The 72,089-nt window shown below is 39.8% G+C and overlaps 1 protein-coding gene across 1 annotated transcript; it reads right to left on the reverse strand.

Annotated features, from left to right (window-relative positions):
- Positions 1–11,610: 11,610 nt before the first annotated feature.
- On the reverse strand, positions 11,611–53,687 carry insyn1 (inhibitory synaptic factor 1). The gene is made up of 4 exons (XM_062419984.1): positions 53,601–53,687; positions 12,210–12,433; positions 11,899–12,128; positions 11,611–11,850 (listed from the first exon to the last, which is right to left on the reverse strand). Exons 1-4 carry the CDS (start codon positions 53,670–53,672, stop codon positions 11,612–11,614), a joined length of 765 nt encoding a protein of 254 aa, XP_062275968.1. The 5' UTR covers positions 53,673–53,687; the 3' UTR covers position 11,611.
- Between the last annotated feature and the right edge of the window lie 18,402 nt (positions 53,688–72,089).

Below are 72,089 nucleotides of genomic sequence, written 5' to 3' on the forward strand. Positions count from 1 at the left end.
TCTAGGCCCGTGATGCACTGAGGACACAATTAAAAGAGATCATTGATTGACCACTTGGTCATGGCCAGGATGCCATAACTAAAACTGTGGTCCAATTGCTTTTTATCCAAGCAACATTGCAGGTGTTTTGCTGCCTTAAAATCAGTTTTTATTGAATAGCAGTGACATTTGTTTGTGATGTAACTTTTCACTCCACCAACTTTACTATATTCCATAGTATCTCCCACTTAATAACTCTGTTAGAGGCATATTGCAGTATGTTATTGTATGTCTAGTAATTATATCCATTCAGAAGATAAATAATAGTCAAATCCCGAATCACAGTAAGTTTTTTGAGAGTAAATAATTGCAGATTTAATTACCATTAATTACAACAATGACCTTTTTTTTTTTTAGCTTTCCTGTTGGTTTAAATACAAGACCAAATATGTTGCAAATTAGTATCTCTGCTTTGTGGAGAATGCACACTTTCTTCACATGTCCAGTTGGTTCTCAGGAACCAAGACTGGTCCAAGGATTTTAGTCACACTGTTAAATATGTACTCAAGTCTAATTTACTAAGGCAGTGTCACGCTTTAATGCCACAAGTGTTGGGTCTGTATGTCAATATGCCTAATACCTGAGTGGATGCAAATGGATCCAAGCTTAATCTGTGTGAGTTGTGGTCACGTGTTATGACATACTGCAAGAGAAAATATTTAAGGTAAACAGTAGCTCATGTAAAAAGAGTATTCCATTAACTGACGATTACCGTAAAAAATTGTACTTTTCTCATTGGTGCATGGTGCATCTTATACACCGGTGTGTCCTATACAACAGTAAAATAAAGAGAGAGGTTGGATCTGGATATGATTATAGGCATGTAAAAGGCTGTCCACACTAAGAATGATAACTATAACAATAACTATGACTTTAAACATAATGATGTGAGCGTCCACACTTATGAACTATAATGTCCTATAAACAGCGGTGTCAAGCACGGGCTGCATGCTCCAGCTGTGTCGGCAGCTAATGAAAATAGATAGGCTATTGATGACCCGTTACTGCTGTATGTTGGATGGTAGGGCTGGGCAATATGGACAAAATCAAGTATCACAATATTTTTGACCAAATACCCCAATATCGATATCGCAACGATAATGTAGAGATGACTCTTGATGCTTTCACAAAATATTTACACGATGAAATGTTTGATAAATAATCATCGGTAATGTGGATATAATGACAAAGTGGGTAAAAGGCAAATACTACAACAGCTAGAACAATCTTGTAAGTTAAGAAAATGACACATTTTTACATTAATGCAACATTTAAAAGCAGGAAAAGACAACACTGATGACATAGCACGATATTACGATATCCTGAATCTAAGACGATATCTGGTCTCATATCACAATATCGATATAATATCGGTATATTGCCCAGCCCTATTGGACGGAAAAAGAAAAAACAAAACCAGGCGGGTTCACTGGCGGGTGCTGATTCAGTGTGTTGATCAGAAATATTTCAGACACTATTTGCTGTGATGTTTCAGTATTTACAGACCAAACTGACCCGACTGACAGCGGCAGATGTTGAAGCCTATGCGCCAAAGCGCACAGACGTTAAGCTTTTATTGCGCTGTGGCAGCGACACGAGTACGTATGAGTACAGATCTGAAGCGTAAAAGATTTACTAGCTTTGTTGTTTTTCCACTGGATGGAACTGAGGATGATGCTTTGTTTGACTCTGGGACTGACACAGAATCTGACACCAGTGCGCTTGGTGAGACTTACCGCTGAGCGCAATATTTGCACACAGCGACAGCTCTGATGAGTTTTTGGGACTCGAGTAAGCACACAGGTACACACTGTATCAAATATGTAAACTTACCATGTACTTTTTAAAGGCTTAACTGAAACTCATAGCCTAATCCGAATCCAGTTAATATACCGGTCCAGTTCAGTTAAGCGAATCATTACCGGACCATTAACCATGAACCCGACACACTGTTTCAGGTGTAATATGTGTGTTTTGATTGTGTTTCTAATAAAAGTAAATTGAAAAGTTTTTGGAATATAAACATATGTGTTTATAAATGAATAGCTACTGGTACATTCAAATAAACCAGCCTTTAATAAAACAGCGTTTTTCCCGCATGACTCCCCCCAAAATAGACTGCGACTTATACACTGGTGTGTCTTATACACCAGGAGACACGAGATATTAGATTAGTTAGAACATTTTTATCCTCTGTTCATCTATTGATCTACTGTTGGTGCAGAGGGTGAGAAAAGCATATAAGCAAATTATTTTTGACTACTATGACTTTACATTTAATTATCGCTGCTCTTTTACACTGTAGCTGCTTGTTAATTCATAGTGCATCATACTGGTAGTGCTGGTGTTCTCTATTAGGGTCTGTTCGGGTTAACTGCATTTTGGATCAGGTGTAATTATTCTTGGGTCTGTTCAAATTGGGCTGACTGACCAGGTCCATGTTGGTCCACTTTTTTTTTTTTTTAAATTAATTATTGCCCAGGTTTGAGTAGGTGTTCCATAGGTCTGTTTTTGATCGGATCACACCATGCAAGCAATTATAAAAAAAGCAATGACACTCAAAATATTAAAAATATTTTTTACAGTCCTGTGAAGGGAAGATCCTGCACATTGCTTTTGCTAAGAAATACATTTTATTGATTATACTAAAGTTTCGTCGAGTATTTTAAACAATAAGTACAACTATAATTCTGGTCAGCACATTCTGCGAACATATGTATAGGACAATTATTCGCCTGTGCGACTGTCTCTCAGTAACTGACAGTGACGTGTATAATTTGTCTCATTGTACTCAACACGATAGAAAAAGAAAAGAAATGCAGGAGCAAGTGAGACACTGCAACACATACTTATATCTATTTACAAGATTTAGAAATTGTATATCTAATGAATGAAAATATCATCCTCACAACTTTCCCAAGTCATTCAAAGTTGTGTAATTGTATGAAATACTCGTATCTTGATTGCATTATAAACAGGTCTATTTGATCCCAACACTCTTTAGTGCATGGCCTGCCATGGAATCTCATGGTTCAATCCTTTGGGGAATAACATTTGCAAATTAAATGTCCAGTATACTTTTCTTTTTCTCATCAATGTTACCACCTCTTTCTGGCAGAATCACCTTTTCAATGCCCTGGAACCTGAAAGATGAGATGTAATGTTTGAAGTCACTGAAAAAGAGAGCAGTGCTCCAGATGCTCATGAGAATCTTTCACTTGAGCACCAATGATAGTTCCCAATGGGGGCAGAGAACTAGGGTTGGGCCGCCAACATCTGGGTCATCTCTGCACACCATTGTGCCAAAGGGCGGTCCAGTGCTATTAGGGTGACCGACAGCCTCTCTTTTCACCGTCTCCAGCACAGGGGGAATGACATGAAGGGGAAGGGTGTAAAGCAGCTCCCTTGGACATAAGTCAGGGAGAACCAGAGTGGGCAGTGGGCGTTGTTTTGACTGGAGAACAGGTCCACTTCCGCTGTCCTCAACTAGTTCCAAATGTACTGCACCACCTCAGGGTAGAACACGACTCGTCTGCCTGAGGACTGCCTTTGACATGAGTTTTTTCCGCGCCTGTTATATGGACCCGGAATGTGGAGGGCTTTCACAGACAAGAGGTGTCCTGAGGCCTACAACAATGGGTTCTCCACCAACCTCAACAGAACTGCGGATTGGACTCTGCCCTGCCTGTTGATGTAGTGTTAGAGAACCAAAACCATCGCCTGAAGTTTGATGAGGTTAATGTATCAGTTTTCCCCTAAAGGCCACACAATACATATGGCTCTCCCCAGGTAGGTGACCCACCACCCCATCAGGTATTCATCTGTGAACACTGATATCCAGGAGGTCACTTGACCCAGAGATGTCCCCGTTCACAGATACTGTTGGGACCCTGCTGATGCAGAGAGCCAGGGAAGGTCAGCAATGGTATCGATATAGACGATATAGACGATCAAAGCAGGGATCTATCTTGAGCTGCAGGTCACTCTCAGTGCAGCAGAGCAAAACGTCACACAGGTGAAAATAGTCCCACCTTTGCCATTGTGGTGGGAAATACTTCCTCAGCTCAGTAGGTCTTGAATGCAGCCACAGGCTTGCCCCCTACTCTAACCATCCCCTAATCAGGGTTAGATTATTCAAGACACCTTGTACTTCCTCTCTTGCTGCCATGTGCTCTGGACAGAGGTATATAGGCTGACATTTAACTGCCAGAAGTTGCAAAAGTTTTTGATGGCCAACTTTAGTTGTTATGTTTGGCTTCCCTGTGGGTGCCTCCTGCTCTTCCTACTCATAGACCCCTTTCCCCACTATGGTGGTAAGTGGAGCGTGGACAATCTTATTCTATTGTTTATGCAGGTGGCAAACTAACTCAGTGTTATAGGTTGCCTCCTGCTGCTGCTCTTTGCCTGCCCTGTTTAGTACAGCCTTAACTGTATGTGTGTTGTATTAATATTGTAATTTGAGAGGACCAACTGGTTTTATTTAGTTTAACCTTGTTTGCAGTTATGTCTCTTTGATTTAGTGGAGCTGTGGGCCAGTCTGCTGGGGGAGTTTAGTCACCTTGGGTGCGGTCCCTTCAATGTATGCTGTCTTTTAAGGCACTGGGATGCACACGTGTTTCACCTGTTTGCTTTGTGAGTGTGTTTAGGTTGCTGTGACTGCACTGGCGAGTACTTTTTAACTCAATATTGTGTCTTTTAATCATTTCAATGACTTTGAATAATTGATCAATAAAAAGCTTTATTTTGGAATCACGTCACAATCAGGTAAGATCAGTGAGCTTAATCCCCCGTCACTGAGGTGAGTAGCAAAATGCTGCCTTATATACTGTGTGAGACACATGGAATCGGTAGGTGCATCATGATTGACCAGCTACATACATGTAAATATTAGTGGGCGAGTGTGTGTGTTTGGAGGAGAGTATTACCAATAGAGTCCACTAGAAGGTGGAGCCTGAAGGAGATAGAAAATTAGTATGATCAATAAGTTGTGATACTGATTAAGAGCAGTCTGCACAAAGTGATACTTTGAACACACCTGCATTTGAGACATTTGGATGTGTGAATATCTCCTTGGAAAAAAGATTTTTGCACCCTGTGTGACTGTGACATAATTTACATATATTATGTTTTCTTCATTTCTAGTAATGTCAGGTTATGTAACTATCTTAACTGAATGCTCTGTAAACATTCAGCAACTTGAAGTAGAACATTTAGTTAAGTTGTCACAGCTCAGGACACATTGGGCATATTTCAGTTGTGTTTGTGACCTATTGAATGATCCTTTCTTCAATAAATGTTAAAAATGACTATGATTGCAATTGACATAATAGTTGTAAAACATTGCCAGTTATGACTGTAAATTACGACATACATAGACTAGATCAATGTCTGAGCTTATTCACTTATTTTTTAAATTTATTTTTTTGTCCTTTGTGCCTAATTATGGACTAAACTTAAGGGAAAGAACCATTTTCCTTAGAACAAGTTTTAATTAATTTGTGTTTATTCCTCCTGCTTCATTCAAGCACCTGACTTAATGAAATCCCGCGGCTATTAATCTTTTGACATACCTCTGAGCTACTTTGTCAGCAAGCCACCATGAGAGCACAAACTGAGCCTGACATTTGACTAATTGCAGCCATTTGAGAATGATCACTGCTATAATGTATTGGAAATGTACTGCAGCATAACACAACATTCAGGCACCCCTCTCCATCTGGTGACCCAATCAGTGCAGGGAGGAAGCTGTTGAACGACTAAAAACTCTACTAATTGGAGCAAGGTAAGAACAAAAGTATTTATTGCATTTCAAGCCTTTTTTATGTGGTCCAGTCTTCGCGAAGATCGCTAAAAACAAGAACCAATCCATGACGCGATCAATCCTCCAGTGCTGCAGGATAACTACACCCCAACTTACTCCTCTGTCTTCTATTTCATGGTGAAGCCTTAGAGGAATGGCTCTTACCTGTCCTTGGCACCTTGTGAATTGTTCTGTGTTTGATGAAGACCTCAGTCACAGCCTCCTGGGCTAGAATGGAGAGCTCATTACAGCAATAGAAGACAAGTGCATAGAAAATAATGAATAGAGAAGAATGTGCATGTGTGAGAAAGAGAGAGAGCGTATTGGTATTGGTATAGGCTGTGAAGAAAGTAGTAAATATGAGTGATGGGGAAAGACCCTTGTAAGGTGAAATAAGGGGCACTTGGGGACTTGCCTTGTACATTGCACCTGTCTTATCATCATTTAACTCTTATTTGTTGGTCTTACTAAACTGTCAGCAATTCCCTGCCTTCTTGGCCTTTACCTGTAAAATGCCATGGAAATGCTGTCAGACTGCCAAACCAACGCTGTCTGGAAAAGACTGCAGATGGCATTTCTTTGACTTCTGCAATGTATTGCTAGAATTTGATGTACATGCATAGAGCTGCATTTAGCTGCATTTATTTTCTACAGTATATTTTAAATACAGATTATTTTAGCAACAGTTTCCTGTAATTGACTCTTTCCTTTTTTCAACTCACGAGTAGTATTTTCCGACCATGCTATTCCCTGAAACCTTCATCCATTCCTGCAGTTTCTGTCAGTGATGTTTCCTGTAATTGTGTATATTTCTGGACCTATTCAATTGTGTGTTGATGTATTCCTCGCTCAGCTGAGCATGACAATACACACATCATTTGTGTGCAATTTAATGTGGTATGCAACAAGGTTACATTTCTATGGTAGATCAGTTTGAGGACTCCTAGCATTTCAGTTGCAGTTATTTCCCTCTCTGTCTCTTTTTCACTCTCTCTCAGAAATTGGTTTGGCCATGATTCCACCATCCTCTGCCACATTTTAAGTATATTCCAATTATTGGTCAGGTACAGATGAAAATGATCATTAATGATAACTCTATTTTAGCCAATTCTTCTTGAGTGCACTGCATCTTGAAATTATATGTTTCTTTCTTTATTTTTTTCTTTATATATCACAGTATCCGTCAATTGAGGTTCAATACATACATTAAAAATGATTTGGTAGCTTTATTTGATCAAGACATCATGGCCGCCTTCTCTTTGACCTATCATAGAATAGCTATCACCTATTACCTTTCTTTGTTTTGCTTGACACACTGTTCAATCACAATGCCATAGTGTATTTGAAAGTGACAGGGTTCTCATTAACTTTAATTACTGTGTGCCAAGTCATCTGAAGGCAGTGTTTTGTCCCAGGAACTGCCCAGCCCCCTACTTGCAGCCACAGGCCCTGTCCTTCATCACCTGTGAAGGTCTAATCTTATCTGTGGCTGTTGCATGCCTCTTCATTAATCACTCCCCAGGCCCAATCAAATGGTGACTGATGGTTGACGTGGCCTTGTCCGGCCATCCCTCAGGTGCTGGGAGCCGTTAACTGGTTGGCCGGGGCTAAATGCGGTATAGATCCTAGTAGCCGATTGTGACTGGTATCTGTGTGTGCATTAACACATGGTGTCCTCTACATGGGGTACAAGTTGTGCCATGTAACCCTGTGCCAACTATCCACTGCACCTGAAGTTCAACACATTGCTTCACTGCTGTTGGTCTTGTCTCATCAGGAGCAGTGAGCTCTTAGCTCACTGACTTCAATTTGCTTAAGTTCAAGCTGTGATTTATTTACCATAAAAGGCCTATGGTTACCTTTTTGCTGAAGGACACAAAACTTTCTCTTGTTTTGCCAAAACTTAGACAAATTATCATACCGCCAAGATTGGCAGTGATGGACTGCCAAACCTAGCAATGTTGTGAAATGGACAGTGAAGGGGGAGATTTCAGGTAGGAAAAGGAGGGGGGAAGATGGAATAGAAATAGTTTGTTCTAGTAACGGTAGGATATAAATGGCACAAAGATTAAACAAATCAACCGTAGGTAGCCATGGCCGTTAGCCAATCCATAGTAATCAGTGAGACTGCATTGAGCTCTCCGCTTCATGGACCCTTACCAATCAGCAGAGAAAACACAGATCTGTCATCTGTTTTCCCCTTCCCGTTCACTGATGGAGGCAAAGGGCAATGAGAGTGAAGTGTGATAATTATATATGAAGGGTGGCTAAGGAAGGGGCTGGGGTGTTGGTTTGTGTGTTTTAGTGTCATAAACACTTTTTAAATTGGTTTGGCTCTACTATTTGTGAGTCAGTCAACAGGGAGTGTCCTCATGGTGGTGATTATAGGATTGATCAGGGATGTGAACTAATACATGCCCACCACTGATGCCAAAACACAGATGACATGACTCACTTTGTAGCCTTCTAAAATAGGTTTTGTTAAATCTCACCTTATAGACACATTGGGCCAAATGACTTCCAGTAGAGTGCAGTGTCTATTTGTATTGGTCTCCATTAATTGCTGTGACAGTGAAATGCAAAATTAAACTTCACTCAATGTATAATTCAGAAAATATCACTTATCTCCTCCCACAATGTGCAGGCACAAGGACAATCAACAAACAGACAAAAGACACACATAAATGCACACATACACAAACACACAACATCTGTTTTGTATGCAGTGGCTTCACAAATTGATCTTCCACATGGTAGGCAGATGATCTGGCATCGGTGTGCTCAGGTTTTCATAACCTTTGGATGCCTCTCATCATTGTCCTACAGAGAACCGAGGACAGAGCTCTGCCCTATTAGAGATGAATAATGAGCCTGTTGGCAGAAGAGACGTTGCTAATGTTTTGTCCAAATATCTCAAATCTGTCCCCAATGATAATGTATTCTGCACCAGTGCCAAACAGCTCTATATTTGAAGAGGTGATTCATAGCAGATATGACTTATAAAATCTTTAGACTGGAAAAGGCGGGGGGTGGGGGAAATCCCTCTAACACTGTAATGTCTGGCGGGTGTATAGGCATCTCAATAAGGGCTTAGTTTGTTTTCCTGTAATTGATGCTTTGCCTGTGTGGCGGCATAGCTTTGTTTGTTTATGCTAATGGCTGTGATGACCTGTTGGTCCCCAATCTAGCAGGGAAATGGCAGCCAATGCTGTGGGGAGTGAGCCATTGATCTCACTTCAGTGAGTCTTTCTTCACAGGTACTTGGGATTAACTGAGCTAGAACAAGACGAAAGAAAATGTTTTGCAACCAGAAGAATATAAAATTTGCCAAATAACTTCTGGTATATGCATGTATAGAACACTATCTTCAGGCTAATTGATGCTTGTGTGGCTTCTGTCAAGCTGTATCGTGTAAAAGTGCTCACTCTGCGTCCCTTATATCAGGCTCCTGAGGCTTAGTGCTGCCTAAACAACACAGCTGTAACTCCCCTAAGCAGGGTTCTATGCAACAACTATTATAGAGGAACACACAAACAAAAACAAAGAAGTGGGCTGTTACGGATGTGCATCTCCAGAGCACCTAATAATCCACAGTCTTGCAGTGGCCAGTGGCGGAAGAATGGGCACATCAAAAACCTCTATAAATGAATATCATCAAAGCAGAGAATCATGGAAAAATAGAATACATGCTCTGTACATCTTCTTCAAGTACCCATACTGAGATGTGAAAATAACAAAACCAATGTGATTGTGTAATTATGTAAATAACTAAGCTTATTTTTTAGAACATTGTCTGCTATTATTGTTATTGCAAATAACAAATAAATCATGTACTGTTATGTGCATTGCAATGAGTGTAAAATAATCTAAAAACATTCCCATTAACTGATGTCAGCAAATGCGTTTAACTCTGTATAAGTGTACATTAGCAGGATATTTTCTTTAATACTTTGTTAGTTTATCATTATGGTTACCTATGCTGACAATGTTCCAAGCTTGTTGTCTTGATCAGGTCTATATGAATGAATTTATTAAGTCTAATATTTAAAAGATAATGAAAGAATTAAATTACTCACTTGTTTCACTAGAAGGACAAAATTAAAATATATATTTGTATATCATATATAGAATTAATTACAACAACAAAAAGCCTATGATATGCAAGTAAAACAAGATGGCTTGCTTGTATATATGCTCGCATATGTTTTACTGTGTATAAAGGTTATAATGTGTGTGCTTAACTACCTGCATCGCTGTGGACACTAATTCACAAAGCTCCCTTATAAAACGTAGAAGCATTAAATATATTTCTTGAGTAGGATATCTCAGAGTAGAGTATCCTTTTCTGTGTAAATAAGACGCTTCGAACATCTCTTCCTACTGCAGAAGGTTAAGTCCATGTTAGGTGATCAGAGGCACAAAGGTCGGCTTCACAGGAGTCGGCAAGGCTTTTCCTCTTTAAGACTACGACATTTTACTTTTTCTTTCAAGCTGGAAAACACAACATTTAGGAAAGTAAGGGTAAGGGGACCAGAGGAGCAGGCTCACAAAGCCATTCCCCAGGGTAGATTATTGCTCAGTAAAAAAAAAAATCGTTGAACAGGAACATTCTTTCTTTACGCCACCAGCTCTCACTCTTGGACACACATTTTTGAAATGTCAGTTCTTTAGGCCCACAGTTCTAATTTTTGCTCTGCTCAGTGTAAGTAAATAGATCTGACTGTGAGTTTTTGTTCACAGATCCCAGGAGATTGGCGTGCATGCTCAGCAGAGACCTCTCACTGCAACCTCCCTCTAACATATTGATCAGGAATGGCTATTAGCGTTAGCCCTGTGAATAAAATGCTGCTCTGCTGAGTCCAGTTCCCCACTGGGCAACTGAATGGTGAGACAAAACCCTTAGCACTTTTGTGGACTGCTATTTAGTTCACATCCTAAGCCTAATGATGTCACCGCCAGGCACAGAGGGAGAGCAAAATAGAAATGTCACATTTGTGTACCCCTACATTCTCAGATTACTTTATATATCTATTTTTGCTGCCTGCCTCTCTTACGCTTTAGCCTCCACAGCAGACCAAGAGGAGATCACATTGAGATGAGATTTATAAAATCAAGGGTAGGTAAATAGTGTTGTTTTCTGGCTCTTTGCTCAAAGTTGTTTTGTTGACATCAAAGAGAGAAAGAGGCTTGACATGTGCATCTAGATACATTTCCCAGCTGAAAGCAATAATCCCCTTGACATTTGAAATAACTGGAACATGAAAAAAGACAATGTTTATACAGATTCAGAGTACAGAATGTGCAGCGTTTTGTATCCACATTATAGGAACAAGCTTTTTTTTATCTTCCTTTTTTATGACTTATACTATTGTATGAGGGGGAGAAAGGACCTCCTCATACTCTTCATACTTCACTTCCAATTTTGAACACTTAAAATGTTCTAGTAAAAAGGATTGCTTTTGTAATCTCTGGTATTTTCTCAAATGATTACACATAGGGAATCCATTCAGTGTATATTTTAACATTAGAACAGGCACTAACCTTTTGGTCCACCAGTAACTCTCATGTTTCACTGACATACTAATCTGCTTTGCTTCATTTCATCGTGTTTTCCCTGAGCCTCGGAATGACTTTAGGTAGTCGAGTGATTTCCCATATATCATTTATTTATTTAGTAATTAATTTATTTGTGTATTAATCTATGAGCTATGTATTTAATATTAAATAATGCACAGTCCTTTTCATGAGATTTATGATAAACTTAGGGCTTTCTCAGTGGTCCTTTGTTTTCTGTTTGGTTGGAATATAGGGCAGTACAGTTTGGGTGCTCTTGTCAGAGACAGTTTGTGTGCTGCTATTTCGTAACAGTTTTTTGCGGCAGCCGGGGTTTAAGAGACCTTTCCTGGGTAGTGTGTGAGCTCCTGTCATCCCCTTCACTGGCGAGGAGACATAGGAAGGGTCCAGACAGTTATGGAGGAGAGAGTGCTCAGAGGAAGAACGTTTGGGGGTGACTGAGCTGGCCAGGAGACTAGGCTCACTATCGCTGTCTGGTGTAGCACAGCCACTCTTGTCATCCTGTAACTCCTCTTGCTCCTCCTCCTCCTCATCGTCGTCACAGCACAACGCGTGGTACAGAATTTTGTCACTGAAGCGGACCCTCTCTCTTGTGCCGGAGGTACGGGAAGTCTTGTGGCTGTGCGTGGAGCTGCTGGCCTCTTCGCTGGATGAATCTGGAGTAATAATGCGGGGCCCGTTTGGGATGGGCAGCCCGCCATTCATCTGGGAGTAGACAGAGGCAGTGGTGGGGGGCGGGGTGGGGGTCTGCGTCTGGGTGGGGATAGTCCCACGTCCCAGCTCTTGTTGTAGATCTCCTGGTTGCTCACCAGGTCTGCGAGCGGAGGCGCCAGCAGCCTCCAGGTAGCTGCAGAACTCCCAGCTATCGGAAAGCACATCGGCATTGAGGAAGTCCAGCCTGAAGGCTTCTCCCAAACCCCGCTCACTGCTGGACGTGCTGCTGGCTGTGGCCACCGTCCAGTCATCTTGCTCCAGGTCAAAGTCAAAGTCTGACGTTAATTTATCGATCTGACCCACCACCTGCAGAAAACAGAAATACAAGAGAACAAGAAGAAGAGCTGATGAGATTATGGAGCGCAACAAAGTTTCAGGGGGTTGTTATTTTCTTTTTAAGCACCAAATATAGTCATTTTAGAGTTGAGTGCAGGCAGTTTTTGGTCATCGTGGAAAGGCATTTTTATATTTATCTGGGTTTGACTCACACCAACATTTCCAAGCTGGTAAAAATAAAGCTATCAAGTCTCAAACCACCTGAAATTGTCCTTTTTCCAACTGGAGAACAAAGTATGTAGCATATGCACCTCTGGTGCGATTGTGACATGTCGATATCACAACCACGTCTTTACTTGATGAGCACAGGTCAGTAATTTTTATTCATATTAAAGTCGTGTCGCTAAATTAAAAAAATCATTTGAAAGCATGACACATTCAGAATACTAATACTAATAATATAATGATGATCCTAATTTTCACAGACATAGTATTGGAATAGATTCTTTGTAATGATAAAAGTTGACTGTGTGAAAGAAACTTCATAAAGTACTAATTGTGAATCCCACATTAATATAAATCTATGTGACAGCTTACCTAGTACTACATTACATGACATTTCCAGATGCTTTATATCCCAGTGATTTTGAAACCCCAGGCAGGATTAACAAAAGCTAAGGTTTATTCACAGCTGCTAATAGATCTGTGTTTGCCTTTACAGCTTGCCATTATGCTACTTCTCATCCATAAATCCTTAATTGTTTGCTCATGGTTTTAAAATAGTTTTTATTCCTACCAAGGCCTCCTGTGGACAGGTGTTGTAAATTAGCTTTATGCTACATCAAGACAAAATTAAATATCCCCTGGAATGAGGTTGTAGCATTGCAGACGTGTCAAGCTCATCAAAGACCATTTTCAGCTCTGAGGGAGAAAGCAAGAAAGAGGAACTGAAGAAGCCTCTTAGAGGTGATGAAACAATGTCAGCTGTACATCCTCAGTCGAGGGGATTTTCTTGATGCTGTCCTATGGCTGAATGAGATGAAGCTGCACAGACATACAGCTTTATGGTATAAATACTCAACCCAGTGCTTTTGATTTTTGTACACTGATGTTTATTTTAATTCCAGTGCTTTTGTAATGCCAGTGTCAAAGAACAAAAAAACCCTCAAATGCTGCATGGAAATGCATCATGTAAAAGCATTTCATTTACTGCTACCTCGAAATTAACCTCAATGCTTCTGTCATCAGCAGCCACATTGTTGAGTGTTTGATGAATACAAAGCACTTCAGCTGAAATCACCCTGGTTTGCTGACAACACCTAAAATCCAAGCCCCTCTATACTTGACATTTTAGCACCTTCAATCAGCATGTTCTGCTCTCAACAGCAATTGTAAAATGAAAACACTCAGCATTCATGTACTCTGTAAATGATACATTTCCCCAAACCATTCAGTAATTAAGTCCAGTGTTCTGAACTCCCAAAAAGTTTTTTAGAACATGTGCATATGGCTTTGATACATAATTGCAACTGAATAGCAGAGAAAGAATATTTTTTACCCTGAGATTTTGCAGAACACGACCCTTTTTTCTGTCTCTATAATTATTTGCAGTGTTTGCTTTCTGGCTCTTATGACTACAAATGAATATGGTTGTATCAACAACACAAAGCCGTATTCCTGCATGTAGAATAAAACACAAATCATAATTAAGTCTTTGACTGACTTTAAAATAAAAGTTATGAGTCTCAGACTAAATGTAATACTGATCACTAAAAGCTCAGGTGTTCCCTACCTCAAACATGGAAACTAACATCTATGAGCTTAATGATTTTGTGCAAATATTTCAAGATGGTGATTTGAATCTAACCCAAATTTGCTCACTAAATCCTTGGATCAAAAATTAAAATACAGACTTGTTTTACCAGCTACACATTAGAGTTAGAATAAACCTTTTAAAATAGAGTGGAGAGGATGACACTTCTGATCACTGCTACATTTAAATATCTCCTGAGGCCTTAAATTAGAACATATATGTTTGGTGCTGTTAGGTCAACCCACCTGCATTTGAATCTGGCTGTATACATCTTCATACATGGCACTGGCTCATCTGTCAGTGAGCTCCTTTGCAGATCTGCCAGTTGTGGCATTGTGCACCTCACGAGTACCTGGACTGTGGTGCTCTATTGGCAGGCTGCCCAGAGGGAATTGGGTTGTATGAATCAGTCTAATCCTTACTCAACCTGTTTGCTGTGTGATTTGCTGACTTTTTTTACTCACGGAGTTGTTAATGTAAAATGTTTCTCATGCCCAGAGGACGCTGAATAGCTTTGTTTACTTGATTACACAACGTGAACGAGGGACTTAATTTAATCAGTGTGTTAGAAAATTATCTGTCAAATGTATTTTACCAGCCTGCTATGACACCGATACAGATTATTGGTTGGTTAACAGTTATTGCAATGAGCAGCAGGTCATTTTAAATCAATCTCATTTACATTTGTATTTGAAGCTGTTTGAACACAAACATTATTCTGTGAAATGTTGAAAGAAAGGTGAAATTAATACCAAAAATAACATTTCTCGGTTGCCAAACATCACCTTTACCTCTGCAGTACATCACAACAGTGCTTATTTAAGGTAAGCTGTACCAGCCTGACCCCCGCCTGATGTATGTAGACTAATTTAGCTAGATAACTGTCTGAGCTCAAAGGGTCTGCTGAATCTTTCTAGGTCACAATGCAGGACACACACCATGCAGCAACAATGAACATTAGTGTCTGCTTTTTCTTCCAGTCAGAGAACCTGTGATGAAGGCGCTGTGGAGTGAATTGGAGCAGCAGATTGCTTGAGCATAAAGGATAAATGAACACATCAGGAACAAGTCATTAACAACGCGCACAATGGGTTTGAAATAGAAAACGCATTATGAAAATGTACATGAGTCAAAAGTAGAAAAATAATTATGAGACTTAACAATAAAACATTGCATGCAGAGGAACATCATCATATCTGTACATCACTGAGGGAGATACCAAATGTTTTTTTTAAGCATATCACACTGTGGGGCACACGATCATTAAAGAGTACCAAATTAAACAAATGTGTGAGTAAACACAATGAATCCAATGATTTTTCCCTATGCAATAACCCACTTATGCCAACACTCGATGCCACTGTGTACATACATGTAATCAGGCAGAATAAATGAGAACACCTGTGTGGGTGGACAGGCCGTTAATAAAAACAAATAAAACTACAATAAATATAATAACATAAATAAAATCACATTCACATGCATACATTGACTGTTCTCCTCACAGCTGATGTAATAACTCTAACAATGTCTGAAATATAGGCCTATTCATAATAGTCAATATAGCCAAGTAGGTTAGAGTTCTCATTTGTTTTGTATCCTTAAAATGTTAAATTCTGGATATGCAGCTTGAGGCTGTGATAAACTTCTGGAGTTCTGCTGTGTATCCCCCATGGACTTTATGGCACTATCACTCTACAAAGTTTATGATGCAGTCCTTGTGTATCCTTGTGACTGAAAAGACTCCATTTGCAACAGAGTTAAGCAATAATGTATAGTATAAAATTGGATATCAGTGCTGGGGATTTGAGTTTAACTTTTAGTCTATAATGTTTTATTATTTTCTTCACTGTAAGTGGTGTCTAGTGCTACAAAGGTACTAAGAACTCTGATGATGAATATGACAATATCTATGATTCTGTGTGTGAATGATCAAGACGAACACAAAAATTTGAGCAATAAGCATGCTAGAGTTGTTTCTTTTTCCCCAATTTTATTTTAAAATACGATCAGTCTATGCTCTAAAGAGGCAGGATTTCTCAGCCAACACTAAGCACATTTGATGTTGTTTATATGGTCCATAAAGAGAAATAAGTGGTATTGTATTTTTTTTCTTTTCGTTTTCATTGCACACTATCAGCCAGCAGCCATGAGTCAACTGTGGTCACAGCACCTGATCAACACAGAGTTCAGTCATTTCAGAGCTCTCAGAGGTGCTTTAAAAGAGAGGCTGCCTCGGCAACATCAGGCGAGGGTTTATTACTGTACCTCAACACCTGTCTGAGATGATTGGGCTGGGTAATTGAGGGTCAGACTGAAAGAGGGCACTTGGAGCCTTGTCTGTGACAGAAAGGTACAGTGATGGAAAAGACAGGCAAGGATAATCTAACATAGAGTGATGGTCAGTAATGTAAAAACTCTCCGAAGAGCCTCTCAGGCGGAGTGGTGATTTGGGAAATAGATTCAGTACTGTCCACTATCATTACAAGAGTCCTTCTCACTAATATTCAGCTCCACCTGGTATCATGATTTATTTATCCTGAGTGCGTACCTGTTTCTTTTTCCCCAGGTGAGTGCCTGTCCTCTGTTAATGCTAATTGAAAATGTACTGGAACATTAGTAGTGGAATAACTTATTCCACTACTAATGCTTAATGTGGGGAAAAAGAATTGCAGGCTGAGGTCAAAATTAGCAAATTTGGAAATGCGGGTGTAAAATTGCCTCTGATGAGGAGGATGACATGTACCACAAGATCTAATCACGCTGTTGATCTTCAAACAGATGTTTAACAGGAATAGCTTGTTTTGATGTGCAATGATGACATTCTGTATGTTATCTGTCTAGCTTACAGATTTGATTTGCATCCTTTGCAAATTATGTAAAAGAGCATCTTTAACATGTTCCTGATGATCCCTGCTGAAAGGGTATCGTATTTCCCAAGTGTAAGCTGTCTTTTATATTCTAGTATTCATGAGCAAATAAAAACAGCTCTACAATTTTGGCATCTGTGCCAATGCAGTTTGTACATATGTAAAAAATACATTAGGTGTGAGTTACCAAAATAAATGAGACATAACACCCTCACTGGGTTCATTTGAAATGCACACTGTATGAGTGAATTTTCTGTGGATCGCTTCATTACGCTGTGTTCAAGTGGCCTCTCTCCATCTGTTCCTGTGGCACCCGTTCTTCCAGGAGTCATTCTCAGAGTAGACAGAGAGAAGTTTGCAGTGCTTGTTAATTATGCAGCATCCAGCATCTAGCATGGGTTTGCTTTTTTCAAACGTGGTAAAACCTTAAATGTGTTCACTGGAGCCATTCAAACACAACACAAGTGTTATTTCTTTCTCAACATGTCACAATAGATTTCCAGCTTGCCCCAGTGCTGCATTTCCAGCACTGGAAGAAGTTTATGCCAGTTAGAAAGTCTCTGCAATTATAAAAATGGCCTTGCTTGCTTGCTTCAAATTAAACATTTTGCAGATATTGTTTTAATGTAGTTAGCTCCTGCAGTTTTACAGTGCCTTCTTTCTCTGTACCCCATCCTTATTTCCCCTCAATTTAATTCTCCTCAAGTTGTGAAGAGGGTAGCATCCAAGCCACTCACATTGTGGTTGTATGGTTTATCTTATCCCCCAGAAGCTAATTTATCATCCCCGACTTCCTCTGAAAGAACTTATTTACTGGATTCACTAGAAAAATTGTCCAGTAACTCCTAAATCTCTTCCAGACATCTTATTCACTTTTGGATGAAACAGCATTTTGGGGGCTTTTTGAACCTGTTGTTACATATTGCAGATTTGAATGTGAGCAACATATTGAGAATTGAATATCAGGCCAACACTGTTGGCTTGAAGGTTTGGGCCGCATAACATGAAAGTGGAGGTGGGTGCTCTCACTGATATGCACAAACCAATGCGCATGCCTGCTTGCAGGAGTATGCATGACGACTGAGATGGAAACAGAGTATTTAGCCATATTTTGGCAAGAATATTAGTGTTTGAAATGTACTGTGCACATGGATGGACAGCAGAGACATGGCTTATGCAGCGAGATTCAATTTTGATGCTGCTTTTCTGTCGTGATAACATGTCACTGGATTCCATTTTAGTACCAGCGAATCCAACCTGACCATATTCTGTTTGTCAAGAAGGACCAAACTGCAAATTACTTTCAGCCAACTTTCAAGCCTGTAGGAAGCAAGGGTTTCATACTACCCTGTAAAAATAAAGATAGATTTTGTGTATTACTTTAATATAGCTGCACATTTTTGTCAGCTCTTCAGCGCTTCAGAATCCCATTCGCCAAGCTGACACAAATTGTATGAACTTTATTAAATCCAAGGGAATGCACACCACACTTATTATACCTTCATTCTCCCCCTGAAGTGTGTGCCGTAAGGAGACAGGGCCACTTCACTGATGATTTGCAATGTGCAACTCAGATGACTGGGTAATACCTTTTCCTTACTGGTGTGCCTGTTGGACTGACAACATGCATATAGGCATGCAAAGCATCAGAGCTACAAACAGGAAACATCTGTTCTCTATAAATTGTACATATTTTATATATTTTTAGTACATATTTTCCATCTCTGGATTAATGCCCCGCTGATAATGCATTATCATTATCTTAGCTAGCTCTGGATGCCATGTTGCAGGGTTGAAACAACCCTACCAGAAAAGGGCACGTTTTTGTGTATGTGTGTGTGCTTTGCTGTCTTCCTTAGTGCTGCTAAGTGCACTGTGATATACTATGGGTCAAAGCTGTCAATATGTTTCTGCAGCAACATCAGTGAGACTTATTCCTCTCAGCTTATTGTACTTGTCAATTACATTGAGTGTGGTTTTGATACTAACGCAGTTGACTCTGCAGAGGTCTAGTGAGTCTGTGGGCGGGTGACATTACAAACAAGTCAGGGGGACCTGATTTAGGTCAGGCCATCTTGATTGGTGAGATGTGTTGCGTGGTGTTGGCACAGGAATGAAGTGTCCTTTGAAGTGTTCACTGGAAGCATTTGGTGTAATTATCCTGTCATGAGAGGGGCTATAAGCCTGAGACTTCATTAGGCACATGCCTCCTGCTTTTTCATCTTTTCTCAAAAAAACACTCATCGTTATGGAGGCCTTAAAGTGCTAAACAACGCTGTGATGAGCATAGGGCCAATACCTCCTGACAACTCACTAATCAAAAGCATCATTACAAACTTCACCGCATAATGGGCCTCATTTATCCCTTTGGGGCTTTAGAAGAGGTAGGCTTCTACAGTCCTTTGGGCCTGAGAAATCAACCACTTCCTTCGCCAAATTCAGGCCATTAGACCGGGTAGTCTCATCCACCTGCTGTAGCGCAAATTTGGAAGGTTCATAGTATTATCCTGGAGAGGTTATGGGTTGTACAATCAGTAAAGGAACAAGATGGGAACTCTGTCTTCCAGCAACAGGGAGGAAGCAGATGCAGCATGCGTTGTTGCTGGCAGTGCACACTGATCATTTATTGAGGTTCTCCTTCATTGCTTCTATCCGTGTTGAGAGGCCTAGCGCCAGTAATGACCAGAAAAAGATGGTAGTGCCACGCTACGGGGATCCTAGTCTGTTTCCCTGAGATAGCACCCGGATTAGGCCTGAGTACTGTCAGGTCACATGTGAGTAAAAAGGTGTGCATGTGAGCACAGGAAGGCCACACCGACTCATTTTAATGACTCAGTAGAGTTTTCATTAACAACATGGTGTCTTCCTATAAGGCAAGTGAAGGTCTAAAGTGATTGCAGTTTATCAGAACGCAAGAAATGTGTGAGCGTTTATGCGTGTGTGGTGGGTTGGGGGGTAAACGTAGTTGACCTGTACGAGGAAAAGGGGAGAATCTCTCCGGCAGGGGAGAATACTGCGCTACAGGAACCGGCTCAGCCAAATCCAGCAGTAAATCCCTCACCCTGACACTTCACACTGCCAGTTTGAGTACAAGCCAGACCAGTAAGCAGATAATCAGCAAGTCCACCCTGTCTTGAAACAAAAATAATCATAGTTAAATGGCTAAACAGCTACATGGAGTACTGTAGTAGTAATAATAGTTATTTAAATAGTAAATCAACTGGCAAAATGTTGGTCAGACTTGAAAGAGAATTTTAGAACTGAAATATTTTATCACTTCATTTTTTGTTCAAAACATTCTAAGTAAAAGTGCACATTTTATGCATCATTGAAAAATGATTGCCACAAATATTGGCAATATTAACTGTAAATCGACACATATACAAAGAGACATAGGGGAATTGGTATGTATGCCCTCATGTCACATTAATTGAAACACATTCAACTACAGTCATGACATGTAACAGTCATTTATAATGCACATAAATTCATGATTTATTTCAGGTTATTCAAAGAAAGACAGATAATGGATGGATGGATGAAGGGAGACAGCCAGGTGGTGAGAGGGTGACAGACTGGCAGGAAAGGATCTTCTTTCAAAAGTATTAGCACATAGAACTCCACACAACTCTCAAATCTCATTGGCTTATCAGCTTTGTCCTACCTTGGAATCTATGAGGAACATGGTCATATATTTGAAACAAATATTCCCTACAATAAAATGTGTTTACAACTACAGAGTTGATTTGCAACTCACTCACACAGTCACATTATCACACATATACAGTCACACAGCCACAGCCATCACTGCCTTTATCTTAAGTGAGGATGAAACTGCAACCCCCCCCTCTCATCAAAATATTTTGCTTTAGCCAGCCTCTTCAGCCAACAAGACCGAGAGTTTTATTTATGGTTGTAGAATAAATTATCCATGTCATAAAAAAGCTACCACTTGCTCTCTTTTTGTAATTAAAAATCCCTCTATCTAGATTCCTGTTATGGCTCCTATTACTGTCAAACCTGGGCTGGGAACAGATGATACAGTCACGATAGTTTCCACAATGTAGTGCTGGGTGTTATTTCACAATTCCAGTGGTGTAAATGAATTTACACACATTCCAAAATCTGGAAAACTACACATAAATGTAAAATAACCTACCCTGAGGGCATACCATTTTTGTTAGTGGAAAACTTTTTTTCTTGTTTTTGCCTACTAGATTCTGCAGTTAGATCTCTCAGCTGTGTTGGTGGTGAAGGAAAAAAAAAGCACAGTCTGTTGGTGGAGGATGAGATGTGGAAACTGGACTAATGGTGTTAATCACTCAGGTAGTACAGCTGACAGCTGCCAGACTGTGTTCAGTTGTTGACATTACTGTCACTTCTGTCAACAAGTGGCAATTGCTGTTAACATTTAGACACACTACTTCTGGGTAAGTAATGAAGGAGTTGTTATGTCCTTCTACGTGTTGCTATGTGCTACATAACTCTGATTATACTGTGGAAAATAATTATCAGTAAATATATATATTTTCCCCATAAGAATTAAGATTCTGAAAAAGCCTGAATGAAGTTTAAGTGCCCTCTAAAACAACCCATATGACTATTATATAAATGATCTTTGTTTTTGTTTGTTTGTTTTGTTGTATTTGTTTGTTTTTAATCAACCACCACTGTGGTTTGGTTTAGCAAAGTTCAGGCATCTAAGTAGTACTTGGTCTGATATTATTGTCGATTATGCAGTGTCCAAGTTGTGCACCTTGTACATTCAACGATCCTCTCCAAATACTCCTTTAAGCCTTTTCGCTGATTGATTTGATGTTGCAACTACACACTGCTTCCACCATTGCTACTGAGTGCATGAAAGCAAAAGGTCAATAGTCAGGAAAACATGAGCACAGGTTGTTTAAAATCTTTGAACAAACAACCAATGCTGTTGTTTTGCTGGACAGGGCAGCCTCTGCATGATTAACCATAATGTGTACACCACTGGTGCATAGTGTGCAGCACTGTAAATATTTTACGTAAAAAGTACTAATAATTTTGACTCACATTTACATGCCTTGATATGTTACCTAAACTATTAAACAAACATGCCACATCTGCAGCTTTGCTCCATATGCAATCATGTATTATACATTGGCTGTTATAAATGACATGAGCATTTCCCTCCTTTCATGCAAACTTGTTATGAACATGTGTGTCTGTATCTATTCAGCTGCACTGGTTTACTGTGCAGCATTTGTACTTGTTCATATAAACTCCTATAAGTCCTATACCCTGATGAAGTTAGACATATCCATGAACAACATGCCAGCTAGAGAAAATAAATCCTGCACCAACTTGTGAAAAAAGGCAGGGAAACTAACCAATGTATTCTGGGATCAGGGGCTTGTATTGGTACTACTCTGTGTTTTACCATGCTCATACTTAATGATGCTAATTAGCTGGCACCTAGGAATATATATGTGATTATTGATCAGTAATCAATGTTAATTACCAATAATGGCACCTGCCAGAAATGATAAATGTTTGACTGATAGGGGATTTTCATGCTACCCTGCAACACTGTACTGTTACAGAGAGTTACATATACATCAACATACAAGTTTACACCTTGCCAGTGAAAATTATTTGCAATGAACAAGTTCCATAATATAATGAGGAACCATTTCTTCTTCTTAAAACACACACACACACACACACACATATATATACACACTATAGTGATCCAATCAATCATCCAATCATCTTCATCATATCAAGCATGGAGCAAACAGTGATCTTAAATTAAACTGAGTGAAATCAAAGACCTAAAACAAGTTAATATTTCATCGACTGTGCATTTCAGTGGATTACAACTGTCCTTCCAGCTTCTCAGCATTTGTACCATTTTTCCATTTGGGAAAAAACTTTGGGGTTAGTTTTCATTGCTGCTCATTGCTGTTGGGCCATGGCTTTGGATGAAAAGTACGGCCTGAGAGAGCAGCAGCTAACCCTACTATTAATACAGAGCATGCAATCAATATGCCACTGGCATTTCTAGGTTTCCTTGGCCTGCAGCTTATCTTAATGTTAGTGTGCTCCCATTTTCTTTTATTGTGTGGACCCATATATCATTACCAACCAAATATGGTCTGATCTACCATGCTGGAGTGAAGAGAGAAGGGGAAAAAAACCCAAAACATTATACCATTTATTTTAATTTTAACCTTCTCTTGGCTGCTTTATGGCAGGGGTGGTAAACTTAAGACATGTATCTATAGCTATTTCATTTTTGCTCCATTTTTGTCATTAGTTTATATTTTAAGACACACTGTTGTTCTTGCTAATCATCCCCTAATGTTTGCACCAGCATTATACTTCATGAATCATACCATGTCAGCAAGAGTGATCTGCCATGTATTATGCAGTAGTCATGTCTAGAAACAGATTGGGCAGATATTTCTAGTCTTGCTCCTTCATGCTCACCTGGAATAATCTTTAAATGATACAAACTTAGTCACATGGTGTATTACCCTGTTTAAAGACTGTGGCCGTGAAGTGATGAATCTGGTCAGCAACAAGGTTGCATAATACATTGTGGCATTCAAACAATTCTCAGCTTGCCAAGCTAGTAAGGCCATTAATACAGTATGTACCAAGAATGCCAGCACATCATCTCTATCAGTTACTGAAGATGGCAGTGACCTGCTATCTAAATGTCCCAACAACCCTGAGATTTTGTGAATACCATATTTATTGATTTGGTGATAACACAGCCATGGATGCCTCATCATGCAGTTAGGTAACAGGAGGGCAACCTGGCATGGTTTACTACTGTCACTTATAGGCTCAATGATGTGTTTATTGTTAGATGCCTCTATTCACATTGTTTTTGTATTAAGCACTTACTTGGTTACCCTTCCTTTTACAATCCCCTAATTGCTAGTATTTACCTGGTAAATAAATGGTGGATCATAGTATATTATTGGTATTAATTAATGCATCTACGGTTTATGTTGGAAACAGCCCAAGTTGCATTCATTAATTCAATTTTCATTTCATTAGATGTACCTTATACTTAACAGCCTCCACAGGAACAGTGTTTTCTCCTGTCATGGTATGTCTTCTTAAATAAATAATTAAACTTGGTCTGTTACCAGCATAAACCTCGGATAACTATACAATTGTAACTTGAGTTGATGGGTGATAGAGGAGGTGTTTCTAAAAATAGGTTGCCTACTTTTCTAGGAAGTACAAAATTATAAAGGTCACAACTACATGGAAGTTTAATTGATGGGTAATAGTGGAAGTTGTTTGGTAGTATTTTATTTGTAGTTTCTCTGCATTTACCAACGTATTGCCAGTGGCAATTACCCAATAATATGCTATAATTTACCATATATTTACCGGGTAAATAATTACTAAATAGGGGATTGCAAAAGAAAGGTTTACCACTTACTTGTGGCCACTCTGTCAGCTTGACCAGGTCTCCTCTGATCTCTCATCAACATAGCATTTTTGCTCTAGGCCTGTGACTCAGTGTCTGGAGGACAGAGCTCTTTAAGGTAGGGAGTCTACCTGACCATGGTGAAGGATATGATAGGGTCTTATTTACACTGACACATTATCCCAAGGCATTATTGACTTGCTAATTTAAACTCACCTTTAAAACCATTAAAAAAACAAAACCGCCAGAAGAAATGAAAACAATAACTGATATGGCCAATTAATTTTCTAAATATAAACTTCCACAGTAAATTTGCAATCGAATAGAATAAAAAAAGTCATTAAACCTATGATCTTGCACACATATTTAATCATGAGCCAGTTTCTCCTGGGCTACAGATGGGAGAACCTGAAGTAGTAAAGACTTCAAGAGATAGAACCCGTGGCTGCTCCATTACAGAATAATTGGAGATTGAATTTGTGTACTCGTAAATTGTTTGTTTGAGCATTTACACCCAAATGAGCTTTATTTGGTGTGGTGCTAGCAGTTACGAACCAGAAAATGTGCCCATATCTCCGTGAAATCACCCTGGCTGCTGTTACTGTGTTCACAATGTCGTTCTCACACTCAGTCAGTGGAGCTCATCGAGGATTGCTCTCCTGATGACATATAGAGTCTTGACTCCTTTTTTTGGATAGAATTATTTGTGTGAACATACATACATGACCATGCTCCACTACATCAAGGAGAAACCATTTTCAAGCGTTTCAAGCGAAATATGTAATAAATGTTATCCTCACATTCAATTTATATGAGCCAGAGAATTGAGAAATGAGAGAATTCCATATATTATTCAATCTTATCATGAGGAGCACTCTTCAGTAACGTACCTCAGGCTACATGTTGGTACTTTAGTTAAAATTTAAATTGTCCAAGTTGCAGGGAGGTTTGGCGTGACAGTAAGCTCTTCAAATTTGATAAATATTAGGTTCTTCCTGATGCATTTCTTTCTGCAAAAAGAAACCTGTTTACGAAAGGTGATGACACCTACACATGCAAAACTTCAAACTGAAAACAAAAATCTTGAGTGATGGCCCTCCCTTCCTCCTTCACCAGCGTGCTGAAGTAGGCCACAGATATTGGCATGACTCTCCCTCCTACTTCTTTCTCTCAAAACAATTTGTCGTTGCTTACAGGGTTTGCCATTTCTATCTGTGACAATCTGTGGGGCGGTCGCCTCAGAGAGTGACAAAACCTGTCACAGTGCGTCACTTTCACTCTCTCTCCGGCAAGCGGCAGGACATTTTTTGAGTCTGCCGCACCTTTATCAGATATGGCAGTTCCTAAAGCTCTGCCTATAACAGCAGGCAAGTCGGAGGAGAGAAGACGGCGACTTTACAGAGACCTATTTGCAAACAAAATCACTGGGAGACATTCCCCACAAGGCACCATCTGGCTGCCACACGTACCTGCCTCCATCACTCCCTCACGATCACTGGCTTCTCTATTTATAGACACTCTCCTGTCCACCCACCCACACACTGCATCTTGTAAAACAGCAACCAAAATCTAGCAAACTGAAGAATCTCCTTCAGGCAATCAATCATCAGGGTGACAGATGTCAACACATCTTCCCGTAATGTGTGGATAACATCTTCTTAACAGTTTGCCATTGCTAACAACAGAAATGAACAATCAGCCAGCTCCTTGCCAGACCTTGCGGAGATAGGGAGCCCGGCAATGACCTTCTTTGTAATTATCTGAAATCTTCCCCATATTTTTAGCTTGGCTGTGTTAGAGTAAGTAGTGAGATGAGTTATGAAATAGATTGAAGCACCTAAGTGTGAGGTGAAAACTAACTGCGGCGGCTGGTGGGGGCAGATGGCAAAGGTGTCGGCTGTGATCTAAAATGTGTGTTTTCCAGGTTGATACAGGCAGAATTTGAGATGATGTGGGATGTCAGCTGTGAACCACCAGTGGACTATCAGAGTTATCAATAAAGCGATTAGTGTCTCATCTCGGCGGGTAGTTGACTGAATTCTGATCATTGGTATATGTTATTGAACAAGCATTCCCCAGTGAGGCAATGATATTGAGAGCCCTAACACAGAACACAGACGTGTGCTTGCAAGCTAGTCAGGCATTTGCTTCATTTTGATAAGGTCCACAGTGACTACATGTTGAATGATATAAGAACCCCTTTAGCAGCATACTACTTCGATTGCAATGCTAACATTTTGCATATAATTTAATTGAAATTAGCAAGGGCTACAAAATACGTTCTCAATAATAGATGTTCACTTTGTATCCAAACACAAATTCCCACATATTTATGCAAACACTATCCTCTTTCCATTTATCCTCAATCCAAGGTTTTATCCTCTCTGAGTGAAAACTGTTAACAAAATTCCAATGTAAAATACAGCCTTTGAATGTTAAATTAGTCATCAAATTCCAGATGTGCTGGCATGACTCCCTATTAAAAAGAAGTAACAGCCCCTCTCTCTCTCTCTCTCTCTCTCTCTCTCTCTCTCTCTCTCTCTCTCTCTCTCTCTCTCTCTCTCTCTGGATGGATTTCAGCCATCTCATTGCAAGAACAATTAGTCAATGTGCATGGATCAGCTCCTTTAATTACATATTGAAATATTACTCATACGCTCAAAAACATATTGATTAGTTGCAGATTGCCTGAACTTTGCATAGAATACATATATGTTCCCCTCAGAGCAATACCACAGCATATTTTCCTCCCAACAATTCTCTTGATTTGCGTTTTAATGTGTGTGTGTCTCTTGATAATTATAGGTTGCAGAGTTGGCAGGGAAACATGGTTGGTATGTGGAGAAGCACTACCTCACTCGCACAAGCCCTTCCGGCAATAGGAGCCTGGTAAACAAATCTCACCAAAGTGAGAGAGAGAGGGGAAAACAACTATTTAACTAGGGCAATATTTTAATGCACTATATTTTTCTACTACTTTCTGGACTCAGTTTTGATAAGTTTTTCCCCCCAGTGCAATTGTGGTTGTCGAGAGCAAGGCATACCACCAGACACTGTAACTTACTTCTTTAGGATGCATAATCACAAAACCAAGCTTATTCTCATTTAAATAAAGCCAGTTATTAAATGTCTGTCCAGCAAAAGGAAAATAAGTACAGCTACACAATGGATGAGTATGGATTGGCAGGCTCACAGACAGTTGATGCAAATGATTAAGTCCACAGTGGCAATATAAGAGTTGAGTACATTGTTACATGCATGATCTATCCATCAGATATCTCCCGTCTGCCACATTCTGCTCTGCTGTTTGGTTATAAAAAATACAACACAGTGGGGTTCTCTACCTGCATTCTCCTGGAACATTAAAAGAGCCAATTACCACCGACAAATAAGCAATGTACAGTTAAGGTGAAGGACAGGCGAGGCAATTTTCCTTCCTTTTCTCCTCTCACTTCATCTCATGTTTTCAAGCTTTAAATTGCCAGTCCATAAACAGTGGGCCCATTGTACTGCGCTGTTGACACAAATTGGAAGGAGGGAAGAATGGAGATGTATTGTTCCATGTAAAGCATATTCATCTTTTCAATAAAGTTGGCATTTGTAGAGAAGAGGAAGTGTGAAGTCAGGCGAGGCATGTAATTAGCAGGTATAGAGGTATAGTAGGGACGCTTCATCGAGCCATCTGTGAGGAGTGTTTGTGAGGATCTCTGCGACTGAGCTTCCCCCGCTTCTTTGTCTCCACCTGCATTTCTCCGTGACCCTATCTCCTGTATGCACAGCCTGCCAACAAATCACCTCCTCCAAACCTACTGTAGTGCCTGTTTGCAAGTCTGGATGATGCAATGACCACTGTTCGCCAAGCCACCTTCTGATGCAAGCTCCTCGCTTTTCGCACACAATTCTACAAGGTTCCTGGAAACATTTGAAAAGGGGCAGCATTAATAATCCATGGAATCTGTGTCCATGCGTAAGTGCGGCGCCAACCTACAAGTGCTAGTCCTTAGTTGGCCACTGTTATGACATCTTTCAGGATTTCTCCCTCTCTCTCTGGCAGCCGAGCTTTGATTGATGACAACAAAAGGAGTGGTGAAATCTGAGGGCTGGATGGAGAGATAACTGACTGGCTGAGAATGACTCAGTCTGTAGCAGAGAGTCAGTCTGCTGCAGCCCGGGGGAAAAAAAGCGAGACAGGAGAGCGAGAGGGAGCGGGAAAGGGAGAAGGTATCACGGGGTAAATGAGGCCTTGCAGTTTGGTAGTGCACAGCTCAGCTTCATAATCCTTGGCTCATGTTTGGAAGGCAAACATGACTGGGCGAATGTTGCTTTATTTGAGAAGAGAAACATTGGCGAAAGTCAGAGTGATGTGACCAAACACACACAGTGGGTTCTCGCTAACGGCATTATTTCTAATCAATCTACTGTTGGAGGACAGAAAACACACACTCGCACAGACAACATACACTCACGCCAGAGCACACACCCATAGTAAGCACCCCCAAAACTACAGCACACGCTCATACACACAGCCAGTCTCATATCTTCTGGCAGATACTCCTACACCCACACACACGCATGCATTAATCACTCTGTCTTTTTCCCTCTCAAATAAAAACACATTGTCGTACACACACAACATATATCCAGCACGCGCGGAATCAGTCTGACTCCCAGGCTGGCTCATGCTACTTTGATCCTGATGGGGAACAGTGATTATTCTGATGGCAGCTTGTATGTCTAACCTGAGGGTTATGATGGAGTTTTATTTATAGGCCGACAATAACCCTTAAAAATGTGTACGACAGCCTGGACTGCATCAGGCAAATTCCCTCTCGTGTGACCTTGGCTTTTATGCTGTGAATCTACACAGATGCAGAAAATGTGCAACGTGATCAGGTCAGTCATGGCAGAGGAAAATGCCTCCTCCCCACCCTCTTTGTAGCCATCATTTATGCTTCATGTTTTTTTGTCACAAGGTGATGGCTGCCAATGATGTCATAGTGGTGGCGGGTGCAGTGTGGACACTGGCGTCGGTGGCTTTGGCGTGCTCTCCCTCTTTAAATAGCCCCAGATCTAATCTGCAGACAGCAGCAGAGTTCTGACAGATCCTGCCTCGGTGCCTCCTCCCACTAGGTGACACATTCTTTATTTATTTTTCCTCTCCTCCGCTCTGGTATTCACTCCGTGGAGCACTGGCCCCTCAAGCTATTGTCAGTTCCGTTCTCCTTCCATGTCTCAAAAACCAAATGGATTTACAGGGTTTACTGTCAACCCCTCCCTTTTTCTGGGCTTATGAATGTGGCACAGTCTCATATTTCCACTCTTTTATTTCTACGCTATCCATCTCTTTATGATGACTTGGTCAGTCTTCTCATGGGGCCCTGCTGTTGTGGCACTGGCTTCTCTTTGTCTAAGCAAGACTTTCACAGATGACAAATATGTCTTGACCTCTGTGCAATATAGTACAGTCTCAGTTCGATATAGTGCAAGTTAACAAGGTGGTCCTGACAGTTTCAAACACAAAGCAAATAGAGCTGCAACTAACAATAATATTCATTATGAATGAATCTCTCTGTTATTATCTCAATGAGGCAATTAATCATTTAGTCTATGAAATGTTAAAAAATGACAGTTTCTCAGAGGCCACTGTGATTTTCTCTGACTAATAGTTTAAAAATGTTTGAATTTACCTTACTACTAATCGCCCCAGCTCTAAAAGCAAAGTGTAATAGTTTAGCCCTCTGGCCTTCACTGCTTTTCCAGTAAGCCTGAGGGGAAGATGGAAAGCCCTGTGCTATATGGATGATCCTATATGACTGACACCAATTTGGAGTCTCTGATCCCCACACTCAAACACTTAGAAATGCAGTAAATGTGGTTGTTCCTAAACTGATATTACTACAGAATTTTTTATAATGAATTCTTTTCTATGATGTAGCTGCACATTAGAAATTATAATCATAGACTTTTAATTGGAAGCATGCTGATTATTTCTTTTTAATTCTAATCTACAAGACTGAAGCAAAGGTAAATGATACAATATCCTCTACATTTTCTTATCTAATACTTTTGAGAATGGTACTCTAGCTGCTCAAAACTGCTCAAATAGAAAATGATACAGCTCCAATGTAAAGATCATGCATGCTAACAAAACATTCTCAAGTAAGGTCCTTCAAGTTACAAACATGTTATCATGCCAAAGCGATATGTTATTTGCCTCACAAAGTCAAACCATATGAACTGTGTTAGGACATAGTTGATCACCAGCTTTAGTAATAGTGCTCCAGAGATACATTAAATCACCACAGGCTCCATCATATTGAACTTATATTTTTCAGTGGAGACAGGGAATCTCACTATACGGCAATAAATGAGTCTGGCTAAAAGAAATATGTAATTCATGGGGAGAGGGTGATAATACTAATTTACAAAGATGGTTAATAGTGTTTGAGATAATGGTGCTCAAGCGACCAGTACTATAGCTGATTGTTGAACCCAGTGTAAAAGTAATGCAGTTCTTCAGCTCTATAGTTGCTGGCTCTAAAAAAATGTCATGGACAATAAGAAAACTCCAACTACCTCAGGTTTTGTGCCTTTGCCCACATTTTGAGTTTTCTGCTCTATGAAAATAACAGTATCAATTAACTAATAACTAATCACTTCAAAACATCCTTTCTGAAACCTATGAGCAACATCACAGATGATGTGTCCGTGTTTGGCTGAGATTAGGTGTTTGCACTTTTTATTATCCAAGAAAATGTGTAGCCCTCCATCGGTAATTCCTGACAAGTCTAACCTCATGACCGTATGAATCATGACTCTTAAGCGTTTAAAGCACAAGTAACCACTGCACTAACCGAAAACTTCAAAGCCACTGGATAATCCTAAGGCAGCAGTCTCATCATATGTTGGCTTGCGTAGCCATTTCAATGTAAATGCTTTGCATACCAACGCTCTCTACACCACTCTGACAAGCCTGGAAATTAGCTAATATGTAATGCCGCACTATATCTCTGCTCTGTACTGTATTCCAGAGACGGCAGCAGCGATGTGGACTTTGAAAAGAAACAAGAGATATAGTTTTTACTTTGTGCTATTGCATGATGACATGGTGAAATCCATTTCTATGAGATATTCTCTCGACCCTCCTCACTCCATGCACAATTAATTTGATACAAGCTACAAGCATAAATCCTAGATGATTATGCTGTGTTCAGGACAACAGCAATGAATATTTTCATCTTCTCAGGACTCAAGAACAGCAGGAGACAGGGAAATTAGTTTTGTTGTATTATGTAGATGCTGCTGCATTTTGCAGCATCAACAGGATTCAGCGGCTGAGGTGTGTGTGTGTGTGTGTGTGTGTGTGTATGTGTGTGTATGTGTGTTGGGGGTGTAAAGGTTATTAAAGGGAAAAAAGTCACAACTAGACATCATTTTATGTTTATACATTTTTAAACCAGCACGTTTTTTTCCTACAAAAAATTATTACATTTTAACGACTGCAGGTGTTCTGTCTAGGGTTTGTTGTCATCCTTTGTCTCTTGAGCAGTGATCCTGTGAGGTGAGACTCTTTGGTAATGATCAAAATGTAAATGTAATTGTAGCAAACCCCCCTTCCTTCCCCCCAGAACACAAGCACAATTAAAAGCGTGCTCGTTCATGCTGGAAAGTGGCCAGCTGTTCTGGGTTAATAGATGGGCTTGGCCAGACGTCTGCGAGGTGACCGCTAGCTGGCAGCCTGCTGGATAAGGTTGCAGATTGTTAGTGGACATGTACTTCGCTTCCCTCTGTGTGCAGTTGTCACTGGAGATGATGAAGCACCCTGAATCTCCCTCTTCTCTGTCTTTAGCTCCCTCATCTCGCCCTTATTCTAACCTTCCGAACCCTTCTTTCTCTCTCCAAGGCCAAAACAAGAGTAGTGCTGACACGTGGGTAGCATCTTTCTAGCCCCCTGACTTTAGACCCCAGAGCGGAGTGTCTCTATTGACTCAGGGGAGTTCAAGGACTAAGAGACCATGATAAAAAGAAAGTGAGGAGGAGGAGAGACACAGCAGGAGCCATAGACCATGCCCTTTTATAACCCATGCTTCATTTCTGAGAAAAACAACACACATTTTTACCAGTGCTTATTTAGCACTACTATGTGGACTGTCCTGCTGTACTTTTACATAACACTTCTGCCTGAAACCTGGAGTTGAATCAGTGCTGGCACAGGCGTGGTCTGCTTTGACCTGGAATGACAAGAAATGGCATGCTAAAATATGTACATTGCTCTAAATATTCATCCAGTGTGTCCCGGTTACAGCTATTTCTTATTTCAGCACTGCTCTGCTTAGTGGTTTCATTTGGCATCTGCTCTCATTTCCAGAGCAAAAAAAGAGAACGAGAGAGAGAGCAAGATGGGGGTTGGTGTGCTTGGTCAGCCACAAATGTTACTCTAGCTTTTCCTGTAGTCTTTGGAGTGGAGCTGTGTTATCGATGTTGAACAGAAATGTTGGTCATAAATGAGCCGTAAAACTCCCACGGACATTTTCCCTCATAAGTATGTAGGAAAGCTTCACATACACTTACGGTAGCATGAATTATCAATGTGTGAGTTGTACTGCATGTTGCTTTGTTTGACTGACATATTATTTTAAGGGCTACCATTAAACCACAACCTACTTCTGTAGTATTTCTTTAGTATGTTGTAAAAGGTTTTTCTGCTGTAACAGTGGAGTGAAATAGCCTCTATCCTGAAATGTTATCGATTGAGGAACACAAATGTCGATTTTCCATCAATAAATCTTTAATTATGCATATGATTATACTTTATCTACTCAATAATTTACTGTATACATTTAAACAAATGACTAGTTGGGGCTCCAAGTGTTTCTCTAATGCGAAATGGATTGAAATCAGAGTAGGTGAGCAGGGCAATAAATAATAGGTAATGTTTACAGAGTCTCCATTAGTTCCCATCAAAATGCATATGAAATATTCATTTAATGGGTCACACTTTATTTGGATAGTCCAGTGGTGAAAATTGGTGTCCCATTATGTGGCTTTAATGTTTCACTAAAATGTCTTGGATGTTTTAAATGCTGCTCATAATTGCGTGAGAAGTAGTCAATATATATCTGGGCTACAGTTAAACTTGTGGTGAGGGTAAGTTCAGGAGTACAGTGTCCTGAAAGCCTGGAAGCTTTAATGCAGTAGAAATGGAAGAGGGATAAGAGAAAAGGGTCTCTTGCAGCTCTCTCATTGGCTTTGCACTGGTCTGATTAGTATTCTATCTGCAGCGCTGGCCACTGGTCTAAATTTAACCAATAAAAAATAAGGAACTGGACTCACCCTTCCAACTCTGAGAGAACAGAAACGAACTGCTCGTACCTGCTGGAGGAGCGATGATTGTGGGTTTTGTGTTGTTGTTGGTTTTTTTTTTGTGGTTGTGTTCATTTGTTTTTTTGCCTCTGGCCACAATTCTGGCAAAAGTCCCATGTCTGGGCTTGATTGGGTGCTTCTAATGACATGCCTCAGTGCAGCTGGCAGGGTGCTTAAGGCCCACATTTACACCAGCACAGCCTTACTACTGTATTGCTGGGATCCAGCTCAGAGATGGCACATCAATAATACTTTAGTCTCTTCAGTTGCATGGCATTAGAGAGGCACTTTAATCAATTGTATGAATAAACATGAAAACAAATATGTACCTCAAGAGCCCTTGTATGCAGAGTATATATTAAAATGCCTCCCTCTGTAGCTATACAATTAAGAGTTGACCACTCATGAAGGAATAAATAGGGATACATAGAGAAACAAATAGTCATGTGTCTGATATGTAATATGTCAAAGGAGCGGTGGCTTTTCTATCTCTCTATTGTCACTCTGAAAGTGCCCTCAGAGTGTAAAAGGCAGATGCTCCTGCAAACACTACAGTCCACCCAATTCATTAGCCTCCAGATATCCAGCACTGATCTCAAAAACTCACCGTTCTGCTTCGTGTAATGGAAGTGGCAATAAATGGATGGCTTTGTGGGGAGCGAGAGAGAGAGTGAAAAAGAAAGAGCACACATCTATCAATTAAATGACAGGGGCAGAGTGTGTGTGGTGAATTAAGAGAATCCAATGGCCTATTTTTCCTCTCTCATTGGAAATCATCAACACTAAATACAGCAATAGCAGATAAAGGAAGGAAATCCAATAACGTATAAAATGGATGAAAAATACAGCCACTGGCTGTCACAAAAGTTTACAGTGGGTTTGGCATCAGAAAAATTCTCCCCTGCTTCAAAATGGAGTATAGCTGTTAATAGTTGCTTAGGCTTGCGGTGGTGCGGTCTGTGGCAGCTCGCTGGAGCACCTTTCATCAAATAGATGATATTTCTAAATTGAACTGCTTTGCCAGATTGTTTCTTTCTTTATTGTCTTCAATATTGCGAGCACCCAGCACCTCCCACAAAGTCCACCATTTTCTCCAGCAGTTCTGAAGCATGAAACACTTCTGACAGTTATTTTGACAATGTGGTGCAAAAGGAGGGTAAGAAGTGGGTGGGTGGGCTGAGTGACGACGTTGTTAGCTGTGCCAGTGCTCCTTTTTCCTTCTTTCCTTGAAGCCTGTTTTCGTCTTTAATGGCTCGATGCCCCTCAAAGAAATGATACCCGAGGCAACCTTCAATTGTTTTGCTTTTCTCTTTCTCTTTCTTTTCTGCTTTTTTTTAAAGAACATGATGAGGCTGAAATGATCTGCTGTTCTTTTTCATTTGTCAGTCCAAGACAAAGGACATGCATATTTAGAAATGTACATGAGTAGAAAATAAAATCCAATTTATGAATCTTTATGGATCAAAGGTTTTAGTATCAAGAGCATTTGAAGCCAGTCATTCTAAGATAATATGGTGGTATGCAGATTTACCTCTGCACACCTCATTGCAATGCAAAACTGTTGCAGTGCTGGAACATTATTTATTTAACTATGTGTTTGTTTAGGGGCGTAAGGCTCGGCTGAACAACATACTTTAGTAGTTTGTGTGCAACAACCCAGATACTACAGTGTTTTGATATGCTAGATGTTAACCAAAGTTTAGTTTTGTAACTTCAGGATCTGCAACAAAGTTAGCTTTTCCTCAAGGATACTCACTGCTGTCCTAGAGTCAGAGATCAATAATGAATCCTTCAAACATATTTGAAGTAAAAGTAGCATTTATTGATCTTTGTTACCCATTTTTCTATGTTTAAGTGCATAAAAGCAAGTTTGAATTCATTACTAAGACTGCAAGAAGAGCACAGCACGGTGTTGCAGGTCACTGACCGTAAGTTTGTTAGTATGTACAAATCTAAAGAGAAGCAAGGGATTCAGATATTAATCCGATCCAATCTCAACAATGAGTATTAATATGCCGTATGTCGGTTTTAACACAAGTCTTAGCTATTACTCATGAAGACAACCTGTATACAAAAACCCAAATGAAAATAATGATGGCGTATGGGTGGTTTGCTACTCCTTCCTAAGCTTAAACTCATAAATATGTATATTTCTGAGGCAGGCAGGCAGGAGTGGGTTGAGAACAGCATGAGGCTGTGTTTTGCACTGTGTATATCTAATTGCCTGACCACCAACGGTTATTGCCAGATTCAAATCCAACATTAAATGTTTCCTGAACTGTTCTCCACTTCCCAACCCAACCCAAAGCCAACCTCCCTGGAGTCCTGTGGAGATGGGGCAAGCAGCCCATCTAACTGTGGCGAAGAGAGGCCACAGTCAACCTTTATCGATCTGTCAGTCAGGCAGGGACTGTCAGAATGAATTTCAAACCATCCAGCCCCTGCTTCCTCTCCTGCAGAATTTGGTTTCAGAACAGTTGTCCAACTGCCAATGTAATGACTGGGCAATTAGACTGGGCAAGAGGTACTGGTGTCACCCTCCTCCAGGTATTTGGATGGGCGGCATCTGGTCAAGTAGTGAAGAGGGCATTTGACAGAGTGCAAATTCAGTCTTCACATGAAGTTGTCAAAGCGGCAGACTTAAAAAAAAAAGAATCTTTTAATCTTTTTTGCCGCAGGCAACAATTAGTGGCGATGGAAAATTTTGTGTGAGATTTACATTCACAGCTATGTTATGTGCAAAGGTCATGCTGTCTCCCGCTTGTGTCAAAGTGGAGTACAGAGAAACAGTTTTCAAACTAGAAGCCACTGCATGGCTCTCACTCTGTTTTATTCATCTAAAGCAACGTGACTTCCCTGATGACCACACTATTTTTCAGAACTTCAGTGACAAAAAAGTCGAACTAAATCCAAAAAAAGAGGTTTATCTTTTGTTATTAAGCTTCTATTCAACACTTTGTGTGAAGTTCTAAAACAATCATTAGGAACAGCATTGACTAAGAAATGAAGCTCTGCAAGGATGATATCCCTTCTTTAGAAGAATCAAAGTGGCCCATCATAATGGCAACTTAGCTGTGGATACAAAGCACTGTGGGACTTGCTCCCAAGCAGAAAGAGAGGGTACATTGATCTGAGCAAAGTGGTATGATAAGAAGGGAAATTAGGTTTTCATTTACATAGGACATGTGGGGGAAGAATGGCTTTCATTCACAGGCTTGCAAAGAGTTTCCTTAATTGATTTGGGGACGTTTTTGTGACTCAAAATGCATAATTATGCATAAAGAGTGTACATGCTGCCTGCTTAGACTGCTGTGCGTGTTTATGCTGTGTTGTCATGTTCACAGCTGAATCTGTATTTGACCTCATAAATTTTAGGTTGGCTTCGAAATACAACTAATGATAAGAAATAATAAGATAAACTCTATGTTATTTCTCAATGGTCACTAAGTAATCATGATTGAAAACATATGAGCGTGTTTTAAATGAGCAATTTAGATTTTAGTGTCTGTCTAATTTCCTTATTCATTACATATTTTTAAATGACATTATTCGTATTAATAACAGTTATTTAAACATCTTGCCAACACAGATTATAATTTAAGTGCTATTGACATATAAAAGTGAGATCCTGTTATCCCAAAACACTTGGTCAGTTTGCAGTTTCAAAAGACAAAAATAAGGAATCAATATTGTCATTTGCACATTTGGGGCGGCCAGAATGAGCCATTGTTTCATAATGAGCCATTGTTTGCACATATGTTTTTATACTCATACATATATATATATATAAAAACTATCACATTGTTTGCATATGTAATAGAAAGTTTTTGTTTAATATTAACCAGTCATCTATAGTAGGGACACTGAGTTCAGCACTTCCTTGCAGTAAAGTCAAAGAAAATGGGAGCAATATTTAAAAAATATGTATATTTTTTTCATCTTTAGATTAATTTTCGATGAAAAAAATACATTGCCATAAATGCCCCCAAAAGTGCTTTTTAAAATTATCTTTTGTTTTTAATTCAAAATCCAATTTAAATAGTTATTTCAGATGTGCACTTTCCGGAAAATGATGTCCTCATTGTTTGCTGCTCCTATACCACTCCATCACATAAAAACCCTTTTTACAAAATGAAATTACATTGTATTATATTTCTGAATAAAGACTTCCCACATTATGCTCTGCACTAATCCCTGTAAATGCAATACGTCAATTTAAAAGAAGCAAGAGACTGTCCAGTTGGTATACTGTGACTTTAAAGGCATTTTTAGTTTTTTTTATGTAGGCATTGCCCTTGATTTCCCCCCCCCCTTTCTTTATGATTCAGACATAAAGATACCGAAAACAGTGTGTGCCACCACAAATTTAGCTACTCACAGCCCATTTAATATTGCCTCCATTTAGGTCATAGCAGATGTCATTGACTTAATGTAGACCAAAGCTATTTTTGGTTGTTACAAATGACTCTGCAAAGCAATAGTGACACAAGACAGATGGATCTGATGCTTTGTAGAGGCAAAGGACTTCTGATATTCCAGCATCAGTTAAAAAAAAAGTTATTTCTTAAAAAAGTACAAGCACTCAGATGGATAAAGAAAAATCTTTCATTCTCCTTTATGAACCCTTCAAATTATTTTGGACTAACAACCGCTCTAGTCAGATCCCAGTACAGATGCAGGAATGACAGGTGTTAAATACTACCAGTTTTTAAAAACATTTTTATTGTCGTGCATCTGCGACTAACTTGCAGCCACAGAATTATGGGATGAACTGCTGACCCTCTGGCTCACACAGCCCGAAGAGGAACACACTTCCCCCCTGGCCCTGTGCACACAGCCCCAGCTCTGAAAAAGAACTGTTGTCTGCAGGCCAAGAGATAAGCCTTCTCTCTGTCTGCCTCTCTTTCTTTCTCTCTCTCCCTCCTTCTCACTTCCTGGCTCCCTCTCTTCCTCCTTCTCCGTCGCATCTCTTGATTCTCAGTCTCTAAATGTTTTTCCTACACACACATACAGACACCAGTCTGCGACGCCCGTCGGATGCCCTGCTGTCCTATTTGTTTTGTGCTGACAAAAGCTTCCCCACTCAAACCCAACAATGGATGACCTGTGTGTCTTCACCCTCACCTGACTCTGAAAGTCCTGACGGTGGGCAAACCACTCCATCAAGCTGCCCTCTTTGCCAACATGAACAGCTGACTCTAGGAGTTGTAATTCCAGCTATGACCTTGATAGCTACTCTGGAGGTCACTATTGCAGCTCCAGTCTGCTCTATTGTTCCTTCTAATCCATGTCAATGGCTTTAAAGCAATTCAAGGATAGGCTCTAAACATTAGGTCAATTAGTCACATAGTTTGCCTTTTGGCAAGTCACAGATGCACACAGAATTGGTAATAAACCTCAAGCTACATATTGGGCACTATGATTTATGGGGTTGTGCCTGACAAGTTTCGCTCTGTGAGGGTCATTGCAGCCATGATTAACCTTAAGTCTTTGGTCAAACACAATTTGAAAACACTTATTTCTTCACACTGGAACACACAATGTATTGATCATCACACCACATTCATTGACAACTGGAATACTAACCTACCTTAGCTCTTGTACATACAAAAATCATTTAAAATATGAATAAAGCACAACAGAAATATAATTTGATATCCAATTTGTTTGTGTGTCACTTGCCAAAACAACTACAAAGTTACAATAACTTAGTGTATCAACCATATGGTATCAACCATATCATTTCCAATGGATAACACTCACTGGGAGCGTCAAAAACTATGAGTCATAGTTGAATTTAGGACACTGGAGCAGCATTACTTATCAGACTCTTCAGCCCATTCCTACATGACTTACTGCATGCAGCACGCAAATGTAGATTCTGCTGATGTGAATACACTGCATGCATGTGCATTCTTGTGCCTGTTCATGTGGACTAGCACGTCTTGCATGATAGATTTAATAAGGACGTGACCATGGTTAATGATCACCAATGCAGGCTGTATCGAACACCAAACCGTATGGTGTGTTTTTGTCTGTGAACCTTAAGAATGTGATGGAAGTACTTCATACAGTGAAGTCAATCAAACTGTATTCATTTCAATTAAGATTGAATGTATGACCTCCTGCAAGTTTCAATTGAAAGGTTGAAGATGACCATCAATTCAATCTTTAAAATTGCTTCTTGTGTTGATCTTTATCTTTAAATTGATAAAATAAATCATGCAGCTGACCTTGTAGTAGTGTTATAATTAGAGTTTCAATTAACGCTGGGAGAGTTATCCTTTGCTCTTGGACATTATACGTCAGAAAATAGTGTCCTCGCTTACAATTACCAAATAGTTTTCCTATGAGGGCCTAAAATGGGATAAGCTGTATGGTATAATGGTACAATTAATTATATTGCATTGTATTCTGCTTAGTTTATTACTAGCTTTAGTTGATTAATGTTGCTTAAACACATCCAATTCATTTTACTACCTTCTGTACATTACACGTCATAATACGCCATCCATTTTGTCCACCTTATGTAACTTGGAAATCTGTTATTACTTGCGTTTAAATATATCTCATTATATAATACTGGTTTTATCTTTGACATATCTTTATGTTGGTGTTGCCAGACTGATGCATTGTCATATAATAGATGGGTATAACAACCAGCTAGAGAGGTTAATGGTAATTCCCGGTCTGTTAGCAGTTTGATACGGTTGATCAGATCATTTTTTAATAATCATACAGCCGTCTGAACAGAAACATCTTCCCACAGGCCTCCCACATGCGATCACTGACAATTGTGTTTACTGGAGCACAACAATAAGCACGTAGCCACTAATCAGTGTGCCCATGTGACACTCTGATTCACTCACAAACTGTATTTTACATTGAAATGAATTGGTATCATGTGCTCATGACAGCAGGGGATACTAATACAGAAATTTAAATACCACAGGAATACAGGGTCATTACCAGGAATCCACACAATATCATATATTGAATACTGTATAGAGTATAAGAACCATCAGTATAATTTCCCCCTAAAATATATATGGAATGACAGACACTGCACAATATTGGAAACAGAAGACAGTCCAGAAGGTTATTAACCTTGGGAATTTGCTAATGCATGCTCATCATTAAATCCATTTTTTTTCTCCATTCTGCTTTTTGCATAATTATCATTAAGGTTTTTCTCTCTAATCAGAACCTGCAGCATACGGTCCACCGCAACTCACATCAACCTGAAGCCCCATCCGAAGTTAATATCCTTGAGATAACAGCGTACCAAAAAAGTCCAATTATATTTTTCACCCTCATAGACCTTGCTGTATCGCTACTTTGCATAAAAGTCAGAAATCTTAGACTTCATCATCTTGGCCGTAAACTGACAACTGCACAGGTGACTGAGCAGATGACAAAAATATTAATCACCCAAACAGTTTGTTGACATGTTTCTGTCCCTGTCTGCTCTTAGCTGTGTGTCTGAATAATTATCCTGTACTCTCTGCTGTGCGTCTTTCATCTTGCCCTGCCCTGCATTAGATGCTGCGTTGTCAGGCTATTGCCAGTAACAGTGGTGGCAATCATCCATGCCGTGCCACTGGCAGAGTGTGAGCTGCCTGTGCAAGGCAACAAGAGAAAGAGGGAGGGGGAGATTCCAGAAACAAAAGAAGCTGTCTTTGAAGACACTCGACATGGTTAAACTTAGTGGTTTTACAACTAAGACTCAGAGATTTTAAAGGTACTGCCCTTTACTGGGAATCACAGTGGCTGTGGGGAAACATGGACAAACACATCATTATGACAAAGGTCACTTATAATCAGCTGAGCAAAACGTTTTCTTCTTCAGAAACACCAACCGCCGCTGAATTCACACTGGAAGTATACCATCATCATGGCCAAGTTTCACCTGTAGCCTCAACACCTCTTCCACCATCACTTCCTGGCTCATACCTTGCTCAATGTTGGATGGGCTGCTTCCCCTTGGATAACATCCCCAACAAAATCAGACACTGCCAGTAATATTTGTCAGCCAAAACTACATACAAAATGAAGAAATGTTGCAAATGAAAGAAAAAATACCAAAGCATAGAAAACAATAGAAGCGTGGTCAAAAGTCTCTTATTTGACATTTATGCACCTAACTTCCTGCATGCAAAGAGAAAGATGCCTCCTGAGTGAACAGGTGTTATTCCTTAATGCAGCCCTCTGTGTTACTGTTTCTTTTGGCTTGTTTCAGTGTAAATGATAACGTTTCATGATTCATGGGTTAAGTACAGTTGTCCATGATGCATTGTTGCAGAATTCACCATTTTCTTAACTAGGTCTGCAAAACTTAGGTGGACACATTATGGCAGGGTAATGTCCATACCAAAAACTCTACATTACTAAAAGCCTGTGAAAAAAGTTTTATATCTTAAGTATTTATTTCTAAATTGAATATTAATGACTAAATAATTAATTAAAGTTTGGAAAAATAAAATAAAATATATTATATTATTATGTAATTCTGTTTTTACATATATTTATATTGTATATTTATTGACAGTTTAACACTCCACATCTCAGCCAATTGATTGTATTGAAGCCAATTGTTTGGCTTTGGTTTGATCGGATTTAGCTGACCGCAATGTGTGAAATTAACATTTTGCATCTCCCGCCAAAGGGACGTGGATGAAAAGAAAATGGCCACAGACTGGCAACAGAAAAAAACAACCCCCAACTGTCAAAACAAACAACCCCCAACTGTCATCACATTTTGATTCAGGTGTTAAATCGTGATTGATATGTGACATCATTTCCAACAGAGCCCCACCAACTTAACAATGACAAGAGCGCAGAAAACAAAACAAATACAGAAATGTTTCAAGTAAAATAACCTAAAAAGTTGTAACTTTGGCACAAATCTGTGTGTTCCTGATGGACCCAACTCATAGTAAGACACTAATAAAGAGAATGGGTTTCCATGGACTTTAAGGTGGAAAGACTTATTGTAGACTACCAGTCTTGTCTATCGTGAAATTTAAATGTTAATTTGAATAATAAGTGAAAACAAAAATCATTCAATAAGACAGGTCCAGCTCAGGACCACAATGTAGAATAACTATGACACCTTGGGCCATGCTCAGACACCCTGCTTAAATATTCAGACAGACAGTCTCCTCACAAAGTGAAGTAATTAATGACATTTAAATCTTAAATGGATGTCTGTCTAGTTGGCATTAATTAGGTGGATTAGAAACAAATCCCAGTAAGAGAATCTAATGTTTTGGCATTTCTAGAGTCTTGGCAAGTCATGGCAAGGTGCATTACCTCTATTAGTCTATTATTCCCAACAGAAATGTGTGATCTTGCAGTCACAATAATTGGTTGAATGCAAATTTGACACCTGAATGACTGCAAATTTAGCTAACCCCTAGAGGTGCCAGCACTTGCAACTGTGTCTATTTCTCGCAGTATTTCATAAATTGTGAACAGCTGTTTTGAGCCAAGGCAAAACAAAATGAAACATTACCCTCAAAATACCACTCTTACATGCAAATACATTCATACACACTGAGAATTTATTTCCCTGAAGTTGTCTTGTATGGCAGGCTGTACATTGTCCTTAACAAGCCCTGCAAATTTAAATTTCCACAAGCCATTTTTAACCCCAAAACCTTAAATCTAAGCATTATTTAGAGCTCCTTAGGAACTTGGGCTGAGAGGCTTAAATCAGGACAAAATATCCTTGAAAATCAGTCAACTTACTGGCTAACACTTGGAAATATGAACATTTAGTACTTTTGGCATCAGAAAGCACAAACTTGGAGGAAAAGGAGTTGAGATGATTCTAACAGCATAAAGCATATGGATGTTCGTCTGTAACATTTAACTTAGTTGCTGATTGAAATTTAAATTAAGAATTTAAACCAGTTTTATTTACAGTAATTCCTTTCTGAGCATCTGTTGCAAATTTGGTGCCGTATGGCTGTCTAAAGAACACCACAGCTGCTCTAAATTGAGCCAGTAAAATAAACAATTTCTTATTAGTGTTTATGATAGCAACTTTACTAAAACTACTTAAATTCCTTGTTTCACGGAAGAATCATTTCATTGTTCTAATGTTATTTCCATTATCTCTACTGTGCAGTATGTTCATCTTTAACAATTTTTGCACAGTTGCATCCATCCAAATTCTGCCATAGAAAATAAAGTGAGGCATCATTCTCTGTAACTGTGCACTATTGTCATTGTGCTGTAGAAGTCACTTTGTGAAAATTAAAGTCTAGTATAAATGTGAGGTTAAAAATGTGAAAATGTAACCATCAAAAATCCCAAACCTGCAAGCACTTACTGTGCACATACTGCTATAATGTTATGTGCGTAACGCTATTTTAGAAGCAATGCAGATGAGATCATTAAAAAAGTTTGCAATGTAGAAAACAAATTTTTATCTCCAGTTTTGCTGTCTGAAAACCAACACAATCCATAAACAGTCTGTCTAAAGTGAAGACAAAACAACCTAGCAGATGTGCCAAAATTTATAGTCCCTTAAAATGAGTTTTTGGTGGCAGTGCGTCCTTATTTGTCCTCTGTGTGTGCTGTTTTGCCACTACACAAAGAAATTATACTTGGGGAAATGGGTTAGTAATAAATAACCAGAGTCTGCACTAACTTTGACAACTTCCTTGAAGAATCATTGGACATTTGTGTTTTGAGATATACTACCAATATACATTCTAAGTAAGGTAAACAGGAAGCACATTTTAATTCTTCATAATACCATGAAATGTTTTATGAAACGCTTCACACACTCTACACTCTAACCATAAATACACCCTATAATAAATGACAAAGACTTGTACAACTGCACTAGTTCTACAAGTTGCCAGGGTGTATACTAATTATTGTAATTACGTTGCATCACTGACAAATGTTCTATCACTGACTTGAACACAGAATAATACAGTTCTGTAGAATGTTTCTGTTTCATTAGATTGAGTGTGAGCTGTTACAATAGGGTGGTATGTCAAAATCTAGTATTTTCAACTGCTCTGGCATTATACTGTATAATAAAGGGCTTTGTTGAAGAACCTTTATACTATACAAAAAGGCTTCAAACTCGTCTCACTACCCTTGTAGGTGCTAACATTACCTAGCAAGTCAAGAAACCACACACCATTCTGTTATCCATAGAAATGATTAAATCAATAGTAGAGAAATAGTAGAGAGTAAATAAACTAATATTACTTTGAAATTAACTAGCATATTATTATTTTTTCACATTTTTGTCACAAATGTGCTACATATCTGTCCATTTCTGTTTAGATATATACAGTAGTTCAGTAATATAATCCTTATAAGAGAAGCCCTTCTTGATTATTTTCTCCTTCACCCAACTTTTCAACATTACAGATGTGATGCCTGAATTAGAGCCACAGAAGTGAGTCATTGTCTTATAAGTTGTCACACTTTTCACACTCTTTTTTAGCAATTTTTCTCACCACACCGAACAAATTATCAGATTCATTATTTCTTTGACATGGTTCAGATATCTTAGATGCAGTGTATTCATAGCATTTACAAGTGAATGTGTTGGTCACTACATATTCTGTTTCTTATTCTTATTCTTATTCTTATTATTCTTCTTATTATTATTCTTATTATTCTTATTATTATTCTTCTTCTTCATAGCACCAAGAAGCCACCAGTATCTGTGAGCACCTGCTTAACATTACCTGTCAGGATGAACATACTGTTTGCATACACTTGAAATCTCTTTGAAAGCTTTTTTTAAGTGAGGGGGGGGACAGATGTTTGAGTGTGTACCATCTCAGTTCAACTATTGCGGCTGGTTAACACTGAACAATCTCATTTGAAACTGGGTTGATTTATGATGCATCACAGACTACAGCTAAAAATAAAAGGAAGGACAAAAAAAGCCTTCTGATGATCCCTCAGTATAACACAGTTCCAAAGATTGTAGCTAGATTAAGCTGCTGCACTGGTGAGTGGGTTGGCACGCGCTGCCTGAACACTTTCACAGGCTACGGGAAAGGAGGAAAATGTATCAGCTTTTCAAAATCAGATCACATTATTAATTACGACTTGCGTGTTATTTGTACTCCGATTAAAAATGTGAGTCTGCACCTGGTAAAAATAACAGTCTGATGGCCTAATGGAGAGCAAGCTGCCCCTGCGCGTACAGTATGCTTTGACACAATGAAATGATGTAGCTATTCTTGGAGGCTGCTTGTGCACTTCGATGGATGCCATTTTTCACACCATTAACTACAGCCTACTGGTTTTATTCACAGCACAGAGATAGGCCAAAACAATCCTAAACACGCCCACGAACGAGCACAATTGCAACAATTGATCTAAGCTGTTCCACCCAGTCTGTCGCAATTCTGTGCAGCAGGAGAAACCATTATCTCCATCCACCCTTCATCTCTCTCTTTTTCTCTCTTTCACACATTTTCTGTCTTCCTTTGCTTTGCCTTTAACTCTCTTTTTCATCCTATTCAGCTCCATCTTTGCCTAGGGACAAGCAAAAGGGTTTGTGGCTGAATCACAAAGTACAAACATGCATGGTAAAATGTTCACAGTTTTATCTGTAACTAGCCCAAAGTAGGCGTGTTAGTTGATAAAAATCAATGAGCATGACGAGCGCAATTTTTGGAGTGTTTGCCTCAGCAGAGGTCTAACCTAAAGCCCCTCATTACAGTCTATGCTGAGTGCAGGGTTCGCGCAGAGAGGCAGAGCTCAAAGGGCCAGCTAATCCAGTGGGTTTTACAGGCATGATGGGCTAGTCAATATGCTGGGGCTGCATCCTAAAGAAGCTGAAGCTCCACAGCAGAGCCAGGTAAAAGAGGCTCAGGGGAATGCTTTGCGTGGTGCAGTTTTATTCTCTCCACAGCTCTCAAGGTTAGATGCCGCTAAAGTCTTAACCCATTGTTTACTGCTGCTCCCTCCCTACTTAGATCCTGCTCTCCTTTCAGTCCTCTCTCCAATTCTTTAACTCTTCAAAAGTGCTTACGTTTTTAATATGGGGATCTATGACTTAAATATGATTCTAATATTGTTATTACTGCAAGCTGCACAAGATATATAAATATCCCCTCTTTTCATTAAAGCAGAGATGGGTTATATTTGTATCGGCTTATCCGTTAGTCAGTCAGGTCACCATGATGGATTTGAACTGGAAAACATGAGCCATGACTGTGGCCAGGTCAGAAACATTTTAATGACTTCTACCAAGAGATGATCTGAGACCCTAACTCAAATCCCAAAGCAGTATTCCATCAGTCCTGAGAATAATTGAGCATCTGATTCATTCCAAGAATGGACAAATTTATGTAGAGCTCAGCTTAAGGCAGCAACACAGGTGTAGAGATGGCAGGGTGTTTTGTATTCAGCGAAGAATAGATAAGGCTTGAGGTACCTTGTTCTTGTTGTTTTCCCGAGCAAAGAGAACTCTGCTGGAGGCACGCCACCAAGTTTAATTTAGGAATTTAATTTTCACACACAAAAGAGGTCAGGCAAGGAGGAACAAATTGACAGACACAGCAGGCAGGTACTTATCATTTCTTCCAAATGGCTTTTAATGAGAAGAAACCCTTTGGCCCAGGTATGTCAGGTTGAAGGGTACTTTCCTCTGTGAGTGGCTGCGCTAAGCGTTAAGCTTTGCCCACTGAGTGTTGTTGGCCTGCAAGGACAGCTTGTCGGCATGTTCACAGGTTGGCGACTCCATGGGCCAAACTCTGCCTTAATCTGAAGTAAATGGATTCAGTGGAAAACAGGCTGGGCCATCCTCAATGGAGATCACTGGGCTGTAGTCAGATGGGCTGTAAACCCACAAAACTGACAGCCAAGTCGAAATGGTTGCTTTGTGGGAAATGATCCACTAGTACACAGTTTTGTGACTGATTGCAATTTCTGATTGTAGATATTAATTTGGACAAACAGAAAGTACCGCAATTTCTTGCCAAGTGATATTTTTCCATATCAAGTCATATTTAATAGTTGGATTAATTGTATTTTTATTTATAATGCTTTTATTTTAGTATGTTTTGTGAAGTGTACTTGTTCTTAACTCTATCTATCATGTTATCTCCATATTTAAATGTTATCTCATCTCCCTGTACCCCTCCTCTCTCTGTGATGGTCAGTTTTTTCACTCCACATTTAAGTGAAGCTGTTTGGAAAGACTATAAACACATCTGATTTCCAATGTGGGTGGGCAGCACGTCGTAAGAACCAGTTCTGAGTGACCATAAATCATCATAAAACAGCTGTCAGCAGGTGTCCTGACTCATAGCACTGAACAGAAAGGTTGTTTTCCTTTTCCACTGCAGTGCAACTAAGCTGTTTCAGTAATAGTTATGGTCAATTAGCCATTGTTGGATGGATACAGTACATTATTATTTTCTTCTATTTTTTTTTGTATGGTTTTCTTTGCTGTACCGAAAACATACTAAACCTTGACCTTAAAACCGAGGTACATACCAAACTGTGAATTCTGTGTACAGTTTCACCCTGTCATACACTATCATCATACATCTTGAGTAAAAGTGGTAGTGTTTCCAAGAGTGTCCCTCATGGTTAAATGTTTAAATGTTCATTGTAGGTAGTTTTATGCTCTCTGCCTTGCTCAGCAGCAGCAGCAGCAGCATGAAAATACAGAGTGAGGAGAGGATATGGTCCCCCGCAGAAAAAAAACAAAAAACCTTTGATTTTGGTGTTGGTCTCCCTTGGGCTGCCTCTGGGTTTGGAATAGATTTGGTTCAGTGCTGAGTGCGGTAGCCTCAGCAGAGAGCGACTGTGGTTCCCCCCTCAACATGGATGTGTCATAGCTGGTTTCAGTCTTGATAAGGATCCACCGCTGGTTGGCTGGCTGGCTGGCTGGCTGACTGACTGACTGGCTGGCTAACAGGCTGACTTATCTAGGCCCAGCTGTTTGGATACCTCTCCCTCAGTAGCAGGCTTTAAACAATGCAGCATTTAAGCATGCCTCAGACATGAAAGAGCGCCACATGGTTGCCTTTCTAATCAGATCGTTTACATAGCAGTTCTCTTTGACAGACTCCATTCTAGCACAATTGCCTTGATTTGACAGCCGGGCCAATGGGATCAGCAGCTGGTGAATATCAATTGAATAGACCACCCCATTTGTGCCACTGTGTCTATCATGGTGCCCAAGGATGACTGTGTAACTTTAAAGTACTCCTGCATATTTAGTGGACTACGAAGCATGTAGAGTGCAAAGTTGAGTGTGAGGAACACCTGAACGCAATGGTTGATAGTCCTGCTCTTTCTGCTACTCACAAGTTAAAACACAATGACTGTGATTTTCGGTAGTTCAAAAGCATGCAAGTGTGTCTTGCATGCTCAAAAATCCAGTATACAATTATAACACTGTACAGTGGCCAGTCTTATTAATAAAGCTGTTACTCATCACTATATCCCTAAAAAACTGACATTTGCAGGACAGTGTTTTCCTGTTGTCTCCCTCTGTCTTCAGGCCTGTAGCTGAGTAGAAACAGTAAGCCAGTCTCCAGAATTATGATGAGGATGTGCTGATAACTACCACAAGCTCTCCATTGGCTGACTAATAGAGGCTAGTGTCGTGAATGTGCTGTACTCTGCTGTTGATAATTGCTCTTTGTCTAGCTTATATTCGCTCCTCTCATTCGGAGCTTTATTCTACGAGTCCTGATTGTCTTCCAGTGTTCATTTGTCTTGAACCGAGCACAGACGTGTCGCATCGTCTGCTCCTCGTATGATTCTGCATAATAAGTACTTCCACATAATAACAGTCCATCATCCCTGTTTAGTTTCATATAAAGATGTGAAACTCACTGCCAACCCCTTCCCCCCCAATCCATGCCACTGCCTCTTCTCCTGTCACAAATTTTTCCTTCAGCGCTTCATTAAATTCTTTCAATTTCCCACTCTGTATCTCTCTAATAACCAACATGAGTGCACTCTTAGATTTCCTTAGTTGCCCACCTTTTTTAGTGAAATTCCATTTTAGCAAAAGGAACAGCACAACATTTGAAATTTCAGAGGGTGTTTTAAATTCCGTTGGGTGCCATTTCTTCCTTGTTTATCCTCAGAATTGTAAGTCCAAGGTTGACATGATGCCTAAATGAATTATTTCCTCTAGAGTTGCCACTCCTGCCAGTAGTATTATTACAAATGGAATACTTTATCAGTATATTACCTTCCGATGACCTTCCTTATATCCTTCTCATTTTACCTGTCATGAAGCCTGTAATAGGATTCACAACTAAGACAGGCTGCATTTGACTGTAATAGGCTTTTGAAAGGAGCAATCTTGAAAAACTCATGCTCTGAGTTTTTTTGTTATTTTTCTTTGACATGAGATTTACTTGCTGACAGCATGGTGCAGTGAGGATAGGCGACAGTGAAACTTTACATACTTCAATTTGAAATGTTTTTTTTTTTATACAAATATAGATTATATAGATTTGTTTCGGTATAATGAGGTCAATTCATACTTTAAGAGATGGCTTCTCATTTATATGTGTTTTAATCTGTAACCTTGTGGGTAGGTAATTGTGTAGTATGGGTTGCCAAGATGTCTGTTGATTAGAATTTCAAATGAGAAAAGATGAATTTAGGTGTCAACAGTTTCTATATTGTAAGTGACATTATTAGCTGCTATATTAGTTCTATGGAATGTAGATTAATGCAGTTACCACAGTATCAGATAAGATACATAAACAGCTTTAACATACCCTTGGACCAGAGTACCAGGAAGGAAAAACAATAGACTTTAAAAAAAATTCTGTATGCTGTGAGGAGTTGAAAGAAGCCTCACATCATTGAATAGGAGTTTCCTTAATAATGCTTTTAAATTCAACATTCATCACTGCTCATGTCTCATGTTCTCTCAAAATGACTGACTGCTGAGTGTCTAAAATTTCAATAGGCATGAGCATGCAGAATGTGAGATTATTGAAGCCAAATTGTTGCTATGTCTTAAGAAACAATGAAGAATGACACAGAATCAAACTAAGACATTATGGTTATATGGCATACATGCATGTTAACCAGCAGGCTGCCAGGGCGCGCCAGTGATTTAAGTTTAATGGCAGACATCTCAGTAGGTTCACCACAGGGTTCGATTAGACTGCAGTGAGTGTTCCCTATAGATATGCAAACTCTGGTAAAATGATATTTTTGGCAGCATTCAGGATGTGAGTTGGGCTCACGTCCTCCAGGGAAGGGATGTTTAGCAATGAGGATGATGAATTCTGGCAGACAAGAAAGTAAGACCCATGGGTGACCCCTTTTTTCAGACTCCTGAGCCTTTTAGAGGAAAGCAAGTTACTTTGGGGTAGAGTGGGTCCATGCAAAGGACAATTATTATTGTTTTCATTGTGTGTCTTTGTTTTTTGGTCTATACCATCTTTATAAACGCATTCAGTTTATTACCTTATTAATGATGCTTATTTATATATATATATATAGTCATATGAAGACATTGGGGATGTATCATTCTCATGTTTTAAGTAAATTGGACATCCCCCTCTATGTTAACAACAGCTCGAGATGCCTTCTTCTGGACTTCTCACAAGCCAAGACAGTCTATAAAATTAATTTAAAATGTTTTCTTTGTCACCCACTTTTGAGCATGTGGATGTGAGATTCCCTTTAGGATTTGTTATAGTTTTCCATGGGGCTGCAAATATTTATGAAATAAACAACTACAACTTTTTAAATCTCATAATGGAAGTATTATTCACTGCAGTAAAAATCTGCATCCATTTTAATTGTTTCTGCATAAAGCTATGAAGACCAGACAGTTGACACTTGACTAGAAAATCCCCCCAAAATTCACATTTCTATTCATGTAGAGGTATGTACTAAATGTTTTAAATGAGCACTGCAATATACAATATATGCACCTTTGAGGCAACAGACAAAGCATCTATTTTGGCAGATTGTATTGCAGTGTGACTAATCAGTGGTTGGAATGAGGTGTTTTAATCACTTTTTGGATTCAGCTCTTGACCAACTGGCTGTGTGCATCTAGTGGACAATGAGACTGCACTGTGTAAAGTAACAGACCAGTAGTATCTTCATTTCTGAGCAGCGATGTGATTTGGAGTGTCAGCTTTAACTCCTGAGAGCACTGCAGTATCTCCAGTTCCCCAAAGACCTTGTGGGTGATAATCAGTCATTACTGCTTCTTCACTGAGTTATTTATTTCACTACATTCACATGGCAATTCATCATTTATTTATGTGACAGTTGTTATCTATTATGTTGTTCCTTTCATGTGGCCAAGAATGAGATATTTTATGGAACATTAGGCTTCCATGCATCTGATGGCGCTACACTGATTCTGTTTCTTCATCTCCCTTTGATACAGTCTGCAATCTCGCAGGTCAGTTAATTGCAGGATATTGATACAAGCATTATGAGTGCCACTGCAGCTAATATGATTCCTGGCCATTTCAATATGTGGGATTGTGCTCTCCCAATAAAAAATGACATTTGAGCCACTGTGCAGAGCCCCTTGTAATGGGGTCTGGGATAAGAATGGTAATATGCGTTGGAGCTGGCAGAGGCACAGGCTGTGTTTTTGTTTATAAATAGCTCCAGCCAGCATTATTCCACTTGCAGTTGTCCCATAATCATCAATCACTCCCGCGCACGGGTCGGCTTCTCCTTTTCACCAGAGAGAAGGTGCACTCTGAGCTGTGCCCTTGCACCTCCAGCTGTGCAAGTACATAAAGTAGAGCGTGGTGAGTGGGGGGTGGGGGGGTGGGGGTTCGCCACGGCTGTTTAAAACCCTCCTCCTCCTTCAGGTCATTACATGTACCAACATCCACCATTTCACTTCCTCACCACCTTTAAAAACACACATATACACTTGCTCCACATCCCTGATCAGAAGCAGGTGGGAGACTTATCATGGGATGCACATGGAGGATGTGGGATGGTTAGACACAACTGTTTGCTCTTGGTTTCATTTGTCTCTGTCTCGCTATCTGCCTTTATCTCTTTCTTTTGGAGGAGCTTTGCCAGAAGAGCTTGTAGCTTTGAGGACACTGCAGGGGGAAAATCCCAACGAGATGATGAGGGCCATTTTATATTCACACACATGAACAAAGTACTCCGATTATCGCCCATCACACGCATATTTTTCTCATCAAACATTATTTTAGCCCACCTATCTGTATATTCATGGATAAAACATGCACACATACATTTTATTTCTTTCTTCATTCTTGTTCAAACAAACTGTACACACACACAGACACACACACACAGATTCCCAGCGTTACCATGGCAGTTTCAAAAATACAGTAGGAATCCAGCTGATCCTTAACAAAATGGTTATATAACTATTGCAGTGCTAAGTCTTGTATCTTATTCAAGCCTGCCTCTGTGTATCCTTTCAGCCTGGCTGTGCTGCTTTTCAACAGCCCTTCACATTGACTGTACCTCCCACAAGACACCACTGAACACATGAAGGACATTTGTATTGCCGACTGTTTGATTGGAAAAGGAAGACAGCCTCATTGCCATTGTAATCAACAATATCCCCCTGCTACAAAAACAAAAAAAGTGAGATCTCATCGCTTTCAAATCTTAATCAAAATCTCCATGCTGTGAAAAGAATGTTACACTTAATTGCATCCTTCTTCAGATGCACATAAATCCTCAAAAACCTGATCTGTGTAAGATGAGTTTGAACCTCACCTCCCGGAGTTCCTTGGCCACATCCTTGAGCTCTTTGAGAATGCCGTCCAGCTGGTCGATCACCATCTTCATGTGGCTGCGGATGCGTTCTCTCGGGCTGGGGGTCTCAGAGGTGTCCCGGGCCGGAGCTCTGCTGAGGGACATCCTTTACAGGGTGACGTGGGGCCAGTGGCCAACAGGCTGAGGGCGTGGGGGAGCCGAGTCGGGGTCCATGTCTTTGGCTACAAGGAGCCTCAGTGCTACTGATCCGAACAGGGGCCCCGGCCACGCAGGGAGACCTCAACATCTTAAAAGCACCTTGGCAGCCAAAACACCTTGCCTCGCCCGCACACTCGGCACAGGGTCACACTCGGACATCCATGCCTTCTGGTAGACGCATCCAAAAACGAAGAGAAAATGAGCATGGGAAAAGTCAAACGCAATAAATCCATGGAAAGGAAAGAGGCAAAATACATGGGCTAAAGCTGGAATGAAATTCTTACATAATCGTGTTGAGCCAACTCATCTCATGTGTCAGTGTGTATGTTTGAAATTGTTCCCGAGGAGATGCTATTTAAAACGCCTGTCTATACTTGTCCTGCACAATCTTTATTACTTGTGAAAGACACAGTAACATAATGGCAGGCTAACATAGAAAAGTGAAAGCAGAAAAGGGGTTCATATTGACCCCTCTGTAGAGTAAACTATCCAACATAGATAGAAAAATAGAACTCCCAGCAGAGGCTCAAATTTCAAAATTCTGTCTTCTCCGTTATTGGTTAACAGAGATTGGTTGACAGGATTTGCCTTCTAAAATACAGTCCCTCAGGGAAGGCTACTGTCTTTTATGAGAGAAAGAACAGCTCTTGTTTGGGAAAAATGGGGATATTCCTCTGTGCAGTGTGGCGTTTCCACCTAAGGAGGACAGGAAAAATAAAAAAAGGACTCAACAAGAAACTTGCATCAAAATAAACTTGGCTTCGCATCCATTTTTCTTTGCAGATGATGACTTAATCATGTTGTCCTTCATTTCTTGTCCGTCAAAGGGAGGAAGGTAGGTGGAGGGGTGTGGGTCTTTCAAAGAACGTCCTAACTCTCCCCCAAAGCAGGGCTTATTCCAGGTGGCGTGGGATCAGAATGAATTGATTTCTAAGCCAGCGGAACGTGACTTGTGATGAGAATTCGTAGAGGGATAACAAAAAAATCATGGTTGTCAATGAGACACAGTTACAAGGGGGCTAGAAGGCGAATGAGAGCACCTTCCCCTGGAATTTGGGTTGCAGCTCGTCTTATGCAACAACACTCCTCTCCTCAAGTCCTCTCGCAAACACTGACCCACAGCAGTCCACAGGGGTGTGCCCAAAAACCAAGGGAGCAGAAAGAGAAAAGGATTCTCTTCTCTCCTTCAGTTGTTGCTAAGGGAACCCAGTCTGCCTTCTTGTGCTGTGATTGGATAATTATTTTACTTCTTATCCGTGTAGTGTGTGTTTTCTCCGTGGACTCTTTTCAGAGAGGCAGAAAGCTCTGTGCCATCCAGCAGGACGAGATAAATCCCATGAAAGCTTCCCAGAGGAGCCTCGGAGAACAAGCAGGGGGGAGAGCTTCTCGCCAAATCCGGGGCAATGCCACTGCCACAGGGTGTGCTGGCCAATCACACATGGCACCTGGACAGACGGGAAGGAAAGCAATCACTTATTCTCTGATGTCTCATCCTCCCTTCCTCCATATTTTTCGCTCTTTTTCTATCTCATAACAGCATAAAATGCAACAACAATAGAGTGGAGGAGACTCAGAGAGGGATGGAAACAGGCAGGGATTAACTGTGTTGACGATTTTTAGCTGGAGTTAAAATGCATCTCTTGCTTCACCTCCACACACACACACACACACACCAGGACACACGTCTACTCACCTTTTCTGTGCATCACTTTGCTGTTGCTATGCCCAGAGCTCACTGTCCACGCACAGCAGGATCATTCAAGCTACACACAACCTGCTGGTTGTTTAGCAGTCCCTCTGTCGCACACACTAACATCTTCTCACTGCCTTTCTTTTCTCTCTTCCTCTCTTTCTCACTCTGTCTCTCTCAAACACACATATACAGACACACACACACACACACACACACGTTCTCTCTCGCTCTCTCTCTCTCTCTCTCTCTCTCTCTCTCTCTCTCTCCCTCTCTCTCTTTCTCACTCCCTCCCTCTCACACACACACATACAGTACACACACACTTACAAACACACAGTTTTCTCCCTCCCTCCCCTACTTACTGTCTTGACAGAGAGAGAAGCTTCTATCAGCAGGGTTATTTCACTCTGAGGCTGTGGCTCATCAGAGGAGGAGTAGAAGTGGGGGATGAAGCTGTGGTGGAGGAGGAGGCAGGAGGCATGAGATGGGAACGATGAATGGCCCTGATCGCACTCTGAGTATGGAGAGAGGAGGCTGGAGATGACTAAGAGCCAGAGTGGCGAGGAGTGCTCTTGCTTCGGATTCTGACGCTGCAGATGCTACCATCACTCAGATAACTGTGCAGCTGAAAACAAGCCACCCGTCATCTCCATCAGCATTTGCCTGCATTGGGAGGCAGTAGACAGAGCGGCTGAGCTGTAGATGTGTGCAGAGCTGTGTGATTCCTATGACAGCATCTTCTCTCTGCCTATCTGCCTGTTTCCGTCCCTTTCCCCCCCCTCTCTGTCACACTTGCTCTTGCTCTTTCTCTTTCTCCGGCCCCCGTCTCTCTGCCCCTGCGCCCTCACTGTGTCCTCACTGACTGCCGGATGAAGGGAAGCTGATGCCAGAGTTTATCGTGGGGCTCAGGCTCCTGCCAGCACCACTCTGCTGTTCGACTCCGCTCTGTGGAGGAGGGGCTTGGTGCGTTAAAGGCACAGTGTATTGCACAGTCCCTCCTCTGCTTCGCTCCTCGCTCTTGTCCTCTCCTTTGCCGGCGTCTACACTCCCTCACTATCTCCCCTCACACTGCCTATCTACCCTTTGTCACAGTTCTATCGAGGGTGTTATCTCTCTCTTAAATCAAGATGAAGTCTTCCTCTGCCGCCAGCCAGCAGTCTCCGGGGACAAGGTGTCCGAAAATCCCTGGCTGTTACATCATTAATATACAAAGCAGGTTGGTGTTTGATGACCTCATCTGACTAAGAGACAGAAAAAGGGAAGGGAGGGCCAGTATGACTTTTTCTCTCCCTTGTCCTCTTTATCAGGAAGTTTTTTTTGTTTGTTTTTTCCCAACGCACGACACAGCTCTGCATAACCCCACCAGAGGCAATCACCCTATTATGAAATTAGTTTTCTAAAGGAGATAATGTAACAGTAAAGCGAATTCATAATGACAACTTCTTGAGCAATGCACGCCAGTTTCCAGAGGGTTTTGGAAGATAACTGTACTGAACAGCCAGAGGCTCAGTGCATTCCTTAGCATAATTGTAAAGAAGGGGAAAAAAAGAGTGGATTCAGGTTAGGTGGATCTTCCATGCAGATTAATTTGTTCTGGTGTCCTCTGTGGTTTCTACTACTAAGATCACAGGCGTTATGCTGATGCTGTAAGGCTAATTGGGGGAATTTTCTGCAGTATAACAAATTCTCTTTTGCATGTTTTCTTTGATTAATAAATGATTGAGTTTGGCTTAATAAAGAAATGCTTCATATTCCATGTTATGCTTTCCTAAGTACAGAGTCAGATTGTGTCATCTTAGGACTTCATCAAATTTTTAACATGTCGTCACACTCTTAAGTACATTGTGACTGTGTGGAACTGGAGGACTGCAATGGGATGCTGTGCCTTTTCCTTGCATTTACACATGGCCGGTGCAGTGTTGCACAGACAAGATGCTTCTCACAAACTGTTCCCTGCAAGAAACAGGTGTCCTTGAGCATGTTTCCTTTGTAGCTTCACTGCACATATGGGAGGCTCCCTTCTTCGAGCCCAGCAACAGTTTGCAGCACATATTTTTTTGCCGTCATTTTCTTTTTTTTTTCCTTTTTTCTTGACATTGCAAAATGCTTGGATATTCATGGTGAATTTAATTGAGCTGTCCCGAAAAGAGAGAGTGTATACTACTAAATGACATCTCAGTGGAAAGGCCCAGGTGCACAGCACAGATAGCTCCATGTCAGCGATGCCTTCATTGGAACGGTTATGGATTATTTCTCCCTGTAAAATATATTTCTGTTAATGCTAAGGTCATCCCGACTTGTGAGTTTTACTAGGTATCTGGAGTGAGTCCAGCAAAATATTGGTTCCACTTAATATTTCTGCCTTGGATTTATTGTGCCATGCCGTTTATGGAGACGTTTTATGGAACGTAATTTTTTTCTAGTTGGGCACACGCTCACAAGCAAGCACAAGGCAAGGCAAGGCAAGGCAGTTTTATTTATATAGCCCATTTCATACACAATGGCAACTCAATGTGCTTTACATAAAACAAACATTTAACAGAAAAATTGGAAATTAAAAAAAAAAAATCATAAAAACATGGAATTTGAGAAATAAACATAAAACCCAATAATAGTAAAGACATACATACCCCCCCCCCCCCCCCACACACACACACACACACACTAATAAAAAAAACAAAGTACAGAAAAATAGAAAGAGAGAGAAATAAAATACTAGAATAGAGCATTAAATATAAGGTTGAAGCATAAAATAATGATTTGCTTTAAAATCATTAAAAGGACATAGAGTGCAAATGAAAGATTAACATTTAAAGTGCTTTGAAAGAGCTCAATCATAAGCACAGGAGAAGAGAAGTGTTTTTAACCTGGATTTAAAAATATTCACAGTTGGGGCTGATTTCAGTTCTGCTGGTAGTTTGTTCCAGTTGTGTGCAGCATAACAGCTAAAAGCTGCTTCACCATGTTTAGTCTGAACTCTGGGCTCCACTATCTGACCTGAGTCAGTAGATCTCAGAGCCCTACTGGGTTTATGAAACAAAGATGCATAAACAAACTAATACACACAGGTACACACACATCAAGTACACACACAAATACAAGCCTGGGCAACCCATATTGGTAATTTGGTCCAATAAGAATAAAGCCTAGGAGAGATTTTATTTGACTTGCGTTCTTAACCAATAAGCCATCATACTTCTATTTATTTGATACAGTAGGGATCAAGACTTTTTTTTAAATCATTGTTGTTTTTTGGCTACCTTCCCCCTGCAGCTTCTGGATTCACAGCCACTGATACAGGATGTGTATAGGATTTATTTTGTATGATAAAGTAGAGAGAGACAAGCGCCAACTAATGTATGATAACATGGGTGGAAAAGAACATTTATTTTCAGGCCTCTTTTTTTTTTTTTGATCAACTGTTTTTATTCGATTTTTCCATCTTTTCATATAACAAAATGAAAAAAACATTACATTACAAACAAACATCCCCTTAAAGCTGAACCACGCCCATATCCAGTGTCCAGATGGTGTCTCCACAATCCTGAAAAGTCAGAGAGGCACAGTCAATTAGTAATTATCCGAAGTCCAGACATAGAATAAAAACAAAAGCCAAAACAAAAAAGCAAACAAACTTCAAAACTGTTCAGTGATTGCTCCCAGATCATAGACATGAACATTAGAACTCCCCACCTGGGCGACGGCCCCCCCTCAATTCACCCATCCTTCCATCCCTCCTGTGGCAAACCCCACCCCAATAAAAATAAAAAATCCAACAATACAAAACACAGTCAATTCAGTTAACAATACAGATCTGTCCTTTCAACTTTTCAATGGCCTGTGATCATGAGCTAAGTGTTCTTGGACCAGCACCATGCAATCTTGCCAAAGTTCCATATATAAGATCCATGAATACAAAACACAGTCAGTTCAGTTAACAATACAGATCTGTCCTTTCAGCTTTTCAATGGCCTATTTTCAGGCCTTTTTGTATGATATGAAAAAGACACACCAAACACTGAATAAAATACTACTTATAATACCTCAATACTTAAACATTGATGAATCTAAACAAAGTTCCCCAAATATGATAACCTATTGGGCAAGTCAGATTGATTGAATGGACATCCAGCCAATTATAGCCATTTGACCAATCCACCAGGCCAGGGAAGAGTAAACAGTTTAAGTTATGTTGTGCATTCAAAAACTGTGCTTCTGTCACTCACTGCTGGCTGTGATAACAGAGTAGGGAATAACAGATCAGAGATATGAAACAGTTATTTAATACTTCAATAAGAACAATGTTGCCCTTTGTTATTTGTGACACTGGTTTTGAGTAGGGTGCTGTTTTTGTAATATGAAAGCTGCAGTGTTCTTGCCAATTCCACCCACTGACACTGGTTTTGAGTAATGGGTACGGTCAAGTTGAACAATGTATCTCAGTTTTCATCTTGTAATGTATCATGGATGAAGAATAAGAACGATAGAAGACATTTAAAGTCTTTATATTTTTATGAAAAGCATGTTTTTTTAACAGAAACTAAAAAGTCATTGCTTAGTACCAGGGGTGTGACGAGACAACTGTGGAAGCTTAATGATGCAAAAAGTAAAATGAGTCACACTACCAAATTATAACACAATTGATATGTTGTTCTACTTATGTATTTATGTGATACAGGATTTGTGCAATTTACTTTTATTTCTGTGTTTTTTTATTAGCAATATGTTATAATTTGTGATAATTGGATTCTTTATTTAATTTATATTTATATATTAGAATTGTTTCTATTCTTTACAATTTACTTTTTAGTATTTGTGATTGTATCTAACTTTTGTATTTATGGTTGTTATTTCCATAAATACCAAAATGATCCATCTATAAAATATCTATATGGGGAAACCTTTTACAGTGCTGCATACTGCATATGATAATTATATATTTAGTTGTGATTCATTACAAGCTGATTAGTTCAAACATTTCAATTCAATTTCCATTTTGTGAATTTTAAATATAAGAACAGTCATGTATTTCCTCATTGAAGTTTTCTTAAAAATATAGTTAAAATTTTGTCTCGTCTCGATCTCGTGAACCCAATATCTCGTCTCGTCTCGTCTCGTGAGCTGAGTGCATTGTCACACCCCTACTTAGTACTATTGTATGTGAATGCTGGTTAGTATAGTATCTTGGGTGGCAGGGTGTGGTGCTACAGTGTAATTTTTGAATTCATTATTAGTTGCAAATAGTGATGGAAAAAATGTAGAAATGCATGGCTTTCATTCTGATTTGGCATGTTGTGGAGACTGGAGCCAATGCTCACGTCCCGCTGCAAAACCCCCCACACTCAAGAGTCTGTAAGGGGCAGTTTTTCCTCCACCCTCAAATGCTCCCAGCACCCCTCCTGCAGCAATTCATCACTCTTTCCTCTTCACTAATTAGCTCTCATTCAGTCCTCAATACCCTTGATTCCGTTCACTACTCAATAAGCTGCATAACACACAGAAGCTCCTGCTTAAACCAAGTGCATGATCATCAGGTGATCAACAATTCAGAATACCCACTTGTCTGTCTTCTTTTTTCACCAGTGTCAATCACTGATGTCATAGCCATCACCAACATCACTCTCACACCCATCTTTGAACTTTAAGGTGGAAGTAATTTGCATGAATGTCTGACACGCATCCTCACCATGTGCATAATTGATACATCTGTCCCTTTCTGACCTGCTGTAACCATCCATTCCCAACAGAGGAGAGTTGAGTAACTCTGTGGATTTGATAGTGACTAGAATAGATATCACAATACAAGACATAAAATCTTATTATTATTATTATGGTTTATTTAATTAAGACCGATGCAATATAAATATACAGGCTGAAACAACTGCCTGATGCAAGTGTTTATAGCAGATGCTAATTTGCAACACCTGTCCCCAGAAGGGAACAACCACTGATTTTACACAGTCTTTGTGAGCACTATGTGAAAGCCTCTTGTGGCAGCAAAGGGAGCTGCACAAAGGCAACGTCAGCTGGCGGTGACAACTACCAGTTTGAAAATGAAAAAAATCTGGGGCGTGGAGTTAGAAAACGCACCAAACCAACTAAACTGTGTCCAATCAACTTGCATCGTGGGTAATGAAGTTGTCAAGTTTTTTTAAAACAGAAGAATGAAAAAGATAATATCTTTAATTCTGCTGCATATAATTTGATACTTTTTAAAATTTGAGTCTGACAATTTTCAAAGTACAATGCTTAATCAGTGGAGTGCTCTTTTAAACAATGTACACACTAAAATACAGATAGAAATCACTTGTTACACTACAAAAATCTACCAATGCAGAGAAATGAATAGGCTCAAATACCAAATACCTTCCAGCCTGCATAATATAGTAAACATTTTTTGTATTATTTGTCTCAGAGGTGGTATATGTTTGTTGGACATATACAGCAGCACATAAACACTGTCTAGTGGTGATGATGACTGTCTGATCATCATCAAAATCTAATCAGTTAATTATTGCGCAAATGGTTTCCTGTCCTCTAACTTTCAGCCTAATCTGTCCAAATATTTTGATAAACTACATTTGTGGCATTATCCCTTTAATTAATCTGAACCCATTATGCTTTCCCTCTCCTGGCCATTGTGTGGCACTGTGGTGTAGTTGTGACGTGTTGCTTTTTCTCCTCTATGAGTGTGTACTAAAATGGTGGACAGACAGAGAAAAGTTGCCTGCTCTTGGTATTCGACTGATGCACTGAATTATTAATTGTTACATGACATGCCTGCTGTGTGAAGAAGTCACATGATAACATGATGCTGAATCAAAGGAGGATTAATTACAGTTTTTAATGCACATTCAACACATATCCATGAATAAATGAAGAGATGCTTGGCAGTCAGTTCATGTCTAGCATTATTTATTTAAAAGTATGTATAGTCAAACGATTTCAACTGATAAAACACACTCTCACTAAGAGACTTAAGTATTTTTTCCATATCATTTCTGCCATCATAATTCCATAGTTGAATTTTGGCTGATGATTGTTTTGAATGATGATTTATGAACCAAAGGAATTGGAGTGTACATCTGGCCTCTACAATATGCATGGCCAAACATAGACATCTGCCCTGTTTACGATTATGATGCGGCCCCTGATTTCACACAGACAAACACTGAGGGACAGAAGGCTCTAAGGCCCGGCCTGTCTTACAGCAACACCAGGCTCTCCTCTTGCCTGTCACCTGACCTTTTGATATTTCAGTCTGTATCCGTGCGTGTGTGTGTTTGTCTGTGGGGTTTTCTTTTTTTCTTTTTTTTAACAGTCATGCAGCATTTAGAGGAGCAGAGGCTGTCTCAGACCATAACACCCAGTGATGGATCAGTGCTCTTACACAATGAAATGAAGCCTAAGTGTTTGATTGATTTCTCATTTACTCTCCTCACCAGTGGTGGAATTATTGCACTTGCAGCGGCACTTTGGGGCCCTGGCCTGAGAAGGCTTGTGTGGTCTCATTTGTGAAGAGTGGGCTTGTGTCATATTCAGTTCATATGTTGTGTGAAATGAAATTACTCAAAAGTTGTCAGTCCGCATTGTGAATCAATGTCAGCATCTGTAATTTAGAGTATGACATAATGGGAGCACCCAAACATAGGTGCTCCCACCATGTCATACTCAGCTTTTTTACTACAGCTTTTTTTATAGATATATTTTTGACCATTTTTTACATTTAATAGATAGCTGATAAAACAAATAAATAAACAAGCAGACAGGAAACAATGGAGGAGAGGGGTGCATTACATACAACCGGGGTCCCTAGCCAGAGTTGAACCAGGGATGTTGTGGTTATGTGGCATGTGCAGTAACCACCAAGGCACCCTCTGAATATAACTAAAACTAATAGCGAATGGCAATTAGCCAAAGGTATTTGAGCCCATTTATGCTCTTCATCAAGTGAAATAAACTATTTAAATTTATCTTGATTTTGTTCAGTTACAGCTTGAGTGAAGTTAACTTTGCAAACAAACGCTGAAACTAGAAATTTGTTGTGGAAGAATTCTGACTGAAGTGAGCTGTGAAAGATGACATCTATCAAACAGTAGAAACAGATACCCCTGTCCAAATCAAAACGAATCAAAAAACTACTTCTACAGGGATACATGCTTAATTGGCTGACAAATCATAACTACGAAGAGAATATAATAGAATTAGATGGATATAAATTACATTGTTGAAGATTTTGCCCAAAGTCAAGTGACTTGGAGTTTTATTTCTGATTAAACTGTTAGAAATCATTTCAAAGAATGAATGCTACCTGCTGTGTTTGATGTAAGCAAAGCTGCTGCTCAGCAGTATTACCATGAGCAAAACTATACAATATGTGTGGTGGTTCAAAATACTGCATGAACATACAGTGCAATAGTTGATTTTAATTCTATTCAGTTCATTAATGTGATTAAGTGACTGTGCTCATGTTGATCCATGGTTTTAAGGTGTAGCCTGGGTTATCAAATGAAACATGTTTGCACATGCAGTTCATTAGAGGGTGTCACTGTGGTACATATTCAAGTGCAAATATAATTTTTCTTTGGACAGTGTCAGTGGCACAGGAAAAGGCGTGAGTTTACACTTTGTCCAAACTGTAATAAGCACCTCTTGATTTTACCTATTTATCTTGGCTGCATACATTACATTCATTCCCACAACTACTGCCAATGAAATAGATGTCAAACAATGTCCAAAACTAGATGTACTGTAAATGTAAATTTAAAAAGGTGGAAGGAGTTAGTCACTAACCTAATTAGTGCCTAATTAATGCCCTTTTCACACATAAGGACTTATTTGCATATTCAACTCTGATTGGTCAGTTATTGTCTCCTGGTGTCACTGTGCTGCCACACAACACACACACTTTACATTTCCCCATTGTGTTCAACCCATCATTTTTCTCATTCAAGTCCTGGTACCTCATTAAAGTTACATCATGTTGAGTGAGGAACCATTGACTATCACCATTGGCTTTTCATGCATTTGTTTGCTTTTACAGAGGTAATAAAAACAAGTGAGATTGGTTGTCTCCAGGGTTGTTGCTCCTCCACATTGGAGGAAATCTGCATAAATTTGAAACTCTTAAGAGCTTCAGGTCATGCTGCAGGAAGACTTTGGAGTCTTAAATTGAAGGGGTGGTGTTAGGATGTCATTAGGAAGAGAATAGCAACATGAACACATATTGAGCCACTCTACTGTGACGTCAACACAGCACAGCAATTGAGGATGGGATTTAGCCCTGCTTATAGTGGGTCAGTGTGGTTATCTCCTGCTGTGAGGATGCAGTGGAAATAGAAATGAGCCCAGCATGCCAAGACATACTGTGTGCTTTCATTATATATGTTTCCACTGCCCTTAGGATAGAAAGCCATATGCAGTGAGAAACCTGAATGCATCAACATTCTTCCATCAATAACTGCCATTGGTTGATGTATAACTTGTTAATTTATTTATTGTTCTACTGGAAATCCATGGTGGTGTTGTATTCACACACCCATCTCTCTGTATAATGTAGATGGTGCTTATGAATTGTACTAGCTGGCTTCTGTTAATCAAGTAAAAACAACAATTTAGTAAACACATTACTTCACATACAACAATAGAAACCATTGTAAAGTTAAGTTTATGAATGTGAATAGACTCTTAATCTTGCCAGTTTAGATGGTATGGGTTAAGGGCTAAGTAGCTTCTGCCATCTAACACCTGAGATAAACAAGCTTAACTACCACAGACTTGAGACGGATGCCAATGTGGAACAACATCAAAGTGTAATACCATTGACAACTGCTAGATGCTGGCTACAATTAACTCCTATTTGTGAAAGATAACACCCTTATTTAGAAAGTTCTGGTTCCAAACAGAAAAGATAGCAACTCTTGGCTTTAAACCAGCTCCAATGCAAACCAATGGGTGCCATCACACCTCACTACGTTCATCTTTCTATACAATGTATGGAGATAAACCTTTATTTGATTGAAGACATTTACTCAGGTTTCATATTATCTGTTAACTTTTAATTATCTGTGAGTTATCTGTTAATTATCCAATACTTGGATGGTTTTGGACCAGTTTGAATCGTGCCAAGAAAAAAAAATAGTACGATTAAGTTAGCTGGCATGTAGGTATGTTATAGTGTATGTTCATATTTTCTTGTGATGGCAGAAATTCTTTAGTGCATTGATTCATTTGCCGTGATGATAATGCTTCATGAGCTGCTGAGAAATAGCATGGGATGGGATTCATACCAACAGTAGAAAGTGGCTTTATCTTGTAGTGTGGAAGGTAATAGAAAATTGTACATCATCAGATGTAGATCATGTCAGAGCAAAATCCAGCCTTTGATCAGAAACATAAAGGGGAGAGGATAGCAGATAAATTCAAAGCTACAGTTCATACAAAATGTGTTCAATATGCGTAAGGTTATGCAACCTATATGTGTGTAAATTATTCAGCAGATGAATTTAAAATTACATTGTGCAAGCTTTGTTGTTGGTTCATGATAAGCACCATTTTGTGGTGAAGAGATTGCTTAGTCCAAATAAGTATTGTTTCGCCATCTTAGGTTTGCAATTCCCATAATTAACAATAATATATATGTACCATAATTTATATCAACAAAACCGGTTGTACAAAACCTGTACTGTGGGTCAGTAGTCATGTGGGTCACATAGTCAAATAGGTTCTGTCATTTTAAAACATCTAACCCAATTATGTTAGAGTGATGTGAGCAGTTACATCATCTTCTCTCTTACACACACACATACACTCTTTTTCCTCTGTGTGTATGTGTGTGCAGATGTGTGTGTGCGCGTGTGAGTGACAAGAGTTGCTAATTTGCAGGTGCAAGTATCATCCTCACTTTGCTGAACAAAAAGCTAGTAAGTCGTAACCAACTCTGAATTTACATTAGCAGTGACAGTTGGCATCTCTCAAACAGGCACAGCACTTGAAACTGGATGAGGGAATGTTATTAATCAGTAAAGCTCTACTGTTGAAGCTTCCAAAGTACCTCACAAAAAATCTTGTATCTACACTGCACAATCCAGTAAATACTTAACCTGAGATATTCTTCATACTTGCACTAATGTTGGCCGAATTGATTTCAGGTATTATGCACCTTTTAAATGGAATGAACTGCCAACTGCCCTCATACTTGAGTCTTACATTCCTCTTGGAGATTTTCAAGCTTTATTATCTGATGTTTTTTTGTGACTATTGTAACAGCTGTTTATTGATTTCTTGTTTATTGTGTAATTGTGTCTGCTGACTGTGCTCTTGTCTTATGGATGTTTCTTGTTCTCGGGTGTCTCTTGGAAAGTAGATATTAACCTTAATGAGACTGCCTGACTAAATAAAGATTCAATAAATAAATGTTGCTCAAAAATATTCTCAGTGTTCATGTAGACCGGGGACATTCTTTACAAATCCTCTCAAATTTAGCTAGGGATAGGACGTAAAGGTTCAAATTCACTGAAAGATTATAAAGAAAAATAAAACATAATCCATAATAACATTTAATCCCATTGTGTTTTCTGCCTTGTTTGGTCATATTATCGTGCACCACTTTAACTGTCAGCCAAGATGTATCTGTATCTTTCAATCTCTTCTTTCCTCACTTCCTCTGCTTGTTCACTTTGCTCAGGATGCCCTCTCCGTCTCCTTGTGAAATGCTAAGTAGTCGTCCTCCTTTAACCCTGCCCTTCTCTCAGAAGCTAAAGTATCTTTGGTGTACTGTTTGCCAAGAGCTATAAACAAGTGTAATAGAATTACAGAGGGGTTAGCTGAGATAGCCAACTGTGCATCTCCCACCACCCCTGGCTCCCCAGCCGTGTGCTAACAAGCCCAGCAGCATCATTGCAAATTCATAACGAGTCGCACCAATATGGGTCATCTCTGCTGCCTCTACATCTTCCTTTTGCCCCTCCTTTTCCCTCTTTTCCTCTCCATACTTTTTTTTTTTTGCACACCCGTTTGTCTATTTGACAAGCAATATTTGTCCTAGCTGTACTCTGTGCAGACTTGAGCAGATAAAATGTATTCTCCTGAAAGTGTACCTCATTCAAAGGGAGAGTAAATCTTCACTGATGTGTTACCTGTACAATAAAGAGCTTAATTATAGAGAGCTCTCTAAAGTAAGAGATTTTGGAAAATGTATTTAAAACAAAGCTTTTGAGAATCACCACAATTTTGTCTTGTGGCAAATCTGTTTGATTTGTTGTGCAACATACTAAGTCATACTAATGTCCTCAGGAATTCAAACAGTGCACTGCTGTTATTACAGACCTCTTATTTCCACAGAAAATAACCTTAACTGAAATGAAATTACATGGATGTACAAAAAGCAATGTATGCTGACTATATGTCATGTTTTTTTATTAATCAGTCTCATAGACTATTTGCATGATTGACATTAAGATGAGCCCTACCATACGGAACCTGTAATGTAAATGTCAGTCAGGAGATAGCAGATGGATCATTTTTGTGCTAAGAGCCAGTGTAAAAGCTGCCAATCAATAAAAAATACATTAAAATGTATAAATCTTTACTGTGTGCCTCTGCTCTACACTGGATCTATACACCACTGGTATTCCAAGATAAAATGTCTACTACTCCCTATTTAGCAAGAACTTAGCCTTAATTTTGGTGTTGATAGTGGTGAAAAGAGAAATGCTGTACATTAAATGTACGCCTGGTTCCTCATTACATATGACTTTGCTGTGATGCAGATCAACCCTTGAGACTGTTTTCCTAATCAGCATTGACAATGTCCTCACAGTGTATCAGACCCAACCTTCAGGTGCTAGCTAATGATGCCTTTTTAATTCCTCAAGAGGAGTCATTAGTTGATTCAGATATTTATGGGGTCTGAAGAGGAAGATGCATTCAGGCAGAGGAGGGGAGGATTGCTCAAATAAATGTGCCAGTGAAAATATGAATATGAAAATGTACTGTGATCCAGGGGCTGAATTATTCAGCTCAACCCTGATGCCTACTGCCACTCTTGTTTCATTGCCTTAGGCAGCCCAAGTTCCTCTCTCAATGCCATGGACTGGAAGAGAAGTAGACACCAGAGGAAGACCGCTATCCTGTAGTTAGCATTTGTACAGGAAGCATTTGCAGGCAGTAGAAAAATTACTTGAATCATTGAATTGTAGTTTATTCTGCAAGTAGCCATGCATTTTACTGTGCAGTTGTTGTGTTCCTAGATACTTTGTGATGAGAGTTCAGATTCAGATTCATGAGCTGTATGTAAATCTGCTCAAGGCATGCAGCTATCCACTTATGAATAGTTATTAATTTCCCTGCAATACAAATCAAACACAATCCATAAATGTATTTGTGCCCTGAAATTAGGTGTGTGCATATGCTCCTATACACCAGCATCAGTTTGTCCGTTCATTGACTGACAGGTTGTAGTTACAGAAATAGAAATCCAAGTAACTGCAAAGCTGTAGAGGTAGTTATAGAGGTTTCTATACGTATCTTATATTAATTCATTTATGTGTGGCCAAATAAAGTAGGAGCATGAAGTGAACCTTGTGTGTCAGATCATGATTTTTTTTATGTGTAGAGAACAAGGCAGTTATATTCATTCAAATGGGAATTTCAACTATTCCAGGTTTAGAAAAAAAACATCCAAATGAAAAATACAAAAATTCCAAAAGTAACTCATGTAAAGACTTGTTTTCCAAAAGACCATGTTTTATAAAGTAGTACAATATTATCAGAGTTATATTTCACCTGAAGTGCCAGTTGAAGTGATGAAGTGTCCAAATCATGCTCACTACACAGGTTTGTACAGCTCCAGTGTCCGTACAGCAGGTTTTAGGCCAAGCAGGGCCTCCATCCTCCGATTCTCCCCGCTCTCATCAACGCAGACACATAGACAGAGTGCTGTGCCCCCCTATCCCGCCCGCCCCTCGTCACTGACTCATCACAGCCTCTCAACATGTGTCAAGCTATCCAGTGGTCTCCATCTGTCTCCCCTAGAGCCAGCCAGCCATGTCCATCCCAGAGAGCCACACAGGCAGAGAAAAAGTAATTCCCAAGACAAAGTGCGTTATGCCATGCAGCCGTTCCCCTTGAAAATGAGAACTCCATTTGGGGAGCGTTGGTAGTTTAGCAGGCAGGCCGGGTGCCTGTGTCAGAGAGTCTGGGAAACATGGCCCCGGCCACGCAGTGTAGAGCTGCATGGCTGTAGATAGTGAGAGGAGATTTGTCACCCTGAGCCACATGCTGACATAGTGTTCAGCTTCTTTCTATCTATCTATGTATACACACACACACACACACACACACACACACACACACATTTATACTTATATATGCATATATATACTTTATTATTTTTTATTGTTAAGGTTATGCATAAAGGTTATTCAAGGTATTAAACAATGATACCTCAGCATTTGTTAATTAAATTAACTCAGCAACCAGTTAAATCTCCTTAACGCTTGTTGAGGAAACTCATAGTTGGCAGTTTTGGAAAACCAAGAGCTCTCACGCCATGAACTTCCCAGCATTACTGATGCTACATCTCTTTCTCTTTGTCATTCACACAGAGCTCACACACAATAACTCAGCTGGTATCCAGAGCAAAAAAATGACACAAACATTAATACCCACTGTGTGTTGTCGTTCTGGATTTGAGATGTAAAATGTCTGAATGCATGGAGCAGACATTATTGCCTCCATCCACAATGCTAACGAGGGATTGAATAACACACTGACAAGGGGCATAGGACCAGGGAGCATGTAGCAAATTCTGCTGAATGGTAGTGTTCATACTACATGATGGTGATGCTGGTTAAAGCAAGAGGTAGATAGTAAATTTTTTAAGGTAACGAAGATATACTTTTCCTCACTGCAGACACATTGGTAATAGGTTTAACCCAAGCGACAACTATCTCGGCTTTAAGCTGAAACTAATGCAGATTAAAATGAATGTGTAATGCCACTGAAAAAATCTGACTCCAACTGACTCCCATTCAAAATTTGCCGACTATAAAAAGCATTTTTTTCAATAAGTCATTATGGTCTCAATCGCTAAATTTGGGCTGGCCATCCAATAAGTGTGTCAGTGGTCATCTTGGTGGTGGTCAATTATTGCTCTGTTAATAAGATTTAGTAGCTTTGATGTCTGCCATGTGGGCATTGATTGACAGCTGTGTGATTGACAGTTGGCTCACCAGCAAGACCGTAGCCAGGATTTTTCAAATACCGAGGTCCAAAAGAAGTCCACGGCATATATTTTAGTTCATTGTAATCCATCATGTATTTATGTTGCTTTCTTGTTGTGCATTTCTCAGTCATGGTCACTCTTGTGGTCCAGTTCTTTCTTATCACTTCCAATTGTGCAACTTAAATCAACTCCTATTTCAGTATTCTACAACTTCCATGGTTGTATATTTAAAAATTATAAAAGCAATATATTATTTTCTTTGTTTGTTCTTAAAATGTGGAACAGAGCACGGCCTGCTGGGAAAGGGAGAAAAGGGCTCATCCAATGAATGAACAGTTTGCAAAATTTAGACAACACATTTCTGGTGATTTTGAAGTCGCAGTTCAACATCTACTGCAGCAAATATTTTCTGGAAGTCAGCACTATATAACAGCGACTTAAAAATCTCCAGTAATATGCTGTGTTTATTTGTGAATTTGTGACGAATCTGCTGACGGAAGCGCAACACAGCTGGAGCTGTTCAGTAAGGAAACCAGTTAAATTGGAAACCAGTTGGGACACCGGTGGATTTCAAGACCTCACTCCGCCGCTGACTATAGCCGACTACTTTCGTTTTGACATGGCAGCAGTATCTGCAAGAACGTGTCACGTGACGGTCAGTTGATGCAAAGATAATTGTCTCGTAAGCTATTTTCACAATGAAACGTAACTTCAAGAAAAAAATACCGAGGACATGACCTCGGTGTCCTCAATGGTAGCTACGGCCATGCTCACCAGGAGTCACTGAGTCGGACTATTGTTGCAATATTTTGGTTAGTTTGATGTTACTTGATTACGATACCTGCCCGACTAACACAACTTAGCTAAAGTACCTAACAAGAGTGCAAGTGTGCACTGCCCAGTGTTTTGAGTAAACACCCCGTACTCCTTACTTGGAAAGTCCTGGCTCAAAACAGAAAACAGGTCGCTGACCATAAGCAGCAACTCTGGGCTTCAAACTGGCTCCAATGCCAACAGGTGGAATCACACTTTGCCACAACCATTTATGCACTCTTACTGTATATATACAGTATTATATATATGGTTTAAACTCTGAATCTGTAGTCAAGCAACCACTCTGGGTTTTATCTCCTAAAACTGCCATAACTATAGCTTTGTTGATATCAAGCTAATGTGGAACCATTGCCAAACCACTGGCTATAATCTCGTCACTAAATTGCAATGACCACACCATAGCTGGGAATCTTTAGATTTTGTGTAGAATATGGTGCATGTACAAATCAGTGTTGCTTGGAGGTGTGAGTATATAGTTGGAAGAAAGTTGCACTGTTATTTACAATCGAGTAATTTTCAAGGCCTGTATTTTCTGCTG

This window comes from Scomber scombrus, chromosome 1 (genome assembly GCF_963691925.1).
Source record: "Scomber scombrus chromosome 1, fScoSco1.1, whole genome shotgun sequence".
Lineage (NCBI taxonomy): Eukaryota > Metazoa > Chordata > Actinopteri > Scombriformes > Scombridae > Scomber > Scomber scombrus.

Bases quoted from the DNA above. Each gene is read 5' to 3' on its own strand.
- insyn1 (XM_062419984.1), bottom strand. From the start codon at position 53,672: ATGAAGATGGTGATCGACCAGCTGGACGGCATTCTCAAAGAGCTCAAG. The intron at 12,434-53,600 runs GTGAGGTTCAAA...TGTTTTCTGCAG, and splicing joins TGGCCAAGGAACTCCGGGAG to GTGGTGGGTCAGATCGATAA. The intron at 11,851-11,898 runs GTGCTACACCAG...TGGCCAGCTCAG, and splicing joins ACAGGATGACAAGAGTGGCT to TCACCCCCAAACGTTCTTCC.